This window comes from Cupressus sempervirens, chromosome 7, assembly GCF_028749045.1.
Source record: "Cupressus sempervirens isolate cs-2001-9-10 chromosome 7, ASM2874904v1, whole genome shotgun sequence".
NCBI lineage: Eukaryota > Viridiplantae > Streptophyta > Pinopsida > Cupressales > Cupressaceae > Cupressus > Cupressus sempervirens.
The window spans coordinates 163,294,293-163,366,381 of NC_143124.1; the positions used below are offsets into that span (position 1 = coordinate 163,294,293).

Below are 72,089 nucleotides of genomic sequence, written 5' to 3' on the forward strand. Positions count from 1 at the left end.
AAGAATTTATAACATTAAATCATATACATTAGCCCTTTGAAGGAACGGCTTTAGAATGAACTGTTCATCATTTCATCACCTAAAAAATAACCTTCATTCAAATACATTAGCTGGAAGTTACAGAAACATAAGCAGAAATTAACAAATAATCTCAAAACTTAAAACTAAATGAAACAATTTTTGTAATTATAACTACGGAAAGTGCTAATTAATACTAGCTTTGTTTAATACTAATTAATTACTCAGCAAGTACGTACTAATTAATTACTCAGCAAGTAAGTACGGAAAGTGCCTTCTCAACAGCTTGAAATTTCAAATTGCTGTAACAATATAAATAAGATAATTATCAGAAATTCACTAATTTTAGCTGCAAATAATTTGCTAAATTACGCTTTCAAAACTATTTATCGGTGTGTTTTTTTACTTAACTCTCAATACTAAATTTGGGAGGATAAACACACCATAAATAGAACTTGACAAGTGCATTTCGTCACTTCGTCACGCTTATAATGCTGTCTTGCTCAGTAAATCTGTTACGTCTTGAAAATTCTCGTGACAATACATCCATTACGTGTTCTAAATGAATGTGCTCTAAATGAATGAGCTGATCTTTAAATTTGGTAAGACGTATAAAGAGAAAGAGATGACTTTAGTTGAAGCATAGACAACGCACCTCAACTGTTTGACGAAATGTGCTCTCGTTGACATGCATGGCATGTTGCAGGACTTGCACGAAATGTGTAAATTCGAAAGGATTTATAAACTTTTACTCAAATGTAATCGGCTGGTTTAAATGCAGACTGCAATTTTTGATACCATCCTCTCTGCCTGTGCCAAAATGGGAACTTTGGAACCGGGTATAATATCCACCATTAGAAGGAACTTTGGAACTTTTTCCTGCAACTGCCCTGGTAAACATGTATCCAGGCACGTAAAATGTATGGCAAAATGTCCTGAACTGTTTGACGGGAAACCGCATAGGAAAATGGTCTCATGAAATGCCATGATTGCACAATATACGCAAAAGGGATTTATCAAAAAGGCTTCAGAATCTTTTAATCAAATGCCACATTCCACAACTCTAGAGGACAGAGGGATTTTGTAATATGTATAAAGATCAATGGAAGGGACTTTTTACCAGGTGGTCATCTTTGCAAGTGCTCTCGTAGACATATATGGAATATATGGAAGTATAGACACGGTATGTAAACTGTTTGACAAAAGGTCTCAAAGAAATGTGATTTCAGGAAATGCTGTGGGTTGTAGGGTTAAAAACAAAAAGAAACCATTCTGCGGAAAACTTAAAAGAGCAAAAATATCATAGAAAGCAGGGGAAACTGGAGCTACAAAAAAACCGATTAAAATGAAAAGCTTCTTTTATTGAAAGGAAACAACTTTCCCATGCTTAAGTTCAACCAGTCTTAAAATTATTTAAGCAGATTTCACTCCAACACGGTTTCAGCGTGGATTAGTATTTACTTTTGTGTTGTTTAGTCTATTTGGCATTGTATAACCATTATAACAATAAAATTGTCCATTATTGGAGATATCAAGCTATTGTCTGGTTATCGAGAAAATGAGATGAGCGTTACTATGCAAAAGACAGAAAAAAAACCCTACCTACACAGATGCCAGACTAACTCATGCTCTGCTCCCTTACCGTTATTTTCTCAGAACATTTCCTCTTCCTGGCAAACAGGGGAAAAAAAATACAAAGATGAAATGATGAACAAAATGGGCTCAGCAATCATGCAAATACGTTCACCGGACAGCCGAAGCCGCCCTCCTACAAGAGGTGTCAGAAATGCATTTATCATCGTTGCCCATTTTAAGAGAACAATACAGCACTATTTATTAAACCCTAATTTCGGTTCAGTTCTTCCCCTCCACGAATACAGACGTTTCAGGGTTTAAGGCAGCAACTATTTCAGGTATATAAAGGAAAAGGAGGTTCTTGCCTTTGCGCTTGGTAATATTCCCAGACCTAACCTTCTATATTAGGTCTGGAATTTAGGCTTGGTAACTCAATATATAATTATTGTGGGGGCGTTTTGGGTATTGATTAATATTCCTACTTAGCCACGGTGGCTTGGAATTTGCCCTCTAATTTGTTTGTTTTTCTCGCGAGGGCCCACATATTTTTATTTTATTTTTCTTATTAAGTGAAAGTTCCTAGTAGCTTTGCCTATTTAGAACTTCTAACTCATGAGTTGGATTTCAACAATTTTTAAAGTTTACTTTTGTGAGTGAGTTACTTTCGAAGTGTTGCTTAATACCCACTATGTTTTACACTAATTGTTTATCACTCAAAAGTGTCAGTACTTGTGGCTGCACAAATGAGCTAATGACCATTTTAAAAAGCTTTTAAATATTAGCTATTAGTACATGTGTGTTCTTGTTTGGTACACGTGTTAAATTCTTGGGGCTCCTTTAATATTAATAATTGAGGTCTAACATGACAAAAAATATATTTTAAACAATGGATCATAGTCTAAAACATTAATTCTAATGATCTTGTAACATTTTGATATGTGAATGTATAAATTGTTATAAGTTCGTTAAAATCTAATGTATTACTTATAATATTATAAAAATAAAAATATTATTTATATACAAAATTTACCATTGAATGAGATCAATAGAATAAACATGTCCTCTCCTATATAGTTTTCTAATTTTGAGCCTATAACTTATTCAACATAAAATGTTGACAATGTGAAAGTTTCAAAAAAAAAAAACTAAATAACATAACAACTATGACAATATATGGAGGATTAAAGAAATCATATTAAATATTTGTTAGAAACCAATTAAAGCAACATGAATTTGCTAAAAAATTTAGAAAATCATCCCATAGAGGAGACATAAAAGGAGAAGTTCCCCAACATAATTTTTTTTTGGGAAGAATCAGGTATTCTTGAACAAATGGCATTGCTTGTCCATGCATCCATTTACTGAATATAAATTTTATCTAAATAAAATAATTTTAAAAAATTAAGAAACCATTTTTCAAAAGTGTAGCTACATTTTATCATCAAGGTGTATTAGATGGTCCCTCTCCAGTAGCCCACTCCTAACTAATTTTTCTATAAAGTTATTTGCCAATGCATGCATATATTAAAACCTACCGATAAACAAAATAATAATACGCTAGATAGAATACATATAATAAATCGATATTTTATCCAAAGCAAAATATTTCCCACATGTCAATGGTGACTCACTAGCTTTGAAACATTCACAAGAAGTTTTCCATTTCCACTAAATTTGGTAAAAACTTATAACATTAACTGCAAACAAGAGTTTGTCTAAAGGGTTCAACACATAAGGCATATATTGATGAAAAGATGGCAATTTGGCAAGATCAAATGCAAAGCTAGTATACTTAAGAAAATTATTAATAGGCCATATCACTAGTTGATTAAACTTGAGAAAATAAAGTTCTCACCAAAATAAATTCAATTCTATGATCTCTATATATGGTATGTCAAGTGGTGAACTTCACAAACCAACCTAAGCAACTCTTCATGAGCTTTTGTTTTCTTCCACACAGACATTATTCTTCTCATTCCTCATGCTTTCCCATAACAAGTTTACCATCTTCGACAAAACCATATATGAGAAATTGATTAAAACAACATAGAGAATTTTTATTTAAGGTTTTAAAAACAAATATTGTTTGTAGAGCATATGTACATATTGAATTTCTTCAGACGAATAGGTGTATTTGGAATTATAGTGATTTTTAAGCTTTAGGGGTTTTAAATGGCTAAGTGACATCACAGAGCAATGTGGAGAATCAATGAGCATGCACCCAACTTCGCTTAGGTTATAGGTTTTGTACAACTCTATATATGGTGCAATTTTGATGTTCTTGACTGAGTTGCAATTGTGATGTTCATGATTGGCCTCACAGTGGAAGGATCTATGGTGGGATACCCATACATTCACTATGATGGCCTCCATATTGATTTTGAAAGAACTCCCATCACATTTTAGGGGATACCCATGTCAACTATTTTAGTTAAGGGGTGGTATATGACACAAAGCCTCTACAATACAATGTTTCTCTAGATATTGTAGATTTTTTCTGTTATACACAGTTTTTTAATCATGTTGTACTTTTTATCCATTGCTAACAAGTGTACAATGAACAAATATTGGATAGCAGTAGCACATGCTCATAGAACTATATGCATTGATTGCAATGACAATATTAAAGTTTCTCAAAGCCTCTTGAGTTGTTTCATTTTTATCACCCAGTGGATATCTTCATTGCTATTTAATAAAGAGAGACTTTGATGGCCATAGATTTATCCCTATGAACAACTCGTGAATTAATGTACATAACACACGAGTTTGCAAAAAAAAATCCAAACTTCTGTTCATTTTGTAGAAGATACTTTTTTCATCAATATAAATTATTGATTTGTTAACAAAGAAGAGAAATGTTTACTACCAATATCAGATGTGAATTCATTTTTTCACTGCTTCGGTGAGTTCCACATAGAAGATTTAATAATTTTACATAAACCTTTGACTAGATGATTCTTTAGTTAGGGATTTGCAAGAATAAGTAGTACATACTACAAAAAAATTAGTATACAAACAACTGAGCAGTTGCAGAACTGTGTTCAAGATTGAATGCTTGAAAATTTTGACCTATTGGATATTATTTATCAATAATGAAACACAAGGCCTCATCTCACAAGAAAATTTTTTAGTGTATCATTACAAAGGCCAAAGATAGGGAAAGACCTACAACAAAAGACAAAATGATACACATTAAAATAAAATGAACACTCGCAATGACAAACACCTACAACACTAGTTGGAAGGAAAGACAGTGGCAAGATGTCAAGATGATCCCTCTTTGGATGTGCTCTTCTTTGCCATCATATTATATATGCAAGTGGTTGGCCACCATCTAATAATGGGTTGCCATTGTAGTAAACTTACAAGTACTTGATATATATAAAACAACTTAAATCACTAATGCCAAAGAGCTAAAATTTGATAAAATATATGATTTGTGACTTGATTTCAAGGAAAAAAAAAGAAAATTTATTCTTTAGAATCCCTCTCACCTAGATATAACCTCATATTCTACTTCACATGTACTCATCGATAAGTCTAAGTTGGCCAGAACAATGTGTAGTGCAATCCATATTCCATCAAAAAGTCTCATACTTCAAGACAGGCTTGAAAATATTTTATCCAAATGATCCCACTTGGCCTTGTGAAGTTCAACGAAGATATTGATTAGCAACATTACTGTCATCTAAACACACTATATTTTCATAATAGGGAGTGGGGAGTCTTCCAAGGTACAACTATGTGGTGCTCGACACGGGCAATGACATAACATGGCTGCCTTTAATGAAAAACTATTTACTGTCATTGAAAACTATTTACTTGTAAGAGTGTAAACCATTTACTATTGTCTAAAACCATTTACGAGCAAGAGTTTTTAGGCATGAGTCAAATTCTAGTTGGAGAGACTCCAAAAGGAAATCCTTCCAGCTAAATAAAAGGGGAAAAGTTCTTTCAATTAAATAGAAGACTTAGGATAAAGTGGTCAAACCATAAGTTATAATTGAATAAATAGTAAAGTAATAATTTGATCAAAAATAAGTGATAGGTAAATTATTCAAAAATTCTAGAAAGGGGGCTCATAGTCTAGAGGACCATTCTTAGGTGATTACAGAGTTAATAAATTCACATCTCAAGTACATTTTCCATAATCATAAATTGAATAAAAAAATACATAATCTCATACACACATACATAAAAATAACTAATATGATAAAATACATCCAAATAACATCATCCATTGCACATGCCATAGGGTATACAATAATAAATACAAGTATATCAAAATACTATACAACATCTTGTATGAGCTCAAATACAAGATACATAATACACATAGATATAATTGTTGGAAACATAAGGTAGGCAAGGTTATTGAGAGGGAAGGGGTGAATTAGGAATCAAAAAAACTTTATCCTACTTCACCAATTAATCCTTCATATAATATTCTTATCTAATTGCATGCATGAAAGAAAATAAATATTCATAACACTTTGACACAAGATATAGTGAACCAAAAACCTTCCAACTAGAAAGTAAAACTAGGGTGGGGATGATACCCACAAGCTTTAGTATCATAGTATAAAGTTAACTTATTAAGGCATACATTGACCACTTCTAGTAATATGCCCTATTAGGAGCAATAAGGATTGTGAGGTCAACCTTGTCAAAGGATTTACAAACATACAATGAAGTATGCACTCGGTTAAGAGATATAGCAATGAGTATTAAGTCTACCTTGTCAAAGGATTTGGTTGATGCACCTGTAAGGATGAACCAGTGGCTCATCTCTAATCTGCAACTTTGATTCACTAGTTGAGATTCTTTTTATTCCAATGATCACCTGTCTGTGATAGATAAATCTTTGATGTCCCTTATACTCCTTGTAGCCCTCTTTAATTAACACTTTTTCTCATCATATACTCTTCACATTTTCTATTTTTAGATAAGATATAATACATTACATATATATCAATCCAAATCATAACTTACTGGAGTCAGTTACAATACCAATTTCATCATAATCCACAAAGTTGGCCCAACTGTTGTAACTTAGGTTCTGAAGAAAAACTCAATGATGTTCCGATACATGAAAAACACTACCAATGTTTAGAAATCTTTGGCACTTGGTTGAACTTGAAGTTTGATCCATACTAATCACTTCAAGTAGCTTGAAATCGGTCAACACTGTGTAACTTGGTGAACTCTAAGAAACTTGGTAGCAACTGGACCATTGAGTTGACACTGTATGACTTGGTCAACACTAGATCCATTTTGTTAGACCTGTGAGCTTGGTAGACACTGTTGGACTTGGTTAACACTACAGATCTTATTTAAAACTACAATCTTCTTCACTTTCACTAACTAATTTGGTAGCCTCTGCTGGAATTGATTTTCATTGTACATTGTTTATGAAGCTCGATAAACATTATGTAGCTCAAAAAACACTACAAACTAACTCAGGTGGTTGGTAGCACTGTATTCTAATTACTTAGCTCGAGAATAACTGAATCACTTGGTTAACACTACAAACTAAATGATAAGATTAGTAGCCTCTATAGAGCTTGGTAGCAATGTAACCAATTGACTAAGTGTCGAGTCACTGATAGAAAAATTGACCTTAATGTCAAAAATCTCCCCCTTTGGCATTATTTATAAAAAAACTTATCAAAACAAAAATCTAATCATTCAAAATTATAAATCAAAACTTCCTTTGCCATCATTTTGTGTCTTCAACTAGGTTTTGACTTCCATCTACCATGGCTCGTAACATGCTCTATTTTTTTATTTTTCAAAATTGCTTTTGTAAAGGTATTTTCTACTTATCCATACTATATTACTTCCCCATACATATGTTTCTTTATTATACATACAAATGGACTAAAGTATATTTCTCCTTCTTTACATATAATACTCACTTCTCCCCCTTTCTCCATTCTTATTCATGTATATATTCACTTCTCCCCATTTTTGACATAAATGATCCATTATGTGGTCAACTATGGAGAAGTTGTTCTCATGGATCACTATCTTTGCATGTGCAATGTATTTCTACAATTCATCCATGTTTTGAAGACTCATGCCTTGTATTTTTGCAAGTGTGGCCCTAAACCTAGCTTCTTCCTTCAATAATTCTACCTATAGATATGTCAGATATCTAATTTTTGAATAATGTGCAGAACTATGGATTGGGTCATGTGATAGCTGGTGTGTGCTTGCCTTCACGTCTTCATCTATCTTTGGAAATTTCTCCTTGATATCCTTTTTAAAGATAGATGTGTCACTTAACTTGATAAATAATGATATAACATTGGTGACAGAGGTTTCTAATGAACCAAGAATAGTAGCTAACTCTACTTGATCTATTGCAATTCTTTGTGCAACTTGTTATAACACTCCATTCTCAAATTTCCTTTCTGCTCTTTGAAGTAGCTTCTCTTGTCCATTCAAGTCTAAATTGAATTTGTGGACAATTTTTGCTAACTGATCAAGAATAGGTTGAGTACCATCTACCTCAATACTTAGAGCATCAACAAATATGCTCTTTGTGTCTTCAAAAACTTGATTTTCTTTCTTCTTCTCTTCTCTGATATTTTTTAGTGTATCTCTCTTCTTCAATAGTTCACCTATGGTGTTCATTTGATTAGGGGTGAGGGTAGAGATATCCCAATTTGGAATAACTATATCCTTATCCATATTAATAGCTTCCTTTTCTTTTCTCTTTTCCTTCAAAATGGTGAAAAAGTTTTGTTTTCCCTTTTCTAAGACTTCATTATTTAGTTGAGACTCTTTCTCAACTATCATTGTACTAGCTATAGGTATATTTGGAATTGAAACAATTGTGGAAATTGATGGTCTAGCAACAAATGTTGAAACAACACTAACAACATAAATACCTTATTGCTGCTCGGTCAAGCTTGATGATGGAGGACCTTGCTGCTCAATAGATGAAGTGTTAGGCACTTCTATCAATGTAACATTCAACTAGAAAAATTTAGAGCTTGGTTGGGTGCTTGGTATAGAAGTGGTATCCACAACCAATTTGGTAGAAGTTATCTCTAAGCTAGATTGCACTAAGGCTATGCTCAGAGGGTGAGGAAATGAGGCCATGACTACTACTACAATTTTCTCTGCATCAGTTTCCTCAATACCTTGTATCATTGGAAGACTTCCTCTAGTAGGTTCATGTTCTTCCTCCTCATCATCTATATTGACATCATCAATTTAATCATCTTTTATTTCTATATCATCATCTTCATCTTCATCATCCTTGTCATTGACATGAGTAACAAATTCACTAGATTGAAGCAACTGGTAAATGTTCTTCCATGTTGTTGTACCTACCTTCACCACGCATTCAAATTCCTTAAGTAGTATCATAAAATTATTCATCTTGAGAGTGAACTTCTTCTCATTTTGATTCAAGGATTCTTTTACCTCCTTTTTACTGAGATTAGGCATGAGTTGCATCAAGGTCTACTCAAAGATGTCCTTGGTTGCCTTCTTTGCATGCTCCCATAAAAGTTTTATTTCTTGCATAATTTTATTAGGAATTTGTCGTGCAAGCTCATCTAGAGAGTACTTCCATTTACCTAGCTTGGTCATAACAACATCCTCAATCTACCTTTTCTCATCCTCATTCCTTGTCTCATATTTGAGAAATTTGAAGTTTTCCATGCCAGCTCCTTCTTCCATCTTCTTTAATCTTTCCTAAAGTGTAGGTGCATGTCTCTTGAAGACTATCTACTTGGCTTCATCTTCACCTAACTTCAATTTTTTTCTTGACTTGGTTGCCCTTCAAGTGAATACAATAGGTGATGACTTGGTAGGTCTAGTTATGATAACATTTCCTTTCTTCCTTAGATTTGGCTTCTTCTTCTTCATCCTTTGCATCATCATCTTCAATATCATCACCTTTTACCTTGCTAAGCATAAAAGGGGAACCTACTTGCTTTGTGCCATTTCTTAGGGATCCTAAATATATTGTTCATCTTCTCTTTGAATGTTTCAAAGTAGTTATCCATGATGTTATCAAAAATTTCACCCATCTCTGCTATATAATCATTAATTTGATATAAAATAGGAACATCTTTCTTGCATACTACTATACCTTTGGAAGGGAAATTTTTTTGAACACAAAAGAATAAACATGTTAAAAGAGATCTAAACTTACATGGATTTTTATTTGATCCTCTGATGCTCTCTATATTCTTATTGAATTGGTTCAACAACTCAACAAGGTTAAAGGATAGGTTATTCTTCACAACCTTGTATGCGAGATCGACAACTTCATATGACATGATGTTTAATATGCTAGAACTATAAATCTTGTGTGTAATAACATGAATTATGAATTTAAGCTCCATGTCTATTACATCACTAACCTTCATACCTCTTCCATGCCACTTAGCAAGATTTTTCTTTTCTAATTCGATCTATCCTAGTGTTTTGGTAATCATTTTCTTCATGATCTAAATAGATTGTTCCAACCATAACTACCCATTGTGTACATGACTCACAATATATCTCGTCCACTTAACCTAAAAGTCTCTTGGCATATGAGAGATATGCATCAAGCCCTTGGTTTCCATACACTGATGCTCAAGTTTCAATGCACCATCCACACACAATTCCTTGAATGCTTCATTCATCGCTAGGGTTCCTAGTTCTTAGATAGAATGGAAATAAAAGGAACGAATTTCATTCACAAGTAATACTTTAGGCAAAATTTGTGATTGTGCACAAGTTGGGTTGAGCACCTTTGCAATCGTTGGACTCAACTTGAAATTTGGTACCTTGTAGTCAACTCTATGAACCAACATTTTAGAACATTTCTTCATCTTTCTGCTTGAATATTCCATAATCAATAGGGTCTTTGAAAACTTTGAGAATTATTCAACAACAAACACCTAAATCACTTGAGGGCTCTAGATTCAATCTTCACAAAAAGCTCTGGAAATTCACGGTGGAACAATGCCTTCAATTTCTTCCTTTTAACATATTTCCTTCTTTCAATCACCATTAATGCTTCATATTTCATATTCAATCAATGATAGGTTGTCCCCCACTTAGTTTAGTCTTTAATGCTCAGAAGACATCTATAGCTTGGTAGAGTCACCATCACTCGGTAGGAACTACCAACTTGAGTCTACAATAGTATGTAACCCGACCTTGCTTGGTGAGGTCTTGTGACCCAACCTATCTTGGTAAGTTCTCTTGCTTTACATAATTCTTAGCGATTCCTGTGCATCTTAAATGCTAAATAGATCATTGTACTTGATGATTGGAATTAGTGTTAGATTACTTCTTTTGTATCATAGTTACAATAATATCCATAAGGAGCTAAGTTGAAGTGTTTGAACCACCCAACTCATTGACTTGGGTGTCATTCACTTCATGATCTTGGTTTTCATTCTTTGGAGATTTTGATACCCATTGCTACCTCATTTCTTTATAATATTATCAACTTTGGATTTCTTTTCATCTTTAATTCTACCTATGTTCATATAGTTCTTGGCAAGATGTTCAAGTTTTGTATAAAAAAATGTATCTTTTTGTAGTATCACTTTTTTTCATGTGATTTTCACACAATTTTGTCCAATGTGCCCAAAGTCACCATAGTGGTGACATCTACACCATGTATTGTAATCCCATCCAAATATTGCTTTCGCAATTTGTTCTGTTTGTTTCCACTACTTGGTTTTGCACTCTGAAGATTTCTATCCTTGTTTCTTGCAACTGTGAAATTTACCTTCAAACTTAGGTTTCTCTTTACAATCACTTACTCTATGACCATGCTTATTGCAACTACAACACTTTCCACTAAAATTTTCTTTACTATTACTCCAACATTTGTTTGATGTCTAACCTATCTTACTACAATGATTACAAGTAGGCTTTTGATTCTTTTGAGATCTTTGTTGAGATGATTCATCTTCTTCTATGTATCATATTCCAAGTTTTCCTTTATATATGTACTAACTCTATTCATTCAATTGATTCATGCTTTCTTGAGATTTCATCATTCTTTCATAGGTTTCCTTTTCAGTGTTGAGATCATTATGTAGTCTTTCATTCTATGATCTTAGATTCATAAGCTCTTCATTTGCATTAGTGAGCTGATCAATGAAGTCTACTTGTTGAAGGGATAGATGTTAAATTTCATTGTTCTTTTCTTCTATCTCTTATTTAGCTTTGTCTTTGTCTTCCATGACTTCAAATATTATGACTAATTGAATATCTTGTTCTCTTTTCAGCTTTTTAACTTCTTCTTGATGATTGGAATTCTTTTTTAATAAATCTTTTTTTGGTGTAAATAAGTATTTACTTATTACACTTACTTAAGTTTACTTAGGTTAATGCATTATTTATTTAATTTGTATTATTTTATTTCTGAGACACTTAGGAGTTTGTGCACTCTTGCAAGTTGTCTTGATGACATCAGCACACCTCTTTTAAGCACATGTTGTCTACAATACAGGAATCTTCTACACGCATATGACACTTTGTCTTTCTTATCCATTCATCTAGAATGTTGGATAAGGTGCTTAGTTGTCTTATCTTATGGTTTTTTTTAGAGACATTCTTGGTGCTTTCTAAGAGGCCTTTATATATAGGCACTCCTAGTGTGTTGAGCATCACATTCTGAACATAGCAATGTATTCAAACATACTTTGATTAATTGATCATATCCATTTTTGGTCTACTATGTGCTTGTGTTTGAGTTCTTAGTTCCTGGGTGAATTTTACCCTTAGGAAAATTCTTACATGGTATGAGAGAAACTTAGAGATTTTCTCATCACATAGCCATTTCAAGACCATCATCTTGCTTCATCACCGCAGCCTGACTCTGGAGTATCGCAGAAATTGGGAGTGTCTAGCATCAGATCTGACCTCACGATTACATCTGGAATGCTGAATCGGTGAAAATTGGCTACAAAGCTACCTACCCTAGGCCAAATTTGATTGTGAGAAAAATTTTTTTTTGCAAACCGAGTCATGTCCCCTTTTCAAATAATTAAAATAATAATATTTGCTAAGGCAGGTAGGCCCAAAAAGATGAATTTTTGGAAAAAGGGTTTAATCTTTGGAAACCAATGGACTAATAAATGAGAAATTATTATTCAAATATTTTTTATTAACCCCTCTTGGACGTGAGTTAGGGTTATGCCCTCTTTTAATGGATTTGGAGGCATTTTGGGCTCATTCCAGAACTTGATTTTTGCTCATTGCTTTGTTGTTCTTCAGAGGCTGCCAAACCTGTGGAGAAGGAGACCCAAGGACCAGAGTTTGTAGGTTTCTAGGAAGGCTAAGGATAGGAGTTTAAATCCATTCCATGTGCAAGCTCATGCAGTGTTTTCCCTTATGCTGAACAGTGCAAATTTGTAAGTTTTCAAGTGTATTTTTTGTAAGAGTTTGGTGTTTCCGGTTGAGTATTTCATATCAGTTTGGGTTGCTACTATATTTCAGACTTTTAGATGTTAAAATAGAGCTAAATATATGTATTGAGTCATGGTTAAACTTCTATGATAGATTATTAGTGTTTTGTGATGTTTTCGAGCTATTTTGTGTTATTTTCAGGAGCCCGATGAGCATTGTTTTTGTCCTCCATTTGGGAGCTGTTGTGTAAATGTTATACAGATCTAGAAATGTCATTTTTTAGGCTATTATATTGCTAAATTTTTTGTTAAATGTCCACTTTTATATTTATTAATAATATGTGATGCTGTGAAGTTTTTGGCACTATTTCGAGCATACCCGATTTGGAGTTTACTGAGAAATTGGTGGATCTTTGAAATATTGGTCGTTTGATTCTAAAAATCTGATTAGAGGCTTGAAATATAATATAAAATCAGATAAAGGGACATTTCAGTGGTATCAGAGCTGTGATCTTGCCAGCCTGATGGTTTGTAGAAGTTTGCATGCAACTAAGTGACAGAGAAAAGAGATATTTGCAGCGAGAAAAGAATAAAGAATTTTTGATCAAACCTTCAGTTGAAAGTAAAAGTACAAAATCCAAAGAAGGAAAAAGTATGGCTGATCCAGATGAGATGGCAAAAAAATTCTTCCAAGACATCCAAAATACCCATAAGCAAACAGTGGATAGTTTGGCAGAAACTAGAGAGGCTTTGCGAATATTGACAGAAAAATTGGAAGGAGTTGCATCTATTAATGAGAAAGGAAGCACTTCAAAGGAGCCAAGAAATATGAAACCCACACCCTCTAAATTCACAAAAACTACTTTCTTGCCTGCAAATGAGCCACCAGTGCCAAATCTAATCCTTAATCTTGTGGAAGAGGTTATAGGTAACTTGATTGCTTTAAGAGCTACTTACAATGGCTTAGATGATAATTTTTGCAGTTCGGTTCCTTTAAGAGAATATGTGGATATGATGAACACTTTGATGCCCAAGAAAGAGTATAGGAGGGAGCACGACATAAGTGGAAGAGAACTCAAAAATAAAGTAATCAAGTTTACAACACCTACTTTTGATGGAACAAATAAAATTTTAGCTAGAGCATGGCTACAAAAATTACAGACCTTCTTCACACTTAACCCCATGAAGGAGAGTGATGCTATTCAATTTGCAAATCTACACTTGGAAGATGCAGCCTATGATTGGTGGTATCATGGAATGACTACTCAAGGTCATGATCAGGTAACTACATTTGATGATTTTAGTCAAAGAGTGATAGATAGATTTCACCTCAAGGATGATGAAGAGTATTTTAAAGAATTGTCAAAGTTGAAGCAAACCAAATCAGTTAATGAGTATATAAAAGAGTTTCAAAAAGTGGTTGTTATGGTACCTAATATGAGTGAAAAGAAGATTGTTTATCTTTTTCTTAATGGTTTGGAAGATTCTATTAAGGGTTTGGTTAAGGCTTTTTCACCCTCAACCTTACAAGAAGCTTGCAACTTGAAACTTGTGTTCCTATGAGACCAGTCACTAATCAAAAACCCCCAAATCTTTGGCAACATAAGGGGAATTTTTAGAAAAAGACTTTTCCAACACTACCACCAAAGATGTGATAAATGTGGCAAAAAAGAAGGTAGATGAAGAGACTAGGAGTGGATTACGAAGGAAAAAGCTTTATTTTACTTGTAGAGAACCATTGGTTCCAAGACATAGATGTTTGCGGAAAGGTCAAGTGCAGTATATTGAAGTTGCTTCAGAATCCAATTCAGATGAGCATGAGAAATTTCATGACACTAAGGAGGAGGAAGAAGAAGAGAAAGAAAAAGAAATCAGCAAGGATGGCACTTTAGTAGCACTATCAGGAATCCCAAGATACCATCCCTTTCGAATTCGAGGGGTACTAGCAAGGAAAAGGTTGAAATTTCTTCTTAATAGTGGGGCAACTCACAATTTTATTGATGGGGGATTTTTCATGAAAAGAGGGCTTAAAGCATAAGATTTTGAGAGATTCAATATTACTGTAGCTGATGGATTCACTATGCCTTGCACACGGGGGTGAAACAACTCAAGATGACCTTAGGAGATTATGAGTTATGTGATGACTTCTATGTTGTTGGCATTGGGGAGACAGATCTTGTATTAGGTGTTCAATGGTCGCACTCTATTAGAGGCTATTACATGAACCATCAAACTAGGGAGTTTAAATTTCATTCCAATGGCAAAGAAGTCTTATTGAGAGGCTTATTGAATGGAGCACTTAAGGCATTCTCTGCAAAAATAATGGAGATGACATTTTGAAGAGGACAAATAGCATTGGCAGTAGGAGTCATAATCCATCCAACAAGCTCTCTAAAGAATCAAGGTAATTTCCATTTTGAAATACAAAATATTCTTGATAAGCATAGTATAGTTTTCAATGATTTGCCTCCAGGATTACCACTAGATAAAGGTTTTGAGCATGTTATAGAGTTAGAACAGGGTGCCAAACTAGTTATAACAACCCCATACTACCGTCCAAGAAGTTATAAGGAAGAAATTGAAAAAACTATTAAGGAACTCCTAGACATGGGATTCATAAGGCCTAGCTCTAGTCCATTTGCATCATTTGTGGTACTTGTCAAGAAAAAGGATGATACAATGAGAATGTGTATAGACTATAGGGCTCTAAACAAGAAGACCATAAAGAATAGGTATTCCATACCACACATAGATGAGCTCATTGATGAGTTACATGGTGTTTTATACTTCTCAAAAATTGACTTAAGATCAAGGTACCATCAAATCCGAATGAGGAGTGAAGATGTGGAAAAGACTTCTTTCAGATGTCACTATGGGCACTTTGAATTTCTTGTTATGCCATTTGGCCTCACTAATGCACCTGCAACATTCCAATCTTGTATGAATAAGGTATTCAACCAGCATCTTCAAAAATTTGTTTTGGTATTTTTTGATGATATCTTGATTTACAGTAAAACATGGGAAGAGCATCTCAAGCACATAGATACTGTTTTGGGAATCTTGAAGCAGCAATCATTCTATGCTGAGCTATCTAAATGTGAGTTTGGTTTGACAAAGATCCTATATTTGGGACATATTATAAGTTCTAAAGGAGTACAGGTTGATCAACAAAAAATCTAGGCAATTTTGGATTGGCCTCCATCCACTAATCTTACACAGTTGAGAGGTTTTTTCAGGTTGTGTATCTACTATAGGAGATTTGCCAAGGGATTTTCTCAGCTTGCTGTCCCCTTGACTGATTTGACAAAGAAAGGAGCTTTTGTTTGGATAGAAGAGGCACAAAAAACATTTGATAAGCTTAAGGAGGTAATGAGTTCATGCCCTGTGCTTGCAATTCCAGATTTCTCTTTACCTTTTGTTGTTGAATGTGATGCTTCTAGAGAAGGTATAGGTGTTGTCCTAACTCAAAGGGGACATCCAATAGCATTTGAGAGTAAAAAACTAAATCAATCAAAGAAAGGTTACTCCATCTATGATAAGGAAATGTTGGCAATCATGCATGAACTTCATAAGTTTAGACAATATTTGGTATGTGGGAGATTCATTGTAAAGACAGACCATAATAGCCTTAGGTTCTTCTTGAACCAAAGGGATTTGAATGATTGTCAACAAAAGTGGGTAAGCAAATTGCAAGCTTATGATTTTGATATTGAATATATGAAAGGAAAGAATAATGTTGTTGTTGATGCTCTCTCAAGAAAGCCCACTCTGTGTTCCTTAACATCTATCTCTTCTGATTAGAAAGTCTCCATAATTTTAGAGTATGCTAAAGATTCCTTTGCCACCAAGATTTTGGATAAGTTAGTGGATGATAATAGGTACAAGGTTGTTGATGAATTGATTTATTACAAGAACAAGATCTTCTTAGTGCCAGGATAAAAAACTAAGGAGAGGATATTGAGGGCCTTTCATGACACACCTTTGGCTAGTCATCAGGGATACTTCAAGACATACAGAAAAATTTGAGAGTAGTATTTCCATGGACTTCATCACTGGGTTGCCCAAGGTTCAAGGTAAGGATTGCATATATGTTGTGGTAGATAGATTAAATAAGTATGCACATTTCTTTCCTATCACATTTGATTTCAAGGCATCACAAGTGGCCGAATTGTTTTCCAAGAAAAATTTTAGATTACATGGCTTGCCTAGAAACATTGTCAGTGACTGGGACAGTAGATTCCTCAGCTCTTTTTGGAAGGAGATCTTTCATTTCGCAGGAACTGAACTCACTCCTAGTACTAGCTTTCACCCTCAAACAAATGGACAAACAGAGATAGTTAATAAATGGTTAGAGGGATATTTGAGGAACTATATTTCAAATCAACAACATGCTTGGGTGAAATGGTTGCAAAAAGGAGAGTATTGTTACAATACATCTCATCACATGTCTATTGGTATGCCTCCTTTTCATGCTCTTTATTGTTATGATGCCCTTTCCTTTGTTGATCTAGTACTTTCAGATAATGATGCATGATTGATGCAGGAGCATCTTACATGGGAAAATTATTTATTCACAAAGAGAGAGAGAGAGAGAGAGAGAGAGAGATAGAGAGAGAGAGAGAGAGAGAGAGAGAGAGAGAGAGAGAGAAGAAAAAGAAAATTGTGGAGGAGAGAGAAAGTGACAAAAATAGAAGGAAAAATAATTTAAAAACAAAATAAGGGAAAAAGGAGAAATGATGAATTTCTATTTTCAAGGTGCATAGGTGGCATAAAAAGAAAAATAAGAAAAATAGTTGTCATTCCATTAATCAAGGTGTGTAGGTGGCATCTTAGAAGTTTGTGGAAAGTTTCTTAAATTATGCATTTAATATTTGTTGTGATCCATAAAGAAAATACAATTTTCTAATTGAGTCACATGGTGGTGCTTAGTTGTATTTAGGAGGAAATTCTAGAAGGTTGTAGATATTGTAGAAGGTTGTGGATATTCTAGAATGTTGTGGATAAATCATGTCTTGAGTGGTAAGTGCCTATTTAAGGAAGGCTTATGTTCATTTGTAATCAAGCTCCTTGGATGTAAAAGCTCTTCAAGTAGAAGCTCTTCAAGTGTAAGCTCTTCAAGTAGAAGCTCTTTGGATGTAATTTCTTGTAGAAGCTCTTAGAGAGAAAATATCTCTTATATTGTAAGAATTTGGAGTCCTTTCATTTGGAGGATATTGTAATGAATTTCAAGTATTAATGGATGCTTTATGAAGCATTTTGGTCATCTCTTTATCTCCATATTGTTGCATTTTTGGTTGTGAGTTGGTACAGGTCGTGTGGCCCGTCATCAGTGGTATCAGAGCATACCTTTGTAAGTGGTAGCAGAGTGTGCCCTTCATCAGTGGTATCAAAGAATACCTTTGTCAGTGGTAGTAGATCCTGACCTACATCAGATAATAGAGTACCTGCAGCAAGTGATTTCGTCAAGCAAAGCCAAGACATAATAAGGTCTCTCAAGGATAATCTACAACATGCACAGAACCAACAGAAGTTGTATGCTAATAGAAAAATGACCGAAAGATCTTTTGAGGTGGGAGATTTGGTATTTGTCAGGTTGTAGCCATATAAGCAAAGCACCTTGAAGAAGAGTGGGGTAGAGAAAATCAAGCCAAGGTTCTATGGCCCTTATAAGATCACCAAGAAGGTAGGAGAGGTAGCTTATGAATTGGAGCTCCACCAAATAGCAAAATACATAATTTTTTTCATGTATCTTGCCTATAGAAAGTTATAGGTGAGAAAACCATACTATCTATAGAATTACCACCTCTTGATGATACAGGGAAATTATTTTTGATACCATAAGAGATTTTGCATACAAGAGAGAAAAGATTAAGAAATAGGAGCATCATAGAGCATTTGGTCAAATGGAAAGCATTACCACTAGAGGATGCAACTTGGGAAGGAGCACATATTCTTGAGCATTCCAACATTCATTGCTTGAGGAAAATCAATATTTGGGAGGGGAGGACTTGTCATGTCCCCTTTTCAAATAATTAAAATAATAATCTTTGCTAAGGCTGGCAGGCCCAAAAAGGTGAAGTTTCGAAAAAAGGGGCTAATCTTTGGAAACTAATGGACTAATAAATGAGAAATTATTATTAAAATATTTTTTATTAACCCCTCTTGGATGTCAGTTAGGGTTATGCCCTCTTTTAAGGGATTTGGAGGCATTTTGAGCTCATTCTAGAACTTGATTTTTGCTTATTGCTTTGTTGTTCTTCAGAGGCTGACAAACCTATGGAGAAGGAGACCCAAAGATGGGAGTTTGTAAGTTTACAAGAATGATAAGGATGGAATTTTGAAGCCATTCCATATGCAAGCTCATGTAAAGTTTTCCCTTGTGCTGAACAGTGCAAATTTGTGAGTTTTTGGGTGTGTTTTTTGTAAGAGTTTGGTGTTTCCGGTTGAGTATTTCATATCAATTTGGGTTGCTACTATATTTTAGACTTTTAGATATTAAAATAGAGCTAAATATATGTATTAGGTCATGGTTAAACTTCTATGATATATTATTAGTGTTTTGTGGTGTTTTCGGGCTATTTTGTGTTATTTTCGGGAGCCCGATGAGCATTGTTTTTGTCCTCCGTTTGGGAGGTATTGTGTAAATGTTATACAGATCTAGAAATGTCATTATGTAAGCTTTTATGTTGCTAAAATTTCTATAAAAATGTCCACTTTTAGATTTATTAATAATATGTGAAGTTGTGAAGTTTTTGGCACTATTTCGGGCATACCCGATTTGGGGTTTACTGAGAAATTGGCGGATCTTTGAAATATTGGTTGTTTGATTTTAAAAATTTGAATAGAGGCTTGAAATATCATACAAAATTAGAGAAAGGGACATTTCAAACCGGCACCTTTAAGGACCGATTTGCAAAATTGGTATGATCATTTCAGATCTGTATATTTAATTCTCAAATCTACTTTTTTTTCATCTGCATCTCTACTATTTTTTTTGAATCTGCATTATTTTTCAATTTTTTTTTGGCCATAGGAGAGATTTTTTGTAGGTGAATATTGAAGCTTGTTGGTGCAAATCTGATATTTGCATCACATTTAGAAGGTCCAAAAACCTCTAGATCAGATTTTGTTTCATCCAAATCGGACATCTGAGGCAAAATCTAGAGCCATTTATTTTTTGGAGGCATAGCGGCAATTCAGAAAAATAGCAGTAGCAACGATTTTCAAACAGCGATATCTTCCTCATACAGACTCCTTTTTGTGAGCAATTTTTTTTGTTTTGGGGTAGGATTTCATGATCTACACATTGGTGCAGGTAATTTGAGATCTCTATTTTTTTGAATTTTTTTGCAATTCCAAAATCTTGAATTTTTTCAGTTAAAATGCTTCGTACAGGCTCATCTGGACTCCAAATCAGGTTCCATTTTTTTTGAAAGTGCATTTTTTTTGTCTACTTTCTAGATCTACAATCACATTATAAGTTTTGTAGAGAGAAATACTACTTTCAAAAATAGGCCCTAAATTGGCAAGTGGCTATTAAGTGCTCAAATCATTCATTAGGAGGGGGTTCTTTGATTCTTTGGGGGTTCATTGATTAATCTCATGGGGACCCAAATGGTAAAAAGCCACTACCTCTCAACTGTATGGTCACCTAATCAGGCTCTCACTCCCACCGTGTAGGGAGATAATGTATGATACACATACAAGTATTAAATCATAATATCAATCTTAGAAAAGGAATCCTAACAGCCAAATCTACCTCAAGAATACATAAACTATTGATAAAGAAAGATAACCAAAGTCAAACAAACACTCAACAAATTAAAGATACAATAGTGAAAAGCAACCATTTCCAAATCAAATGCCAATAAAAAAAAGTATAATAACCAACAAATAAATAACCATTATCAATAAACGTCTACCACCCATAATGATTGAGATCCAAGAAATACACCACTCACAATAAATACATCCAAAAAGTACACCACCAAAGTAAAATATAAACACTATAAAGGAGACTCAGGCTTCATACTAGGAAGTGTCATTACATGGTAAAACTATCTGAGTTACCCTCGACTAGTCTCTCACTAGACTCCAAACTCTCAAGTAGTGTTTTCTATTGGACTGGTCACTTTGGACCCTAAACCCTCAACATGATAAATGTAAAACTAGGTTATCATCTTGTGAAGAGGAGGAAACTAGTCATAGCTCTCACTACGTATCATCTCATTCCCATCTTTAGTCTATATAAGCATTCAAGGCATAGGCGAGGCAATATCTCTAACTTATGTTTTAATGTGAACCTAAAAGTTTTAATTACTATGTTATCACTTATTACATAATTTACCATGAGCCTCCCTAGTAGCCACTTTTGACCCTCTCCTTGATTGTAAGTGACTCCCATAGGACGCACCGAGACCACCTTCTCAAAAATCAAAAATTATAATTGTGTTTCATACTATAAAAATACTAATAATCAAATTTAGTTCCATGACAAACAACTCAAAATGCATAGGTTCTTTAGACTCAAGTTATCACAAATGCTCATAAAAAAAATCTCATAAATGTCTATCTCAATTTGAATCATAAAATACATCATGACATCTAGGCAAATAATTATAAAAGAAACCTCAAAAGCCTTAGGTGCACATCCTAGTTTGGCCAAATACACAAGTCACATTAAACCATCATAAAATAAATATCACTTGACTTTAAACAAAACATAAGAAACGCATAGTTTTTATCCATATGGTTTAATTCTACCATTTTCTATGTTTAGATTAGGCCAAAATGATGTGTTTAGAAATAAAGTAAGAATACACATGTTTACATAAATTGTTAGCCTAATATACTTATTTAAATGAATAAGTATTTGAATGTTGAATCTCTTTATTCATATACAATGTTTGTTAGTTTATAGGGAAGTACTATACATATCCATAATTCCTCAATAAGGTTCAGGGCATAGCCCTCGAGAATTTTTTAGGGCTATTTTATCAAAATTTTGGGCTGACATGTTGTAACTAATTTTAACCCTAAAGCAACAAAAATGCTTGTATAAAAATGGCTTAGGGTTAGGGGTTTCATAAGGTGTGAGGCGATGAATTTCTTATTGTGGTGGTGTTCACTTGTAAGGAATTACATATTGTAATCAGGTTGTAATCACTGGATAATAATAGTATTGGACTCATTGTTTGGTGGATGTAGCTCAGGGATTAGGAAAACCGCAATAAATCTTGGTGTCATATGTTCTCTTCTATACAATTTATTAATTTTTTATATTGGTTATATTTGCATATAATTCTTATTTCCTATCCAGGTTTAATCCTAACAATATCATGCAATATTATTATATTTTTTATTAAGTAAAAAAAGTTTTGATGGGGCCTTGAAACACATTATAACTAGATTTTATAAGGAATTTGAAACCCAACATAGATAAAATTTTGTAAATATATATTTAACTACTAAACAATACTAAAAAATCATATAAGGGCCAACATAAGGACAAGACTAGGGTGATGTACAAAATGAAGCATGGGAAACAACAAAATTCCCTGAAGGAAAAAACAAGACCCCGCAAGATCTTCTTGATCATAGGGAGAAAGGAGGGAAAACCTCCCAACCCTAAAACATAGTAGAAAATTTTAAGAACAACATTATCAACCATTTGAAATTACATATTCTTAATGTTAACTAAATCCTTAAGGGAGAGACTAATTCTCTACACCCAATCTCTCATCCGAACACCTTTCCACCTCAATAGAAAGGGATCCCACCCCAAAATGATGAAGGGTAGGGGAATCCACAAATAACACCACTCTAGGATCTCTCCAGTACTCCAGCAAGGTAAAGGGCTAGACCTTCCATCATCAACAACCTTAATATAGAATATCACCACCTCAATAGATGAGACCTCCATCTCAATATAAGATAAGCACTAACAAATCAAAAAGTAATCCTTAGACTTGAAATCCGCTTGAAGGAGCGAATAAGGCCTAAGGAGGAACTTCAGCTCTAAAGAAGTTACTAGCAAAAGAAACATAAGAGAGCATACAAATCTTCCAAAGATTAAAAAAAAAAGATACCAACATCCTTTAGGGAAAGAAACCCCACAATTGAAACATTTACTTAACCAAAAATAAAAAAAGAGCCATGGAGGGCCCTTGAAAACTTTCAACATCCTCTTGGAAACAAACCAAAAGAACCCACTTTTGGATATAAGTATAGATAATCCTCAATCTCATAACTTGGAAAGAACCTAGATAGACGAGGGACATCACCACCATTAAAAAACAATGCCAAAACTCTCCAAGATGGTAAAAAATCCCATTTTGACCAAGTAAAAGGATATGAAGATAAACTAAATAGATCCTATCTCACAAGAGGAAGGAGGATTAGACAAAGCTTATTGAAAGAAATTGTCATGCCCAAACTACGAGGGCAAAAACACACAACTTTTTTTTTTTTTTTATAAATTATAATAGTTAGAGTGCTCAAACCTCCTACAACTGCTATTCATAAGGATCCATAATCACATCAGCCTGGTAAGATTGATCATGTAGAGAATGGACAAGAGGGTTAGAGTGAGCCCTCTCAACAACTAGAGAAGGATCTTCTTTAGGAAAGAGGAGATATATATCATTAATAATGTCTCCCAAATCTTCTATGTGGGACTCCACAAACAAAACCTTGATCCCTATCAAGAAGTCATCCATTGATGCTAGAATTGGAAGACAAGGTGTAGCCTGCTATGTTGGACCTATTTGTGGCAAAGATGAAGTATTGGCCTCAAAAAAGAGAAGAAAAATATCATTTATGATGTCTTTCACATCTTCAATGTGAGACTCCATGAAAAAACCTGCAATATCTAGAAGGAAGTTGTCCCATGAAGCTGAAGTAGGAAGACATAATGTTTCCTACTACACTAGATCAGAAGTATCTATGGCTGGAACTAGTTTAGTAGTAGCAATAGAAACATCAAGAGGTGGAATCTCATCTAGAGTTGGAGGTACCATAACTAGAGTGATTAATGATAGAATGTCTTTTGGAAAAGGAGGAACTGTGAGATCTCCATATTCTTTCCAAAGAGTCATCCACATATCAGAAGGGTAAAGGAGCTTTTTAATGATAGGCCAACAATCTGAAGTGATATTCAATATAATGATATCCAAAATTATGTTAACAAGTCGCAATGATTAATGATTAAAGCACTCCATTTTTTATAGTTTCCTTTTGTCAACAAGGATCTAATTCCACATTGCCATGTGTGACAAAACTCCTCCATGAGATCAATAAATGTATGCATCCCCCAAAATATAGAAATGATCAATTAAACCAACCCCCCGCCCCCCTTAATAAATGATTTGGCACTTTATAGGTAGTGCAATTACAATAGCCAATTTAGGGCCTATTTCTGAAAGTAGTATTTTTATCCAGAAAACCTATAATCTGATTACAAATCTAGAAAGTAGAAAAAAAAATTCAATTTCAAAAAAAATGGAACCTAATTTAGAGTCCAGTTGATCCCATACTAAGCATATTAAGTGGCAAAAATTGAGATTTATGAATTGCAGAAAAATTCAGAAACAAAGATATCAAAAAAAGGAGTCCATATGAGGGAGATATTATTGTTTGAAAATCCCCTTTGTTATTATTTTTCCTGAATCGCCATCGTCACACCTCCAAAAATTAAATGACTTTATATTTCACCTCAAATGTCTGATTTTGATGAATGTCTGATTTTGATGAAACAAAAGTCAATTTAGGGGTTCTTTGACCTTCTAAATATGATGCAAATATTTAATTTGCACCAGTAAGCTCCAATATTCACATGCAACACATCTCTCCTACTGGCTTGATGGCCAAAAAGTTTCTGAAAAATAATGCAGATCTGATTTTTTTTTTTGTAGAGATGTAGATTTGAAAATTAAAGGTACATATCTGACTAAGAAACTTTGCTCTTCTCAACTACTCCTCTCTACCTGACTTCCTCCATGCTAGATCCCATATTGAATGAATAATACTCTAGACTCCAAAAGACCCTCTACTTATACTAAACCAAGCCACAAGTTGACCTAGTATAAAAGATATTAAATAAATACTCTTATTAAATATAGCTTCAAGCTACAAGTCGACTTGACAACAAACATTAAATACATGAAATAAGGAACTTTCCACTAACTTAAATGCCACCTATATACCTCAATAAATGAAATGACAACTATTTTCCTTATTTTTCTTTTTATGCAGGAGTTATATTGTAGAAAGGTTTGATCAAAGAGATATTGATTCCATGTGATATACCTAGTGTATTAACACCTAAAAGAATGGAGAATGGAGAATGTGTACTAATTCTAGATCTATTAACAAGATAATAGTAAAGCATAGGTTTCCTATGCTGAGGATGGATGACATAATGGATTTTTTGAGTGGATAAAAATATTTTGCCAAAATAGATTTGAAGAGTAGTTATTATCATATCAAAATTAGAGAAGGTGATGAATGGAAGACTTGTTTCAAAATAAAAGATGGTTTGTAATGCCTTTTGGTTTAAGTAATGCACTAGTACTTTCATGAGGTTGATGAATGAAGTTCTAAATTTTTTTTTGGTAAATATATGATTGTTTATTTGGATATATTTTGATATTCAGTAAGATTAAGGAAGAATGTCTTGAGCATATTAGACAAGTATTGCAGATATTGAAAGAGGAGAAGTTGTTGATTAATTTGAAAAAGTGTTCCTTTTATGCAAGAAGAGAGTGTGTATTTGGGATTTATGGTTTCAACTGATGATTTAAGAATGGATCCTAAGAAGGTTGAAGCAATTTTGGAATGGACTAAACATAATAATGTGGGTGAGGTTAGATCATTTCATGGTTTGGCTAGTTTCTCTAGGAAGTTAGAGTTCTAGTATTGTTGTAATGTTATGACAAAGACTATGAGAGGAGATAAAAATGATTTCAAGTGGACACATGGATTTGATAAGAGTTTTGAGACTTTGAAATAAAAAGTTTTTGATACAATTGTATTGGCTTTACCTAATTTCAATAAGGTATTTCAAGTTGAATGTGATGCAAGTGGTAGTGCAATTAGGGTTGTGTTGATTGAAGAAGGTAAACATGTTGCTTTCTTTAATGAGAAGTTGAATGATGCTAAAATAAAGTATTATGTGTATGATCAAGAGTTTTATGTTACTGTTCAAGCCTTGAAGAAGTTGGGACATTAGTTGATTCCTGAGGAGTTTGTGTTGTTTATTGATCATAAAGATTTACAATATTTGGTAATTCAACATAAGTTGAATCAGAGACATATAAAGTGGGTTGAATATTTATAAAGTTTTACATTTGTGATCAACCATAAGAGTGGAGTTGCTAACTAGGTTGTTGATGTTTTGAGAAGAAGATATTCTTTTTTGACCAAGATGAAGGTTGAAGTTCTTGGTTTTGATGAGATGAAAGAGTTGTATGTTATTGACCCTGATTTTTATGAGGCATGGAGAGAGTGCAAAGCACAAAATCTATGAAGTCAATTGGACAAGTTTGATGAATATTTCATTCAAGAAAGTGTGCTGCTCAAAAGAATTTAGTTTGTATACCAAGAAGTTCTATGAGAGTTAATTTGATTAAGGAAAAGGATTGTGGTGGATTGGTTGGAATTAATAAGACATTGAGTTTGCTTAAGGATAAGTATTATTAACTACATATGTATAAGGATGTTCAGAAGTTTGTAAGGAGTAGAAATTTTCAAGTTGCAAAGGTAAGTTAGAATACTAGATTGTATACACCTATTCATGTTCCTCAAAAACCTTGGAGAGACATCAATATGGATTTTTTTCTTGGATTTATATTATTGTTCTGGATAGAGTTTTTTAAATGGAACATTTCATACCATGTAAGAAGACATAAGATGTTGTGTATGTTGCTGAGATTTTATTCAAAGACATTGTTAGATTGCATGGAATACTAAGAAGTATTATTTCTAACAGAGACAATAAGTTTGTTGGTTATTAATGCAGTACTTTGTGGAAGAATATGGATACTGAGTTGAAGTTTAGTTATACATTTCATCCACAGACAAATTGACAAATAGAGCTTGTGAGTAGAAGCTTGGGTAATTTTTTGAGATGTTTAGTTGGAGATAAGATGAGATAAGATGAGCAATTGGCATATGGTATTGGCACAAGTTGAGTTTGCATATAATAATTATGTAAATAGGAGTACTAGGAAACCACCTTTTGAGATTATTACTAGAATGCATCCTAGTGGTATGTCAAATTTGAGGGATGTTGCTAAGGGAGAGAAGAGAAGTGTTGAAGGGGAAGAATTTTCTAGCTCTATGAAGTCTTTATATGAGGAAGTGAAGTTGAGATTGAAACAAAGTGATTAGAAATATAAGGAGAATGCTTATAGGTCTAGAAGATATCATATTTTTGAAGTTGGTGATGAGGTGATGGTTCATTTGAAGAAAGACAGATTTCCTATTGGAATGGATAGTAAGTTGAGGATGAAGAAGTTTAGTCCTTGTAAGATCTTGAGGAAGTTTGATAGTGGTAATTCTTATGAAGTTGAGTTATTTGATAACATGGATATATTATCCTAAGAAGAAGATTGAAGAGGTTGAAGAGATATTAGATTAGAGAATCAATAAAAGAATGAGAGGAAAATATTACTATAAGCATTTGGTGAAGTGGAAGAAAACACCACTTGAAGATGCTACATGGAATTCTCAATCTAAGTTTGATTCAACTCAGGTTGTCAAATCTTAAAGATTTAGGAGAATCATTTCTTTCAACCCCACTTGTCTGATGCAGCAGCATCCTAGGTTGTCATTGATCATTCTTAGTTTTTTCATTCTTCCTATTAGTTTTGAGTTTTAGTAGTTGTCAAGCTTAAATTTCTACTGAGTTTTTCAATGTTGGCCGAGTTGTTCAATATTGATCAAGTGTTTTAATGGTCTAACATTCCTTAATGTGTTGAGTGAACCTAATGTTTGTTGATCCTCAGTTCCCTCTTTAAGAAATTTTTTTCATGATTGGTTCTTAGTTTGAGACAACTTGTGTATTTACTTTGGATTGTAAATTTAATGTAAGGATCTTACCTTGGGATTGTACAACATATTTTGAGGTTGGCCTTCTATTATGTAATAATATAGAATCTTCTATAATCCATTTTGAAAAGTTTAAATAGGGTGTTTAGATTGATGATAGGAATCACTTAGTTAGTTAGGATGGGAGAGCAAAGTTAAAGAGCTAGAATTCTAAATTAAGGACCTATGAACATCCTAGTCTAGATTTTTGTAAATTGTGTTGGCCATAACCTAAAAGGCCTCATAGCCAAGCATGTATGTGGATAATATAATGAGTCAATAAAGTATATTTTGTTCCTTCTCTCCTTTGTGTTGTTCTCTATGTTGTTTTCTTTTGTTGTATTTTCTCAACAAGGTGATTGAATAGTTAGTTGTAACTCTAGCTCTAGTTGTTCACTTCCTCATTGTCTCACATCCATGGAAGAGTTTTTTGTCTATGAATACCATTAGAGGAATAGTAATCTTCAAATTCATTGCTACAATACTCACCACCATTATCATATTTGAGACATTTTAATCATTTACCAATCTCATTTCAACCAAGCATTTTCATATATATATATATATATAAGATTTCTATGTAAGGAAATAAACCCATACTTTTCTATTTGCATCATCAATGAATGTAACATAAAAATAACAGTCACCAAGGGAAGATACCTAACCTAGTCCCCATACATGTGAATGTACAAGATCTAATTTCTCTCTTTTTATTTTTATTTTTTCCATTCCCATTATTCACAAAACTAACTTCTTCTTTTTTTCATACACACAACTTTCATTGAAATCCATATTGGCACATTTCAAACCTAATAAAAATTTCTTTGAATTATGTAATTAACTATATACCTTTCTCTCTTATGTGCCCAATTTTTTTGTGCCATAGCACTATTTATAAATCCACAGCAATTGTATGTTCTCCCTTCTCAATTGTAGTGATTGTTCTTGAACATTCATTATTCTTTAAAATGTTAAAGTAGAAGGAATAATATGACCTGTAAAAAGATATAAGGTTCTTACTTTCACACCTTTAGCTACTACAAGGGAACCTTTTGAGACCTTTAAATTTTTATCATTAAAAGTAACTATGAAACCCTCATCACCCAGTTGCCCCATTAAAATTAAATTTCTACCTCTTGTAGTAGCCAATGATTCTCATTCTACAACTTAATCTTAATTTTTTCATTTCCAAAACTTTGACAAGGTTCATTATCCCCCAAATAAACTATCCCAAAATCCTCTTGGACCTAATCAAGAAAATAATCTCTATGGGGAGTAGCATGAATGAGGCCCCTAAATCTAAAACCCATGAATCATCAACACTTTCTAAAGAAAGAAGAAAAGCATCCTCTTCAACTTTTTTACTTACCACATTTTCCTCCTTGTTCCCTTTGTGTTTGTCTCCTTCATTGTACTTGTGATTCCATCAATCTTTCTCCTTATGCCTTGGCTTTCCATGATATCAACAATCTCTTGATCCCCTAGATTGAGACCTCTTTCCCTTTGATTTTTCTCTTGATTTTCCACAATTTCTATAGTTGATTCCTCTCTCAATCATCTTACCTCTTATGTGTCTTTTCAAAGCACTTCCTGATGTAGATCCATCTAAGGGTTTCCTTCGATTTTTCTCACTCAAAATAACATCAATCACATCATCAAGTTTTAGGGCATTAGATTTAGAGACATAATTACTCATACATTACCAAGTCATTCCAACTTTTAATAAAAGAACACAAAAGATAATGAACTAGTAACTATATTAAACTTATTTAAATGATCAACAATAGATCTGCCTTTTGCCATCTTCATATTAAATAACTGCTTCATGAAAAATACCTTGTTTGAAGTAGAGGGTTTTTTATACAGTTTTGCTAGGGTTTACATTAGCTCTAATGTCATCTTATCTTTCATAATATTAAATTTCATTGATTGTGCTAGGCATAATTAATACTTCCAAGTGTCTTTCAATCCAAATATCATAGTCCTCATCTATCATAGTGGTCGATTTCTTGGATTTTCCTTTTAATGGCCACCATAAAGACTTTTGATAAAGATAGTCCTCCATTTGCATCTTCCATAATTGAAATTTCTACCCATTAGACTTCTCAACCTTTACCTTACCCTCATTTGTCATTGCTCTCACTCAACCACGAGACTCACATTCATACGTGAGACTTTTTTATAGAGGATCCAAAAAAAAATGATGACACCTCGCTTTAATACCACTCGTTAGGATTAACCAAAAATAGAAATAATGATTACAAGAAAATATAACAAATATCATAAAATAATAAATCACATAAGAGAACACAAGACACAAAGATTTAACATGGTTCACCCAATTCCTGGTCTACATCCACCAACGGTGATTCCAATATTCTTATTATCCAATGATTATAACCTAATTACAATTTGTAATCCCTTACAACTCAATATTGTCACAAGAAGCTACAATCTCATCATACATTATTTGATAAAAGCTTTTTGTTGCTTACAAAATTAGGCATAGAATAAGTTTTCCAATAGAAAAATAATAGCCGATACCTATTATAATTGCAAATTGATTTTTGGCTTTAGGGACACTACCCCCAAAAACCCCCAGGGGAGCGCACTAGAGGCTTTGCCTCAGGACCCCACAAGGGGCACTGCTCCTTGATCCCGTCTTGGAGGCACTTCCCCCGAACAATTGTAGTAATAATCTGGGGGAACCTGCACCGAATAAAATAAGAGAAATTAACCTCTGAGTTTGATTAGGCTCCACATCACAACACTTTAAATATAAGCTTAAACCTTTGATGGCATTATTATTATGCCAATTGTATCTCTAATTTTTACAACAAAGGTCATTCTTTTTTATAAATGTTTTCCCCGGTTTGTCCCTCCACACATATTTATATGTGAGTATATGAAGTGTCAAGTCCCTTTCATGAGATTAACATTGACCACTATTCATGGTGGGTCTATTGAAAATATTATGATAGGCTAAGTTACTGAGAGGGGAGGGGTGAATCAGTAACATATAAAACTTGAACTTAATTAATTAATCCTTTATATGAATTCTGATCTAACTACATGCATGAGAAAATAGAAACATGAAAGCATAAAAAACGCTTTAACACAAGATTTGGTGACCCAAAAACCTTCCAAATAAAAAGTAAAACTTGGGTGGGTAAGATACCCACAAGCTTTAGTACTATAGTATAAAGTTGACTAGTTAAGGCTTACATTGATCACTTCTGATGATTTGCCCTATTAGGAGCAATAAGGACTACTAGGTTCACCTTGAAAAAGGATTTATAAATATACAATAAACTTTGCACTCGATAAGGAGATTTACACAAGACTGTTAATTCTACTTTGTTAAAGGATTTGACTAATCCACTTGTTAGGATAAAGTAGTAGCTGATCTCTGATTTGCAACTTGGTTTGCTAAATGAGATTCCTCTGAGTGTACAAATCACCTTATTGTGATAGATTTATCTTTGCCACTCCTTATACTATTGTAGCCTTTGTAATTCACTCTTCTTCTCTTCTCTAATTATTACATACTTCTATACATACATATATTTGGATGTGATAGAAGACATTACATATCTCAATCCAATTACATAATTACAAAATTAGCCACAATGCAAGTTTACACAAATATTGCAAAGTCGGCTTAAATGTAGACACTTGGGTTTTGAAGAATAACTTAGTGAGGTTCTCATACTTAGCATCCACTATCAATGATCATTATCTACATGTACTCGGTAGAAATAGAAGCTTGGTTCATACTGATCATTTTCAAGTATTCTTGAACTTGATCTGCATTAGTGACTTAGAAAATACTGTGAAACTCGACATATAAACTAAATCATTTGATTCATTTTTCCTGGATTAGTCAATTGTTCCACTACAAACTCAATACAAATTGAATCACTTGGTTAACACTGAGTAGCTCAGTTAATACTAGACTCACATTACATCAATTACAAACTTAGTAAGTACTACACAAATCGATTTGCACTAGTAAACTCAACATATACTGAGATGCTCAGTTTACACATTTGATCTTTAACATAGTTGTAACTACTAAACACAAATTGAAATTTTTCCAAAGGACTCAGTAGCAACTGTAGAACTTGGTAACAACTGAAATGCTTGATTAACATTTTTAACTATACAATAAGCTTGGTAGATACTTATAATCTAAATAAGTGTATGTTACTAATAAATAACTTGACTATTATTTTTGCAATCTCTCCCTTTGGCATTAGTAACAAAAACACTTATTAGTCAAAATTGGATTCAAAAAGTTCCTGGGTACCTTTATCCATCACCTTGTGATTCCAACTTGGTAGAGTATACTGTTTTTGAGATTTTTTCAATTTATTTTTTCTTTTGGTAAAGGATACAATTATGTACATGGTAATGCTCCTTCATAATATAATATAATATATAGTATATTCTAAATTTGAATGCATCTCCTCTCTATATACAATATACACTTGTTGTACACTCTTCTTACATCTTTCTCTTTATTTTCTTTGCAACTCTTTTACATATTCTCCCCCTTAATTTTTTACATCTTTCTCCCCCATAACTTTTTACATCTTTCTCCCCCTTTTTGACATTAATGCCAAAGATTTATTCTATATACTTACATAGTAATGCCAAAATGAGACAAGAATTATGAATGTACCTTTAGTATGAGTGTCCCAATTTTCTTGCAAGACATTGCATGTGTTAGTGCAATCTACACTTATGCTAATAATTCAATCATGTGGTCTATAATAGAGAAATTATTGTCATGGATGAGATTTTTTTCAGTGTAGAATATGCTTCTACAATACATCCACATTAGGGAGAATCATATTCTGGATATCTATCAACGTATATTTGATTCTTGCCACTTCCTTGAGTAGTTCTACGTGCATGTTTATCAAAAATCTGATCTTTTTGATATGGGCAAAGCTCTAACTTAGGTCAAGCTATAATTTTTGAGCACTCACCTTAAGATATTCATCAATCTTGGACAATTTATCCTTTATTTCCTTAGTAAAAAATGAAATATCACATAATTTACCAAAAAGTAAGTTACATTAGTGCATGAGGTTTCTAAAGAACCCAACATAGTAGATAACTCTACTTGGTAAACATCAACATGAGGTTTCTAGAGAACCCAAAATAGTAGATAAATCTACTTGGTAAATGGCAATCTATTGAGAAATGTGCTCTAACACTTTATTTTAAAAAAAATTCTCTACTTTCTATAATAACTTGTCTTGTCCATCTGGATCTTCATTATACTTCCAAACCACCTCTACCAACTGATACAAAATTGGTTGAGAAGAATCAACCTCTATACTTAGGACCTTTGCCAAAATATTCTTTGCATCCTTAATGATTTTGAACTCCTCATTCCTTTCTTCTCTCAACTTTTGCTGCTTGGGATTCTTTTGTAGAAGTTCACCAAAGGTTTGCATCTGATTTGGAGTTAGATTAGAGATGTCCCATTTTGGAATGATAATCTCCTCATCAAGATCTATGTCCTCCTCATTTTCTTTTCCTTTGCCCAAAAATTTTGTGCTCAGTTAAGGCTTGGTCTCAACTATCCTTTCACTTATTGCATGTGTACTCAAAATAGAAACAATAGTAGAAATTGTAATACTTGCCATAAAAATTGATACTGCACTCATTGAAGAAGTAGTACAAATACCTGAAGTATCCAAAATTGATGTATCCAAAACTATTGTGTCAAAAAAATTTTAAGAGTGAAGAGCCTACAACTCGGTAGATGAAGTGGTGGTCACTTCAGTCAATGTTGTACTAAACTAGACTAGTGCAAAGATTAATTGGATGCTTGTGCTTGCAATGTTGGTTACAGTCAATCTTGTTGAGGCTGTCTCCATGCTTGATATTGCCAATATTTTTCTTGGATAATGTGGAAGTGAGGCTATAACCATTGCATCAATCTTTACTAGGTTAGTCTCCTCTATATTCTAAATGTCTTCCTCGGTAACCTCTTGCTCTTGTTCCTCTTCATCATCAATATTATCAAAATGTGTTACTTCTTCATCATTTTTCTCTTCATCTTTTTCTTCCTTATTATCATCATCATTTTTATCCTTGAAACTTACAAAAAATTCACTCGGTTTGTAAAGAAGATACATATTCTTCTATGTATTTGTGTCATTCTTCACAACATGCTCAATATCTTTCATCAATACTAGACAAGTGTTGAATCTCAAAGTTAATTTCTCTTCATTCTTCTTTAGTTCCTTCACTTCCTTGTCAGTTAGCTTGGCATAAGCTGCCTCAAAGTTTTCTCATAGATGTCTTTAGCAATTTGATTAACAAATTCTCATCTTGGCTTAGTAGTATCCATTAAAATACTCAAGATCTGAAGTACAAGCTAATTCCATGTCAGTTACATTACTTATCTTCATGCATCTTCCATCCCATTCATCTAGGGTTTTCTTTTCCAATTCAAACCAACCGAGGGTTTTGGTCATTTTGGGTTTTGCCAAAATGGGGAGACTAGTGATCCTATGGATCATCTTCTTTCCAATCAAAATTAGTTGCTCCAACCACAACTATCCATTGTGCACCCAATTGAGGATAAACCTAATCCATTTCAATTGTAATTTTTGGGGCATGTGAGGAATATGGGTTAAACCTTTAGCCTTAAGATGTTGATGCTCAGGTTTCAAAACATCATTCATACATAGCTTTTCTAGGGTTTCATTCATTTCTAGAGTACCAATATCTTGAATTGTGCATTTCAAATGAGAATGAATGCCATTTATCAAGAGTACCTTAGAAGGGATTTGATACTATGCTCCACTCGGATCTAGGGTTTCTATGATCATAAAAGTGAGCTTGAAATCTAGTGCTTTCCATTCTACTCCACAAACCAACATATCTGATCCTCATTTTGCTTTATTGCTACTAGGTGCCATCTTTTCTTGGTAGGGTTTGAGAGTATTCAAAAAAATTTGGTAGGAATTCACTCAAATCGCTTGAATTCTCTTGAAGATTGCTTTGCGCAATAGCTCTTGAAAGTTCACAATGAAAATGACTTTGATTTCATTCCTTTTATCAAATTTTTTCCACAAATGTTTTGTATGAATATTAGATCAAATTGACAAACTGTCATTCATTTTCTTTTATTAAATGCTTGACAAACTCTTCCTAACTCGTAACCTCACATACTTTAGTTACTCTCGACCCTTCTCAGTAGTGTCTATGACCTAACCTTGCTCAATAGGATAGTAGCCCAATCTTACTCAGTCATAACTTTCATCTATTACTCGGTGATCCCTTTGGTACCTTGAATGTTGATTTGGATCTTTCCTCCTACTTATTGGAATTGATATCTAATGTCTCATTTAGTATCACAATTCCAATTCTCCTTTGAGAGATCAAGTAGAAATGGTGGAGTCACCCAATTCTTGAGTGACTTGTTTAACACAACTCAGATTTGCATTCTCAAAGGATTTTGGAATCCATTTTTGTCTCATCTATTTTTTGGTGTTATCATCTTTTTCCTTCTTTTCATCTTCAATTCTTTTAGTATTCATGCAGTTCTTGGAAAGATGACCAAGTTCTTTACAAACAAAACATCTTTTGGTGGTATCCCTTTTTCTCATGTGATGCTTTAAACAATTCATTCCAATGTTTCCAAATTCTCCATAGTAATGGCATATGTGCGAAGTATTATAGTCCCAACCAAATATAACTTTTACAATTTGTTCTACTGGATTCAATATCTTGGTTTTACATTCTGATGACTTGTGTCCATGCTTGTTTTATTTGTGACATTTTCTTTCAAAACTTGGTTTCTTTTTGCATTCATTAGCCTTATGACCATGCTAATTGCAATTTTAGCACTTTCTATTGAATCTTACTTTTCCATTGCTTCAACATTTGTTTAATGTATAACCTATCTTACCACAGTGATTGCAAGTAGGCCTTTGATTCTTTTGAGCTCCTTGTTTGGATGATTCACCTTCTTCTGTATATCCAATTCTTACTTTTCCTTTTTTTCTTTGATAACTTTTCTCATTCAATTGATTCATGTCTGTTTGGGATTTCATCATTCTTTCATTGATTTGTTTTTTAGCATTTAGATCATTTTGCAATCTTTTAGTTTCTAATCTTAGGTTCATGATTTCTTCATTTGCAATGGTGAGTTGATTAATGAAGTTAGTTTTCTGAAGGGATAGATATTGAATCTCGTTGTCTTTTCCTTCTAATTCTTTTGTCTTTTCCTTTTTTTCCTCTTCCATGACTTCACATAGCCTTACTAACTGAATTTAATGATCTCTTCTTAGTTTTCTCACTTCTTCTTGTAGTGAACCATTCTTTTCTAAGAGTTCTTTGATAGCTTCATTTGCTTTAGTTGGGTTTCCTACTGAATGAAGGTCTTCAATTCTTTCTTTAGTATAGAGATGATCATTCATTTGAATTGTGAAATATTTTCTTATTTTCAAGGATTGAGAGAGTTGCTTCTTTGCTTTCTTGAGTTGGGCAATAGCCATTTCCAAATCTAGCTTCTCATTGTTAATAGCCTTGTCAAGTCTGAATATCTCCATCACCTTTGATTATTACTCAAGCTACTCAACTTTTTTTCTAGAACCACAAAAGCTCTGATACCAACTGTTGGAAATATTATGACAACTAAGTTACTAAGAGAGGAGGGGTGAATTGATAACATATAAAACTTGAACTTAGTTAATTAATCCTTTATATGAATTCTAATCTAAATGCGTGTATGAGAAACTAAAAACATGAAAGCATACACAACACTTTAACACAAGATATAGTGACCCAAAATCCTTCCAAATAGAAAGTAAAATTGGGGTGAGGATGATACCCACAAGCTTTAGTACTACACTATAAATTTGGTTGGTTAAGGATTACATTGTTCAGTTTTGATGATCTACCCTGTTAGGAGCAATATGGACTACTAGGTCCACCTTACAAAAGGATTTATGAATATACAATAAAGTATGCACTCGATAAAGATATTTACACAAGAATTTTAGGTCTACCTTGTTAAAGGATTTGACTGATCCACCTATTAGAATGAAGTAGTAGTTGATCTCTGATCTACAACTTGGTTTGCTAAATGAGATTCCTTTGAGTGTACAAATCACCTTGTTGTGATAGATTTATCTTTGTTGCTCCTTATATTGTTGTAGCCTTTGTAATTCACTCTTCTGCTCTTCTCGAATTATTGCATACTTCCATACATACATATATTTGGATGTGATACAATACATTACATATATATCAATCCAATTACATCATAACAAAGTCAACCACAATGCAAGTTTACACAAATACAGCAAAGTGAGCTCAAATGTAGACATTCGGGTTCTAAAGACTAACTTGGTGAGGTTCTGATACTCGACATCCACTGTTAATCCTCAGCATTGTCATGCACTCGATAGATGCAGAAGCTCGGTCCATACTGATCACTTCCAAGTAGTCTTGAACTCAGTCTACATTAGTGACTTAGTGAATATTGTGAAACTCAACATATAAACTGAATCACTTGATTCACTTTGCCTGGCTCAGTCAATGCTTCCACTACGAGCTCGGTATAAACTGAATCATTTGGTTATTACTAAGTAGCTCGATTAACACTAGACTTGCATTACATTAATTGCACAACTTAGTTTACACTAGTAAGCTTGGCATATACTAAGATGCTTAGTTTACACTACTCATCATTAATATAGTTGTAACTACTTGGCACAAACTGAAATTTGTCCAAAGAACTTGGTAAGAACTGAAATGCTTGATTAATATTATTAACTATATAATAAGCTCAGTGGATACTTACAATCTGAATAAATGTATGTCATTAATAACAAACTTGACTGTTATGTCAACAGGGTCCTATATATATATAGTTAAATAAAATGTATTTTATTTAAATATTACTATTTGTATTTTAATTAATACAATTTATTCAATTGTTTATTCCATGTAATTATTTATTGATTACTATAACATTAATCTATGAATAATAATATTTAAATTTTAGTAGCGTCATTAGCATCAATACTATGCATTTTATTATTTAATCATTACATCTTTTATCTTATTTGAAGTTCATTGCACTATAATAGTAGTTCATCTTTCAAAAAATGGGACCATAAGAAATAGAAGAAGAGGAATCTTTGAAATTATCTTGACATGGGTGATTATCCAACTTCTCCTAGACTTCACTTCTAGGAATAGATAGGTTAAATTTCTAGACATAAGATTGCAATATTGACATCCTTGAACCAAATCAATACATCAATTCTCTATTCTCCTCTTATATGAACCAAACAATACTCCAAAAAATATTATCTCTTATTCTATTGAATATTTACTTTCATTGCTATCACAAACAATTCTTTTAAAACCATTCCCATATTTAAATATGCTTTTGAAGAAGCTAGTAAATCTTTCTGGGTATGTTCGTAAACAAAGTCTACTAAGAAAAGGAAACACTCTTCCAAAGTGAAAAGATCAAGTTTTCGGAAAATGCCCAATGCCCAACTTATCCTAATAACTATTTAAATAGATGATTTTCTAGATTATATAAATAGATTATGAAGTTAACCAAAAAGAAAAGAATTTAATTTTAGCAATCTGAGCTAAAAAGTTGGGGTTCCAAGTTTGCATATGGATTCTTGAACTCTTCAAACCCCTCCTTTAAATTTAAAGATTTTATCTCTCGATTCTTTTGATTAAAAAGGACTATGAAATATAACATTAATCTATGAACATTAATATTTAAATTTTAGTAGCATCATTAACATCAATATTATGCATTTTATTATTTAATCGTTGTATCTTTTATCTTATTTGAGGTTCATTGCACTATAAAAGTAGTGCATCTTTCAAAAAATGGGACCATAAGAAATAGAATAAGCTGAATCTTTGAAATTATCTTGACATGGGTGATTATCTAACTTCTCCTAGACTTTGCTTCTAGGAATAGATAGATTGAATCTCTAGACATAAGATAGCAATATTGCATCCTTGAACCAAATCAATTACAACAATTCTCTATTCTCCTCTTATATGAACCAATCAATACTTCAAAAAACATTATCTCTTATTCTATTGAATATTTACTTTCATTGCTATCACAAATAATGCTTTTAAGTCCATTCCCATATTTAAATATGCTTTTGAAGAAGCTGGTAAATCTTTTTGTGTATGTTAGTAAACAAAGCCTAATAAGAAAAGGAAATACTCTTCCAAAGTGAAAAGATCAAGTTTCCCAAAAATGCCCAATGCCCAACTTATCCTAATAACTTCTAAAATAGATGATTTTCTAGATTATATAAATAGATTATGAAGTTGAACCAAAAAGAAAAGAATGTAATTTTACCAATCTGAATTAAAAAGTTGAGGTTCCAAGTTTACATATGAATTCTTGAACTCTTAAAACCCTATCTTTATATTTAAAGATTTTCTCTCTCGATTCTTTTGATTTAAAAAGGACTATGAAAAACCCTTGCCAATCATCCAAGTAAGAAACTTTTCAAAATCCTTCCATACCTCTATATTCGAGTTTAGCAAAACTTTAAACAGAATAAAAATGTTTCAGAGCTTACACATTAGGGCTTAGCTTTGCTCAGAAAAAAAAGGTTGTCTGCAACTTCAGCAGAAAATGTAATATCCTTATGTTTTTCCTTACTTTGAAATCATTTTCCTTCTATTAAGTAGATGATAGTTAAACCGCTTATTAAGATTTCATATATCAGGCATCCAAATTTTTCTCCTCTCTAACTTTTGGCTACTTTGATTCTTCTACCACTCTGGATGTTTTGTTAAATCTACCATCCACCACATACATTCATCCATCTTTTAGATCATAGCTTATATTTCTGTGCTTTCCAGTTAGATTTTTCTTTATAAAGCTTCGTGTTAGTCAAATGGACTTTTGTTCGTGTTGGGGGTTTGAATATTATGGACACGGGGCAGCCTCCCCTTGATCTGTTATAACAATTTGATAAACCTGTTGCTCAGGACAGAACTCCTTCTTGAGCTTTCCTTCTTGCAATCCTTTCTGTCTTAATAAATTTTTACCCCTCTTTTTTTCTAAAAAGAATATACATTTAAAATATACAGAACAAACATAACATTACATTAAATCATGCATCCATTAGCCCATTGAAGCAGTGACTTTTGATTTAATTGTTCTTCATTTCATCCACTAAACATCAAACTTCATTCAAATACATTAGCTACAAATCACGGAAGCATAAGAAGATATCAAAATCCCCTATTTACCCATGGCCAAAGCACAAATAAACTTTCCCTGTTACCCTTTGGAAATTATAGACACATGAGAAGTAACATAAGAGTTTATGAGAATGAGATTAGAGTTCTTGTTGATTGAGGAAACTAAATTTAAAGGGATGGTTGAATTTTTTCTGATTTTTTTCTATAAGGAGTTAGTCGTTATGTACGCAATGAAAAGGACAAGTTCAATAACTTTTGCATATATTCAACAGAGATCTCTACTCATAAATTAAATTTCTAATGCACTGCTTGTTGGTGAAGGGCTTCGATGTAACTCTTCTTTCAATTAATTAAATTAATTTTGAGATGCTTCAATATCCTGCTCAGGATTAAAATAAATATTGATATTATGGTCATAGCATAATAAGAAAATATACTATTGTAGTTGTGTCCTAATTCATTCACAATCTAATTTGAATTATTGACTCTTACATTGTTTCGAATCCACAACACAGTAATATAACAACAAAAGCATACGAGACAATATAATATTTGTAATAATTTGTACCAAGTCCATTCCTTGTTGTCATGCAGTAATCTAGAAACTTAAAACTAAAGGATACAATTTATAGTACAACTCTAAAAAATGCAAGAACAAAAGCATTGTCCAAAACTAATTAATTATTCAACAGATATATAATTCTAATTGTAGGATTCAGTCTCCAAAACTCCTAAAACACCCAAATAGCCCTCTATGATAAAAGTTTGAACAAAAGTCGTTACAAAGTGTCTATGTCGTAAACCCTATTGCAAAGAACATTCTCATAACTTTTTATAACTTTTCTGTCTGCTTGAACAGAGCTCTTGTTGTTTTAATCAACCCATTTTTCAACACCTTCTTACTACTAGAAGAGGACCTCAATGTAACTCATTGTCCCACTACAATATTGTAAGTGCTTGGTAGGAATAGTTATTAGTTCTATTTTTGAGATGCTTAAATGTGTTTTTAGATATTCATGATCATTGTATTCTATTTAGTTGGGATATCATAATTTGAATTGCTTTCTTATGAACTCTGTTCAATTGTCAATCTTATTTGACTTTTTAAATCCACATTATTTCAAGTACAGAATAGTAATGGTTTCTACTTATTTGATTTCTTGCTGTAATATCTCCATCTTTTTAGCCTCATGGAAAGGCATCCAGATTTGATATTAACATTTGCATGTGTATTTGTCAAGCCAAGGGCCTGCAGATAATCAATTTGTCTTTGGGAAGGAAAACTCTCAATGATAGAAACTTTGAGGGTGTGAGACATCACCTAAATTATTGCAGATCGGAAGTGATATTTCATTCACTTCATTGTGCTAAATTTGTGGCCAAGGCCCAAGTGTTAAGAGGAAGAATAAGTTGGGTGTTTGCTACAAGCACCTATTGCAGGAACATGTTATTACTTGTCATTAGGGCATCATTTTGGGCACATCATTTTGGAGCTATTTGGCAACCTCATTCTGAAGAATCAAATACTTTAAGGAGGCCACAACATAACTAGGTTTCCCTTGTTTATTCATGCATCTTATATGCTACTACTATAGGTGGAGGTCTTTATCAGATTTAAGCATTCATTCATATATATAATACCAGCGTCTTGGGTTTGAAATTAGCATTGTATTAGATGGGGAAAATTAGTAGATTGTTACAAATATTAGTTTTGTATTCAGATCTTGTAAAGATATCTTGCCTATAGATGCATCATATTCTCTTAGTTGTTGCTTGCATAGTAATTGTAGAACTATTTACAAGTAACAAATATGGCAATTGGTGATCAGTTTTGAGCTAGGCTCATTACACTTGCTATGATGAAGTTAAATCTATAATCAAGAATCCATGAAATTAACCATTGCCATAAATTTGAAGGGTACATTTATTGTTATTGCAAAGGAGGAACAGTTCAATAGCATATTATTTCCTCCTCATTCTCAAATTATGAGCCCCACAACTCCAAAATCATTCTTGACTACATCCAACATTGACATTTCTGATCACAAGTCCACTTTCAAGTGATGAAGTAATGGAGGTTGAGCTTAATATAGGTCTACAAACTTGCAAATAAATGTACGTGTTTCATGAATTTTAGGCAAGTATATTTGCCCATATCCAAAAGGTCTTTCCTTCTACTGACTTTTGTTCTTTTTATATCTCTTCTTTTCAGAAATTGTCATATCTTGATATAAATTTGATAGATTTTCCATAATGTAGCTTTCATTGAACCAAATCTTTTCATTTTTTGTATCAAATGAATATTCAATTGGCAAGTCAACATCTCCCATATCAGGTGAATTCCAATCAATTACATCAATAAATGCATCTGGATCAGCTTCTGGTATGTCACAAGAAGTGCCATGAATCTTTGCAAAATACCTCATCTTGGCTTTTTGAAAAGCCTCTTCTGCTGCTGAATCATCCCACTTTTCTATTTTTGGGAAGAAAGTTGTGTATTTCTTTCCCTCACAAAATTCTTTCCATGGAAGACTGAGGGATTGCTTGCAAAACTCCTTCTCCCATGAAGGGATGGTTGGTATCCACATTGCTGAAACATCAAAATACATAAATAGAGTTTAACCCTATTCAAAATTTGGTCCAAGCCCATTGCATATTACTTTAAACATAACCCATAAATTAAAAAAGATAAAATTAAATGTACCCAAATATTCAGAACCAAGTAAGCATTGGAATTTTTGTAGTATATGTCATGAAGAGACCACGCGAATGAACATTAAAAATCTGAAGAATTTAAAATGCATTTTGGTCATACGTGTGACTTTTTGAGGACCCAAGAAACCTATAATTGGATGGCAATATCTAGTGAGAGTGGGGTTGAACTCTAATCACAACATCACCCTTATCGAGGAGGCTCATTTTGATTTCAGAGTGGGGTTGGGACCATATTGGAAATTGTGTGTGGTTATTCGATTTTTCATGTTTTAAATGGAAGCAGGGAACCACAATGCCCACCTTGATTAGATTTGCATTGGCCATGCATCCCAGATGATTTCACCTCCAATTGAGAAAGGAGGACCTATCGAGTGCATCCACCTTGAGAGACCATCTGGCCTACTATTTTAGAGCTTTGACTCTTTTCGGCCTACTATTTTAGAGCTTTAACTCTTTTATTTTGATTAAATATTTTTTTTTTTCACAGCTTTTTCATAAATGTTTTGGTATCTGATTTGGTGATTATTCTTGTTCAATTTCTTCTCTCCTAATAGTTTCTTTGTGTTCTTTTTTTTTTGTGAGAATTTAAGAGGAATATATTTTTATCATTTAAGATAAGAAACGTACAAGTTTTATCTTATAGATTTATTCATATTGTATGCATTAGACATTTATGAGGTGATTAGATACATTATATGTTTCTCACCTCATTGTTCATACTCATTATATCATAGGGATGGGCACCATATTTAGAGGGCGAGATATTATGCTGAATGTGGGCACTAGTTTACTGAGAAATGTTAAGGGTGAGACAAGTGAAAATTATTCAAATAGAAACATTAAATCCTAATGAAGCCTCAACCACATCCTCCACCTAACTTTTCAAGGGGTGGAGGAAAAGGAATTGAATCGAAATCAGGTCCTTTTGTCTAAAATGATTCAAAAAAAGAAGGGGTAAGAAACATTTGTGTTAAAGCAGAAAATATTGTTACCATAAATAAATAAAAATATAAATCAACAAATTTATTAAAGAAATCTTTAAAAGGTCAAGTTATTTTTATAAAAACTTGATGATTCTTAAAAATATTATAATTAGAAAAAAAAAATTGTAATAAAACAATAAAATTTTAGAGAGAAAATATAATAAGAAAGAAAATTTTATTTTTATAACAATAGATTGATTATATATATATATATATATATATATATATATATATATTGAAAAAATGAAAAAATTTCAATATTTTGTTGAAGATTTATTTAAGAAATTTTTAGTTTAATTTAAAAAGTACCTGATATTAGATAAGATAAGATAAGATAAGATAAATTTATTAATGTTTAATGGGAGACCAACAAGAGTTCATGGGATTGCAAACTTATACAATAAGAAGCAAAGAACTAGTGGTGGAGAAATCAAACAAAATAGAAATATTTTTTAAAACTAAATAAATTTATTAAAGAAATATTTAAAAAGTCATAGTTATTTTAGAAAAAATAAGTTTATTAGTTTTTATTATTGTATTTGCTTGTAATATATACTATTGCATTCATTATTTTGCATTATAGAAGCCCTTATTTAGAAGTTTATGAAAAAACAATTTTAGATATCTAGTCTATTATTGTACTTCTCATAGGCAATGTACTATTGTACTCACTTTGTCTATGTATTAAATATAAAGGTATGTTGATTAAGAAGAAAATTGCACTCTTAGTTTAATACGCAATTTTTTTTTTATCATTAATATTTTGGTTGTATTACTTCATCAATCATAATTGAAGTACTTTTATTTTCTTGCTAATGCTTTATCATGAAGTATGATTCTAAATATGTATTATAAAAAAATTCATACAATTTAATTTACAAATGAGAAAGTAAAATTATATTAATATAATTAATTTAGTTGATAGGCTATATGTGGGAACTTAATTCCCATAAAATTACTTTTTTGGTTAGAAAATTGTCAACTTTTGATTGAAAAGAATGTCAGTCCTTATCATTAATTGTTTTCTAACCAATTTTATCTCACTCCAACTTTAATTCTTGTTTTTTTTCTATTTATTTAATTTAATTAGCTATTATCACTCGTCTTTTTCTTATTTATTTATTTATCTTCATTTTTAACTCATGTATTTAATTTATAAATTAATTTATCTATCCTATTAACTTTTTTTCTATTTTTTTAGAAAATTAATTATTTGTTATCTTCATTTAACTCATGTTTTTCTTTCTTTTTATTTAAATTTTTTTAAAAATTGATTATACTTTTAATTTTAAATATTAATTTTTAATTTATCAAATAGGATAATTTTTTACTATATTTTTTAATATTTCCCATATTAATTTTTTATTAATTTTAAGATATTTTAAAAAATAATTATCTTATTCATATGTTTTTAAATTAAATAATCGATAGTTCAAAAGGATAAGTACAAAATCAAGAGAGGGGAGGTGAACCTCAACCTCCTAGTTCAACTGGTAATCCATGATCAATCAACTAGCACAATATGTAATAGTTTCGGCGAGATTACAAAAAAGGAAATTAGATAAGCTAATCCAGAGTACCATCACGATCATCAATCCATGTTGTCCATCCTAGCTCTGCTTCCATCCAAACAACTTTCTTCCATTCAAGAATATGAGCAAAAAAATCAAGTCTATCAGAAAAAGGGCCTCTAGTATCCCGCATCTCCTTAATCAGCTGCTTAAGGGCTTCTTCAAAAGCAGCCTGGTCATTAATAATGCTGGCCCATTCCAACCCATGCTTCATTCTGTAGATGAACATTGTATGAATTTCAAATGAAACAAAGGGATCTACCAACATATTGGAATTTGTCCTCATTTCTACTTTTCCAAATAAACCAAAGAATATGAGAAGAGAGAATATTCCAAAAAAAATTAGCATCCTTCTTAAGACTAGATATGTTTCCAAGAATAATATCCAGCACAGAGACATGATTAGTTATAGATATTCCAAAAAAATTCCATATAATCCTGGCAAAATGACAAGTAAAGAAAATATGTCTTAAATTTTTAGGAACCCTACAAATAGAACAAGAGTCAGTATCACCAGTTTGATTTTTAATAAGAAGTCTATCAAGAAGAAGTTGCCATTTAAAATGTAAGATTTTGGGAGGAATACGAAACTTCCAGAATTTGTCAAGGATTTTGTGCCATTCAAGAGAGTCCAAATTCATATACCAAGTGGTATTCAGGTGTGATAAAATAGAGTGATCTTTATTAAGCACCTTATATATATCTTTAGCTTTGATTTTATGTAAGAGGGATCCATCATCCCAACGAAAATATAAGAATCTATGGGAATCCACATCACATCTACGAGGAAGATTGAGAGGGCGACAGGAATTAGCTATCATATTATAGGTACGTTTATGAGAGTCAGAAGATTGAACTTAAGCCTAATATCTTGTCAACTGGCAAGGTTGTCATTCTCCAAAATATCAATAAAGCTCTTGATACCATGATTGTTCCAATGTTTAGCAGAACACCCTTGAGTCATGGCAAGAGGCTTGCCATTATGTTTTAGATTCCACCAGATAGAGCGTTCACCGTGGATAGAATTATTGCTATCAAAGTTAGAATTATAAATAAAGCCCCTCACCAACTCCCAAGCCTTCCAGATAGACTTAAAAACCATGGAGCCTTGAACAGAGACAGGGAACGTCCCATCAACAAGATCAACAAAGGGAAGGTTCTTCTAGTATTTAGCTTGCTTAGGAAATCTAGATTGAATATTATTTCTAAGAAGAATTTTCCAAGGCTCATGACCATCAAGAGCCTAAAAAATTCACTTAGCAGCAAGAGAAACCCCTTGAATCCTAAGGTCTTTAAGGCCTAAACCACCTGACTTCTTATCAATGTGACACCAACTCCATGTAACAGCATGTTTCTTCCTATTACCTTTACCATCAGACCATAGGAATCTCCTAATGGCCTTCTGAACTTCAAACAGTTGGTAATTACTAAACATCAAAATAGAAGAAAAGTATATACTGTAGGATGACAGGATTTTTTGGCACACCTGCACTCTACCAGCAAGCGAAAGCACCCTATTATCCCACTTGTAGAGTTTCTTCATAATTCTATCCTTAACCCAATTCCACATGTCTTTGAGAGAAGGGGAGATGGAAAAAGGAACCCCCAAATATCTAACAATCTTATGAGGTTTGCCCCATGAGTAACCAAATTGGAGAAACCAATCTAGAGGTTCCTCTTTCCATCCAAGCATGATAGATTTGGGCTTAGATATACGAGCACCTAAGATGGTTTCAAACAACTCAAGTTTTAGATTAAGATGTTGAATATTAAGACAAGATAATTCAAGGAAGAGCGAGGTATCATCTACAAATTGGATATTAAGAAGCTCAGAGTTCTCAAGGAGGGAAATCCCATTAACTTTGGGAGAGATAGTATCATCTCTGAGGATATAATACAAGGCATCAGAAGCAATAACAAAGAGAGCAGGAGCAAGAGGACATCCCTGTCAAATGGATTGAGACAGGGATATAGGATTAGATAAAAAACCATTAATTTCAATTCTAGCAGAGGAATCCTTAAACAACACTTGAATATATCTAGCAAATTCATCAGGGAATCCAAAGGCTTGAAGGATAGAAAGGATGAAATCCCATTCGACCTGGTCATAAGCTTTCTCAAAATCTAAAAGAAACATAGTAGAATTCTGATTTGAGGACTTAGCCCACTCCATTGACTCCCAGCTAGTGACAAGGTTTTCTAGAATATAGCGTCCCTTGATGAAACCAGTCTGGGTGGGACAAATGAAGTTGGGTAGAATATTAACAAGCCAAGAGACCAAGGCTTTGTCCAGAAATTTGTATGAAACATTAAGCAAAGTAATCGGTCGCCAATTCTTGATTAGAGATTTGTCTCCATCTTTAGGGATGAGCTTAATAGTCCCCATATTGATAGAATTAATAGTGCCACGATCATAAGCTTTTGAATATAAATCAAATAGATCCTTGGCAATCCAATCAATATTGGATTTGTAAAATTCAGCAGGGACCCTAGGAGCTTTATCCTTTTTAAGAGAAGATATAGCATCAGAGATCTCCTGAGCTGATATCCTAGCCCTAAGGATGGAGACATCACCCTCAACAATTTTTTTAGGAATGAGCTCCTTGCATTTATTCCTATTATTTTTAAAAGCTTAAATAAAAAATTCTAATAGTTGTAGTTTTATTTATTTAATGTTGAATTTATTAAGTTTCACATCACAAAATTGATAGTAAGAGATTAATATGAAAAATATTGTCCACTAGAATTTATTATAACTATTTTAAACAAGTGCAAGTAGTGGGTGTACTTCTCATTATCGTCATAGTAAAAAAATTAGATAAAAAATTGTTATATTTTTTTTCAATTTTGTGAGGTCTCACCCCAACCCATCCTAGCATTGATGATACATTATTATTTTTTGATACTCATGACTCAATACGTCAGGACATTATTTGATGCATTGAACATTATTATGATATTTATGATGTGTGATGCTTTACTTTTAGATGTTTGATTTCGTCATTTAATGCTATACGAACATGTATGATGATAAAGTAAATGATTGCAAAACCAACACTTTGATTTTTTATAATTCAAATGGTCGAAAATATGAGTAGAATTAGATAAATAATTGATCATTAGAAAAATGGATGTTTTAATTTATATGATTTTTCTGATACTTAAATTTCATAATGCATATGATTTCTTGAACCTACTAATGTGTGCAATGAGTGTGCAGGACATGTAGCCGGGAAACCTAGAGGAAAGATAGAATTGAACCCCTTGTTTAAATATGCTATCCTTGCATTGTCTATCTTTAAAAGGTTGTTTTTGATTTTATTATTCTCCTAACTTTTAATTGTTCCTATTATGTCTTCAAGGCTTAAAAACATAAAATTTAAGTGCCCTAGGGGTAAGGGTATGGGTGGGGAGTACTTTCCACCCCCTTAGCCTCTTAGTTTGACTTTTAGGGTCACTCAAAAGCCCTATTTTTGATGGGTTGCGAAAATTGATTGTCATTAGACTTGAGTTGGTGAACTCCATCTTGAGTTTGTTTTGGAGTCGAATTGAGTTAAGGATCATACTTAGAGGAATTTTGGAGTAGTTTTGTGGTGGTTATCCAATCTCTAGATTTGGAGAAAGTTGGAAGATTGAAGGGAGAAAAGGAAAAGCTCTTCTCAAACCACCATTTTTTCCATAACTCTTTTAATGAAGGTAGGGATGCTTCACTCCATTGAATTGTTCCTTCATGTTGTCTATGCTTGAATCATGTATAAGTTGTTGTGTTCTTCTTGCTTTTGCTTGCTTGTGTGATGGGATGGATTTGGAGGGATTTTTGTTTTTTCTTGATGCATTATTATGCTTGTCTTGATGCACTTATGAACCAAATTTATGAATCATATTGGTCTTGACCCTTGTACCCACCTAACATTTTGCAAGGGCTTTCTAGCCCATCCATTGGTGGGAAGTTGGTTGTGAAGGGGGGGCTTTTTTACCCAATGTTCTTGATGGAGTGCCAAGCACTCTTCTCTGCCCATACACCTAGCGCTGACCTTGGAATGTCCATGCGTGCATGAGAGGATAGAGTCCTGACACCGCAAGACTTGGTCAGCGTGCCTCCCATCTTTAGGTGCGTTGGAGATGGGGTAAAGTATCTTTGCAGTAGAAAGGGGCGATTTGATTGTTGAATCACTAAATTTTCTTATTCTTTTAAAATTCCCCCAACATGCCTTGGTTAGCGCGTGGATGGATGTGACATGGGTAGTTGGGGTTCTTGGGGAGCGCCTCTATGTTCAGGCCACTTGGGCAGTGCGATGTCCTCTGGGGCAGTCCACTTGGCTTGGGCTATGGAGAGGGAGGGTAGGTTTTAGGATAGTTTAGTTTTTGTTTGTTAGTTAGATTGTTATATTTTAAATTAAGAGCAGCACTAATTTATAATTAGATTAGAGGTAGGATAGTATTTAAAATATTGTTTTAAATTAGAGTTTCTTTTCTTTTCTTAGTATAGATTAGTTTCCATGTATGTTGTTAGATACAAATGTGTGTGTGTGTGTGTGTGTGTGTGTGTGTGTGTGTGTGTGTGTGTGTGTGTGTGTGTGTGTGTGTGTGTGTGTGTGTGTATAATGCACTTGTACTATGGTTAGTGCTTAAGATTGCTTTAAGTTGTTTTATGTATTAAATTACATGTTTAGGTTTAAACATTGGGTAGTAAGTATTGATAATGTTAAGTTGTTAAATTTTGTTTATTAGAGTTGAGTTAGATAGTTTTATTTAAAATTAGTAATAGATTTGTTTAATTTTGAGTTAGTAGAGTTTTAATGTCAGGAGTTGTCATTTCATATCAGGTTGGTTTTAGTTAAATATTAATTCTTTTAATTGGTTATTGTTTAGTTGTTAGTTGGTTTAAGTGTATTTTTCAGATTAGTTTTTAAATTCACTCTAGCTAGAATGATAATAAATTTCAATGTCAAGTCTAGTTTTATTGTTATGTTATTTAGTTACGTTGTTTTATCAGTATTAATTCAGTTAGTCTAATACTATGTTGATTTTTTTTAATTTAATTTAGTCAGGACTAGTTAATAATTTGGTTCATGTTTTAGTAGTTAGTAATTTAGTTAAACCTTTAGAATTAGTTTAGAGGTAGATTTAGGATTGTTGTATTATGCTTAGATTTGTTAGCCTATGTTAAATATAGTTAAGTTATGTGTTAGTAATGTGTAGTTTATGTGGTTTGAATATCGGTTATTTAATATTCTAATGTTTAGAAATTTTGATTGGTTACTTAGATTTTAGTTGTTCCATATTGTTAAAGTTTTAAAGTTAATTAGTTTTATGGATGTATTTGTAATGTGTTTAAATATTAGTGATTAGTATCATTTGGTGATTTTTTATTGGCAAGTTGTTATCATTTCTTGTTAGTAAGTTTCGAAATTATCATAATTATTGTTAGAAGATAGTTGATTATCTTTCTTTATATTTTTTTAATAGTGTAGTTGGTGTGCATGTTGTTTAGTTAGTCTAATTTTAAATATTTTTCATGTTAGTATAATTAAGTGTTCTACTTAAATGATAAAATTTAATAAATCAAGTTAGCTTAGTTTAAAGGATAGTGTGGTTGAAGTTAGAGACGTTAAATTTATCTAGAAATTAGGTTTAATTAAGTAACAAATTTAATTAGTATATCCAAAGGGTCTCAAGTACATTGTGTAGTTATATCTTATCTTATTAAATTAGTACCAGTCGTGTAGCTGTTGGTAGATTGATTAATTTAGATTTAAAATAAGTAAATTTTTAAACCTATAACTTTGTTATGTTTTAAACAAGTCTATGTTAGACTAATGAGATAACGAAACAAATGTTATATCAATCTTATGGTAAGAGTTCTATTTAACGATTTATTTCTCCTCAAGTTGATTATCCTAAGATGTAATGTATAGAACCTATTCTTTAACTTTGAACCCAAACACATCAAACTTAGAGTAGCTTGCCCTTTTGATTTTAAAAAAAATTGTTGTGTGTGTTTTTGCCCTTATATTTTGGGCATGACAAATTTTAAAAATATTTTATTACAAATGATACCATTTGTAGTAAATCTATGTGTGTGTATATATATATAAATTCAATTTAATTGCTTCAATAAAGAAACTATATAAAATTGATGAGAATTAAAAAATTTTAAAAAATATAAATAAACTATATAATATTATGATGATTTTTTAATTTATAAATGTAATAGATTTAACAATAATATTTGTTTAGGACTATTTTTTCTATAATTATTAATGTATCTCTTATAATCTTGTCAACCAAAATAATTATGCTCAGAAAAAAGGTCATAACATGAAAATCAATGAACCAATCAAATTGGTGAAAAATAATTCTTACAATAAATGAGATTATAAGAAATTATGGTGCAAATTGATTGAATACTCCGAAAAAAAGGAAATACAATAGTACTATTGCCACTTTGTAATGAATAGTATAGAAATAAATTTTAAAAATCTTACATATATTTTAATTGCAAAAGATTGTTGATTGGTGTAAATTAATTGAGTTATAGAAACTAGTGAATACAATAGTATATTGCTACTGCAAATACAATAAACAAATAAGTTAATTAACATAAGAAAATCAACTATTTTAATTTCAACTCAGCAATCCATATTGCAATAGTTAGAATAAGTTGCAATCACCAAAAAGAGCTTAATGATTGAGATTTAAAGCTACTTCATTTAGGGGAAAAAAGAGGTACCTTAGAGGGTAGGTTAACCTTCAAACAAGAATATTCTTATCTATTGAGCTAGCTAAAACTTTGGTGACAATTTTAAATAATTCTAAATTGTGTAACAATTAAAATTGAGTTAATTATTAAAAATTGAAATAACCTTGAAAATAGGTTTCAATAAATAAATAGCAACACAAAGAAATAATATAAAATATTGACGATGATCTTCATCAAAGAAGATGACGTGCATTGTTGGCACCTTCAAATTATGTTGAAAGAATTGATTCAAGGAGCGATCCATTGATTCATGTGCTCTGAGGGCTACACTAGACAAATATATTGAAAATATATTATATTGGAAGCTTTCAATCTAGTGATATAGGTATGTCGCCCCTTGTCTGCCTATGTACAGATTGAACAAACCTTGCTATCATTTTCATTTGCACACACAATAAATGGTGGAGGAATTTGGAACCGGGTTTAAGCATTTTCCAAAGCACAAATTAAGGGCATGAGAATTGTTGTGATTAATTCCTTTAAAGAAATGTGATTTTGTGCACTATCATAGCCACAGACATGTGAAATAAATAGGTCCCTTACAATAAAGTATGGGCAGTGATCAAAGGTTTAATTATAAAGCCTATCAGAAAAGGTACTATAATTTACTTTTGTAAAAATCAGTTAAAAGGCAGATGTCATTCTAAAGATAATGGACTAAGCAATTGCATCAGCGGTAAATGCCTTTCACTCAAGGTGAACAATACCAAACTGGGTGTTTTTACAGATAGAGAATTGTAATTGGCTGATTTTCATTCATAGAAGATAAATTTTGAGAGAATCAAAGTTGTGAAATTTAGACATGCGTAAACTACTTTTACATCATAGGGCAGATGTTGAGATTTTTTTAAAACTATTGTAAGCTCAATTTCAATGAAGAAATTTGTTTCCTCAAAGATCGCTATGTAAGAAAAGAATGGGAATCTTCACTATTTTTGTCAGTCCAGATCCAATCCATTGTAATTATTTGTTGAATTAATAAAAAATTTTACTCACAACTATTTTTTTAATCAACCAAAGTTTCCAATGTCTTGTTCATTAGTTAAGGAGTACCTCAATTTAACTCTTATTTAAAATAATTATTTTCATTTTTAAAATGCTCAAATATCTTCTTAGAATTAAAATTAATAATGATATTCATGATCATTGTGTTGTATTTAGTTGTCTATCTAATTTGACCTATTGAATTCACATTGTTTCGAATTCACAACACAGAATTTAGCAGAAGAGTACAAGACAGTTAACCATCCATACTAATTTATACTTATTTGATTCCTTGTATTGATGAAGTCAAATCTGTAATGAAGAATCCATAAAAAACAACCATTGCCATAAATTTGAACAATACAAATTTTAAAAATTTATCCTTATTACAAAGTAAGAAGACCTCAATAGCATATTACTTCCTTCTCATCCTCAAATTCTGAACCCCACCCAGAAACTCCAAAATCATTCTTGGCTCCATGCAACATTGACATTTCTGACCACAAGTCCACTTTCAAGTGATGAAGTAATGGAGGTTGAGCTCTATATAGGTCTACTACCTTACAAATAACTGTACGTGTTTCAAGAATTTGAGGACAGTAGATTTGCCCATATCCAAAAGGTCTTTCCTTCCACTCACTTTTATTCTTTTCATATCTCTCCTTTTCAGAAATTGTCATATCAGCTTGATATATATTTGGTAGATTTTCCATCATGTGGCTTTCATTGTACCAATCCTCTTCATTTTCTGAATCAGATGTATATTCATCTGGCCAATCAACATCTCCAATGTAAGGTGAATTCCAATCTATTACATCAATATACGCATCTGGATCAGGTTCTGGTATGTCACAAGGAGTGCCATTAATCTTTGCAAAATACCTCCTCTTGGCTTTATGAAAAGCCTCTTCTGCTGCTGAATCATCCCACTTTTCTATTTGCGGGAAGGAACATGTGTATTTCTTTCCCTCACAAAATTCTTTCCATGAAAGACTCACAGATTGTTTGCAAAACTCCTTCTCCCATGAAGGGATGGTTGGTATCCACATTGCTGAACCAGCAAAACAAAAATTAGACAATATATTATATACATAAATAGAGTTTAACCCTGATCCATATTTCAGAATATGGTCCAAGCACATTAGACACTTCATAAAAAATAACCTTGAGATTTCCCTAAAATTTACCAAGAAAAATGAAAGCTGAAATTTATAAATGTGCCCAAATATTCAAAACCAAGTAAGAAGTACAAATATTGGAGTTAATGTCATGAACAGACCCAACAAATGTACATTAAAAATCTGTAGAATTTAAAATGCATTTTGGCCATACCTGTTACTTTTTGAGGACGAAAGAAACCCACAACTCGCTTGTTATGAAGATGTGATCGTGTCCAACATGAACCATCTTTCTTTGATCGATTTCTCTTTCCGCCACCCATTTCTCAACTAAAATTAATAACTTGATAACTTAATTTGAAATGATAAAATATATAATTAATGAATATATAATCCCAATAGAAGATTCTGATCTCAAACAGCTAAAAACAATGAAATAGTGGTCTAATTTAACAGTTCAAAAGAAAGTCAGTCCTTACAAAATGACTTCCCAATAGCTTGAAAGAGCAATATATATGAATACCTGCAGTAATTTTCTAAATTTAGTTGTCAATAAATTGCTAAATTTAGCATACTAATGTGCTTTTGTCTATCAGTTCCTAAAATAGAAATTAGTTTATTAAAATGAGTTATTTGAATTTTTTTTTCTGTTGAACAAATATAAATTAAATTTTAAATTTAGTTCCTTAAATCATGTTTAATGTGTTCTTTTCAAAATACGAATTAACTATTAGATTGTCTAAACATAAATTAGTTTTTAAATTAAACTCCCTAAAATATATTTATTGTGTTTTTTTATGTTTGACGGTTGGAACATAAGTTAATTTTTCAATTTAACTTTCTCATATATATTATGATTTTTCCTAACAGACAGTCTAAACACAAATTAACTTGCTAAATTTAACTTTTAAAACTATAAATGCATATAAGTGTTATTTCTGTTTTGTTTTCATCTGCATTGCCTAAAACGTGACCATTAAGTGTCATTTTGTGTTTCAAACTGATCAATGTATTTTCCATCCGGGAAGAAGTCGTCGAATTAAATAGTTTACATTTAGTTAACACTTAGTTTTGAGGGATACGCAAGCTCGTCCGCTCTACGATTAGTTTTTAATAATTAACAATTTTGTACAGGTTTATAATAATAGTTTTTTAATTATTTAAAATTTGGTACTAGTTTTATTATCATTTTTATTAAGTTTATTTATTTTATGTCTTATAAAACATAAGTAGTGAGTTGTTTTCCGTATGTTAGAATATAATTTATTATTAAGATTTTTTCTCAATATAAAATTAGATTAAATATGTTTTTTATATTAATTATCGAGAGTTCAAAGAGTAACAAAAAGCAAGAGAGATCCAAGGGCAACTAGCAAGCCCAAGAGGTCAAACCAGGGAATCAAAAATCACATAATATAAAGAACAAAAGTACAAAAAGAGAGGAGGCTCCTAAAATAGCTAAGTGAGAATATCGTCCCAATTTTCTAACCAGATCATCCATCCTTGTGGACCTTCCATCCAGACAACCTTCTTCCTTTCGAGAATTTGAGCATACATGTCAAGTTTCTCATACAGAGGAGTACCATTCTTTTTAATTTCTTTAATCAGGTTATCAACAGCTTTGTCAAACACACTTTTGTCTTCTATGATACTAGCTCATTTAAATATGTGGTTCATTTAATATACAAACATAGAAGCTTGTCCATCCTTAAGAAACCTCAAGAGCTTTTTGCATTCCAAGCTCATAATGCAGCAAATTTGCAAAGCAATCTTAAAACGGGTGAGTTTTCTATAAAACCCAGTAAGACTTCTATCAATGCCTTGAAATTTGGCTTCATTTCTAAATTTCCAAATGTACCAAAGAATGAGAGATGAAAGAATGTGCCAGAAAAGGTTAGCATCTTTTCTTCATCCTTGTATAAAACCAATAACAATCTCAAAAGTATAAACATGTTTAGTAATATAAATGTCGAACATTAACCAGATTTCTTTAGCAAAATTACAATCAAAAAATATATGCCTCATAGTTTCAGGGACTCTGCAAATGGAACAAGTATCGAATCCAATAAGATGATTTGTAACAGGAAGCTTGTCAAGAAGGCGTTGCCATTTAAAACATTTAACTTTAGGGGGAATAGGGGATTTCCATAAAATGTCAAAGGATTTGTGCCACTCAGTAGAACTGAGATTACAATACCAAATCTTGTTAATATGTTTAGTCACGACAGTGTCAAAGTTAAGAAACTTATAAATATCTTTGGGTTTAACTTTGGTAATCAGAGACCCATCCCTCCATCTAAAAGATAAATAACAATGGGAGTCCACATGAGTACTCCTAGGCAGATTTAAAGAAAAACATGCATTCTTTTTTTTTTGATCAGTGAAAAACACGCATTCTTAATTAAATTATAAGTTCTGATTTGGGAATTAGAAAGGTTATAGATTCTAGATAGACTGTACCAGCTAATGAGAGTATTATGTTCCAGGATGTCCATAATGCATTTAATGCCCTTAGTGTTCTAGGATCTAGCAGAGCATCCTTTAATGAGAGCAAGAGGTTTGTCAGAATTAGTAAGGTTGCACCAGATAAAACACTCTCCATGAATACTATACAGGTAGTCAAAGTTGGAATTGTCAATTAAACCTCTGACCAACTCCCAAGCCTTCCAAATTGATCTAAAGACCTAGGTCCCTTGAACAGCAACAGCAAAGCAACCAGCCACCAAGTCAGATAAAGGAAGACCTTTCCAAGATTTGGCTTTTTTTGGAACACCACATTGAATATTATTTTTTATAAGAACCTTCCAAGGCTCATTACCCTCAAGAGCCTGGAAGATCCATTTGGAAGCTAGGGAGATTCCTTGTAATCTCAGATCTTTCAATTTGAAACCACCGACTTTTTTATCCAGATGACACCATTTCCATTTCATGATGTGAGCTTTTCTTTTTCCTTTACCATCTGACCAAAGGAAATTACAAATGGCCTTTTGAATTTCAAGGATTTGGTAGTTACTAAACATCCAAGCGAGTGAGTAATATATACTATAAGAAGAGAAGATTTTTTGACACACTTGAACCCTTCCTACAAGAGAAAGAGTTCTATGATTCTAGCTATTAAATTTATTCATAATCTTATTCTTAACCCACCTCCACATATCCTTGAGAGAGGGAGCAACAAAAAAAGGAATACCAAGGTATCTAACAATCTTGTGAGGTCCACCCCAAGAGTAGGAAAACTAATTCAACCAATCAGGAGGAGACTCTTCCCAACCAAGGATAATAGATTTAGGACTAGAAACATGAGCTCCAGAGGCTTTCCCAAATATCTCGAACTTTTGGTTAAGGCAATGGATATTATGCTGAGAGAGCTCCAAAAAAAAGGGAGGTATCATCGGCAAATTGAATGTTTAAAAATTCAAAATTACCAAGAAGGTTAACTCCATGGACTCTAGGAGAGAGGGAATCATCGCAGAGAAGGTTAAAAAGAGCATTAGAAGCTATGACAAATAGGGCAAGAGCAAGGGGGCAACCTTGTCTAATAGAGCGAGAAAGACTAATAGGCTGTGAAAGATTACCATTAACTTCAATAAGAGCAATGGCATCAGCAAGCAGAAATTTAACATAACTACAGAAAATAGGAGGAAAGCCGAAAGCTCTAAGCATTTTAACAATGAAATCCCTCTCAATTCTATCATAAGCTTTTTCAAAATCAACAAGCAACATAGCACTATTACGATTAGAAGTCTTAGCCAATTCCATAGAGTCCCAACTAGTGATTAAGTTTTCCAAAATGTTTCTACCCTTAATGAACCCATTTTGAGTAAGGCGGATAAATTTGGGAAGAACTTTTTCAAGTCTGGTGGCAAGGACTTTAGCAAGAATCTTGTATGAAACATTCAGAAAAGTGATAGGCCACCAATTCTTGATAAGGGCCTTGTCACCAGACTTGGGTATGAGTTTAATAATAACAGTATTAATAGAGGATCCCAAAGAACCATTCTCAAACACCTCAAACCAGACATTATAAAGATCATGCGTAATCTAATCAATATTAGCTTTATAAAATTTAGTAGGGAGTTGGTCAGGACCCAGAGCTTTATCATCCTTAAGCTTACAAATAGCATCGACAATTTCCTAAGGGGAGACAATATTTTGAAGCTCGATAAAATCCTCCTCAGAAATTTTATTGGGAATAAGGCTCATACAACGATCCCTGATATCAACAGAAGTGGGGGAGTCCTCAAAAGAAAAGAGATTAGAGTAGAAATCGTAAAAGGCATTGATGATGTTAGGAAGAGATAGAAGTTATATGTCCTCAACAACAACCCTGTCAACTCTTTCCTTCACATGGTTTTGTTTTAGAAAGTTAAAGAAAATTTTAGATCCTTTATCCCCAAATTGTAACCATTGGTTTTTGGATCTAATATAAGCTCCTTTAAATTAATATTGCTGGTGTTTTCTAAGTTTATTTCTAGCAAGAGAAACTTGCTCTGCCAGAATCGAAGATGAAGGCTGGGCTTGAATACTGGCTTCCAATGACAAAAGATGTTCAGTTAAATTATTTTCAATTCTTCTAAAATCTTTCGCTTTTTTCTACCCGAAAGTTTGAAAGACCTTTTGCCAAGATTCAATATTAGTATTCCATCTAACAATATGTGAAATATTTTTATTATTCAGATTAAAAGTTCTCACCATTTTGATAGCAATCAAAACATTGGAATCAACAAGCAAGGAGGTATTAAGAATAAACCTCTTAGAATGAGGGGTAGAAAGAGGGATAGCATTTCTAAAGTTGATGGTGGCAGAAATTGGGGAGTGATCAAATAACATGGTGGGATGGACAGCAATAGCAGGAGAGGAAGCAGAAGAAAAGAATGAGAAAGAATCAAGGTTGGCGTAAAACCTATCGAGCCAAGAATAAACCCAATTGGCACCCTGTTGGAAATTGCACCAGGTGTATTTAAGAATATCTGATGTAGAGCCAGTGAGAGTTGACATGGAAAGAACCCAATGAGATGTAGAGGGCATTATTTCAGTGTCTAGACAAGTAAGGGGTGCACACATTGGCACCATCCTAAATGTCCAAGAAGTGCTCAACACAAAAGGCCATCTTTGATCAAAGACCACACGTGGGGATACACTAGGTCATGGTAATGTACTGCTTGTAGATGTCAAATCGAATATGGCATTCAATTCTTGTTGAGAGGGAAGAAGGTGAGCAGGGGCATCTATAGAGTATTGAAAGAGAGGGAGTCAATCTATCTCAATCCCAATCAAGCCCAGCGAGGTAGAAGCCTACACATATCAACAATGGGCTCTGCCAACAAGGTCGAACTCGGCAATGGACATAGACTAGGTCAAAGATGACTCTAAGCCTAAAGGGATGAGCCTCAAACTCGGCCAAAATAATGCTATAAGGAGTGGATCGATGACATCTGATGGTGTGTTGAAGTAGAAGGACTTTTAGCCCTCTTAACAGAAGTCTTGTCAATATCAAGAGAGGGCCCCCACACAATAAAACCATACAAAATAATTAGACTGACCAAGAATTCCATGAGGGACAAGTTGGACATAGTGTCTTGAAAGTGATTTGTGAAGCACTTCCTCTCAAGCATAGTTGGGGATCTGATCCTTTTGTTGGCTTTGGGCATCATGGTGGGTCTCAAGATGAAGTGGGGACCAAAGAACTTAACCTCAAGGTAAGTATATGAGGATGCAATCTCAATCTCATGACCCTGAAAATAGATGTGAAGATGGGAGGTCTTTAGGCTATTGAAGAACATCACCTGAGTCTTTCCCATGTTCATCACTAACTATCTCAAGTCATAGAAGGAAACCAAATCATCAAGAATTCTTTGGAGGCTCTTCAAAGAAGAAGCCAAAAGAACCACATCATCTACAAAAAGGAGAATGGAGATCAAGACTTGGTGCAAGTAACAACTATCACTAGGGAGTGAAGGATCACAAAGAAAGGCCTCAAGCTCATGGCTATAGGTGCCAAATAAAGTGGGAGAGAGAGGGAAACCTTGCTTCATCCTAATGGTTCTCTAAATTGGATCAGAGACCCCATGAGGAGTCCTAAATCTACCCACCACAGACTCATAAAATCTCATAATGGACGCCAGAAGAGTCATGAAAATCCCAATATCTGTGAGTTGTTGAAAAAGAGCCTCCTTGCGAACAAAGTCAAAAGATTTGTGAAAGTCAACAAAGTAACAATAAACTTTTGTCAAGTGTTGATGAGTTTCCTCAATGATAGACCAAAGAGTCAATATGTTATGTAGTCTCAAAATTAGTCCAAAAGTTGGTAATGCCCTTTTGCATAGAAATCCCTCATGTCAAGCTCTCTGGAGAGAATAGTGTTTAACACAGTAGCATAGAGTTTGGAAAAGTGTGCCTAATCATGATGGTCTTGTAGTTGTTGAGGTCAAAATCCAACTCAATCTTGTGAATGGGGTAGATAATGTGTCTCAACTAGGAGTTGGGGGAACCTAAGAAAACCACTCTATTAAAGAGTATGACGAGGGAAGAGCCCAAGATACTGTAACCAAGCTGGAAGAGTTATGCTAAGAACCCTTCTTCATGTGTCACCCTACTAAAACTCATGGCTCTGATAGCCTCATTGACACCAAAGAATGTGAAGAGATGGAAATGGGTTGGACTGAGGTGGAGGGAGGGCTCGTCCTAGATGTCATAGAAAGTACAGGTGGGGGAGACTAAGGAACTGAGGTCTAGGGGTGGAGGGTGGGGGGAGTGACGAGGAAACAACAAGAATCAAAAAAGCCTTGTGAAATGCAAGAGAGAGGCACATAGAGTCCAACACTGGGATACAATGAGCAACCACTTCTTCGAATGAAGAAGGCAGTAGTAAGAGAGATGTAGCTGGGTGAAGGATGAGGAGTCGGTGGTGTAGCTCAAATGAATCAAATGATGGAAATATTTCCACTCATCATCGAGCCATTTGTTCATAGGACATGTATTCCTCTGTTTGGAGCTTCTCAAGAAAGTGTTAGTCCTGTGAGGGATGGAGAGGATCGTAGACTCTTGAAGTGTGAATGCTAGGAGGTCAAACATGGAGTAAGTGTCAGTGGACTTAGTGAAAGAGACTTGGGGAAGGAGTCACCTAAGATGGAGGGTGAAGAGCTCATGCTCACACTCTGAGAAGTGAAAGGAGGTATGGGTGGGGGCAACATAATGGAGTGATGGGGAGGAATGGGGGGCAGGCATAGAAATGCAAAGAGGGGGGTTGAGCAAGGCATGGTAAACAAGGAGGAGGCAAGAGATAGTTAAGTGGGTGATGGAAGGGATGGAGACATGAGAGATAGCATAATCGACTACGTTCACACCACCAAATTCAGGCTAATAGGTGTAGAACTTGGAGCCAAGAAAATGCCCATTCAGGATCACCAGAACAACATCACAAAATTGAAGGAGATGGCCCCCGTAGCATGTGATAGGCCCCAAACTATCCTCAGAAGAGTGTTAAGGACTAAGATGTAAGGATCCATCTAAGAGGTACACAATGAATTAGACCCACATGATATCATGTTGAGGGCTATGGATATCCTTGGTACGTGCATTAAATTCCCCTAAGAAGATGATGTCATCCATGATGAAAAACCTAGAAATGCACTCGTGTAAGTTCGCATAATGGTCCCCATCATCCACATTGTGTACAACATAGGGAAAGGTGGCTGACAAAAAGTAGCAAACAACAATAAAGATGTATCTTAAATGAGGGGCAAAGTGGTCAATATGGACCCGCATGAATCTAGGCAAAGAATTAGAGTGAATGACTAAGGTAGAACCAAAAAGGTTGTTGTGGATTAGGTGAGGAACCCCATCAGAAGTCCTTAGCTCCTCCTTATAAATGGATAGCCACTAGTACCCAATGAAGCGAAGCAAAGGACGAACATGACTCATGAGTCTCAATGACAACAAGGATATCAACAAAGCTAATGACATCCTGAAGAAGACTTGGCAAGGACCAAAAGGTGTTCTTTCCATTCTAACAGTTGATAAAAGAGAGCCTTTCATTCACCAACTACCATTGAGACTGTCATTTGGTGTTGTCATCCAACCTCGATTCCCACCCAAGAGGAGGACAATCTCAAATAACAACCCCAAGGTTCCTAGTAATAGTCCACTTGTTGCGCCTAGCCTCAACCACTAGGCCTTAAGAATGTTTCAACTCTACAACGTGATCTAGTGAGGTCCTCGTCAAGAAAGATTTTAGTGGGAAGAGAAAATTGCTTCCTCTTTTCCGTAAGAGCTCGCAAGTGGTCAACCAATGTGATGAACCTAAGAAAATGAATGCAATCATGTCCAATCCAAGCCCTATCAAGTGAAATATATGAAATGCCCAATTGCTCACTCAGAAACGAGTAGCATGTGGGGAGAGGAACAAAGGATGAGGGAGGAAGACCTCGAACACAAAGGTAAAGTTCTTGAGAATGCTAAATAAGCACTTCTAACAACTTCTCCTAGACAACCTTTTCCAAATTAGAGGGAGATGTAGTGTCGGTGTTGTTGAAAATCTACTGCTTTGTTTCTATCAAGTGGGAGGTTTGCTTGTTAACGAGCTCGATTTGCTTGTCCTTATGGCTACCAAAATCCCCAAACTCCTCGCTAATGGAGCTAATATTTGTTTTAATGCATGTTTTTTTAGTGGTGAAAGTTCCAAAGAAATCTTGGATAAACAAAGAATTAGTAACAATGTGTTGTTTCAAGTCAAGTTCCAATGTCTCAGAAAGGGATTGCATAGCATCCCAAAGAGTGTGATTCTCAATCAGAGTTGTACTATCAATCTCAAGTTAGCCAATCACCATTACCAAGGGGAGATACAACATAGCAGGGCCAATAGGAATAAAGAGCTGACACCTAGGGCAAGCTAGGGACAGTCATAGTCACCAGCAATGGTGAAACAATTGTTGAGTAACAAAAGTAGTATTATTCCCATAATACTATTTTAGAAACAAAGGTTATTTAAGACAAAAGAAAGGACTCTTCAGAATTATCTTCAAATTGGTAATTATTTAAACTTCTAGTAGTTTTTGATTTTAGAAATAGATAGGTTAAGTTTCTAGACCTAGGCTACAATGTTGACATCTTGGATCCACATTAATACAACATCCTTTATGATCGAATTGAAGCTTCAAACAACATCGTCTCTTCCTCTATTAAACCTTTACTCTTATTGTATCATAAAGACTGCTTTGGATCCATTCCTCATATTTTAGTATGGTTTTCAATATACATTAATTCCTTTGAGTTCTTCATTTTACCGATTTTGAGTTATTCCTTTGAACCGTTTCAACCCTTCGTGTTGTATCAGTGGTTTGACCAGTGGTTTGACCAGTAACTTCATTTCCTGCGAGAAAGGGTTTCTCTAAAGACTCTTACCTCTCCTACTGGAACAATATTTCCTTTAAAGGCATTAAAGTTGTAGTATATTAGTTCCTTGTAAGAGTGAATATACTTTAAATCTCTTCCCCTGATTGAGAAATTAAGAGGATTAAGAAAATGTTCTTCTACATTGCAGTTTAGATTTCTATGCTTATCAGACATCGTATACCTGTCTTTTAAAAACGCTGTGTTACAAGTAAAGAAAAATATAGAGGACAGCTAGTTCGCAGGTAAACATTACATTAAGAATTTATAACATTAAATCATATACATTAGCCCTTTGAAGGAACGGCTTTAGAATGAACTGTTCATCATTTCATCACCTAAAAAATAACCTTCATTCAAATACATTAGCTGGAAGTTACAGAAACATAAGCAGAAATTAACAAATAATCTCAAAACTTAAAACTAAATGAAACAATTTTTGTAATTATAACTACGGAAAGTGCTAATTAATACTAGCTTTGTTTAATACTAATTAATTACTCAGCAAGTACGTACTTCTAACGGTAGAATTCAGTCTTCAAAACTCCTATAAATACCCGTGTGGTGTTCTGCTATAAAAGTTTGGACAGAAATACATTTTAAAGTGCCTTCTCAACAGCTTGAAATTTCAAATTGCTGTAACAATATAAATAAGATAATTATCAGAAATTCACTAATTTTAGCTGCAAATAATTTGCTAAATTACGCTTTCAAAACTATTTATCGGTGTGTTTTTTTACTTAACTCTCAATACTAAATTTGGGAGGATAAACACTCCATAAATAGAACTTGACAAGTGCATTTCGTCACTTCGTCACGCTTATAATGCCAAATAAACAAGAAGCTTGAAAAGTGCTGTCTTGCTCAGTAAATCTGTTACGTCTTGAAAATTCTCGTGACAATACATCCATTACGTGTTCTAAATGAATGTGCTCTAAATGAATGAGCCGATCTTTAAATTTGGTAAGACGTATAAAGAGAAAGAGATGACTTTAGTTGAAGCATAGACAACGCACCTCAACTGTTTGACGAAATGTGCTCTCGTTGACATGCATGGCATGTTGCAGGACTTGCACGAAATGTGTAAATTCGAAAGGATTTATAAACTTTTACTCAAATGTAATCGGCTGGTTTAAATGCAGACTGCAATTTTTGATACCATCCTCTCTGCCTGTGCCAAAATGGGAACTTTGGAACCGGGTATGATATCCACCATTAGAAGGAACTTTGGAACTTTTTCCTGCAACTGCCCTGGTAAACATGTATCCAGGCACGTAAAATGTATGGCAAAATGTCCTGAACTGTTTGACGGGAAACCGCATAGGAAAATGGTCTCATGAAATGCCATGATTGCACAATATACGCAAAAGGGATTTATCAAAAAGGCTTCAGAATCTTTTAATCAAATGCCACATTCCACAACTCTAGAGGACAGAGGGATTTTGTAATATGTATAAAGATCAATGGAAGGGACTTTTTACCAGGTGGTCATCTTTGCAAGTGCTCTCGTAGACATATATGGAATATATGGAAGTATAGACACGGTATGTAAACTGTTTGACAAAAGGTCTCAAAGAAATGTGATTTCAGGAAATGCTGTGGGTTGTAGGGTTAAAAACAAAAAGAAACCATTCTGCGGAAAACTTAAAAGAGCAAAAATATCATAGAAAGCAGGGGAAACTGGAGCTACAAAAAAACCGATTAAAATGAAAAGCTTCTTTTATTGAAAGGAAACAACTTTCCCATGCTTAAGTTCAACCAGTCTTAAAATTATTTAAGCAGATTTCACTCCAACACGGTTTCAGCGTGGATTAGTATTTACTTTTGTGTTGTTTAGTCTATTTGGCATTGTATAACCATTATAACAATAAAATTGTCCATTATTGGAGATATCAAGCTATTGTCTGGTTATCGAGAAAATGAGATGAGCGTTACTATGCAAAAGACAGAAAAAAAACCCTACCTACACAGATGCCAGACTAACTCATGCTCTGCTCCCTTACCGTTATTTTCTCAGAACATTTCCTCTTCCTGGCAAACAGGGGAAAAAAAATACAAAGATGAAATGATGAACAAAATGGGCTCAGCAATCATGCAAATACGTTCACCGGACAGCCGAAGCCGCCCTCCTACAAGAGGTGTCAGAAATGCATTTATCATCGTTGCCCATTTTAAGAGAACAATACAGCACTATTTATTAAACCCTAATTTGGGTTCAGTTCTTCCCCTCCACGAATACAGACGTTTCAGGGTTTAAGGCAGCAACTATTTCAGGTATATAAAGGAAAAGGAGGTTCTTGCCTTTGCGTTTGGTAATATTCCCAGACCTAACCTTCTATATTAGGTCTGGAATTTAGGCTTGGTAACTCAATATATAATTATTGTGGGGGCGTTTTGGGTATTGATTAATATTCCTACTTAGCCACGGTGGCTTGGAATTTGCCCTCTAATTTGTTTGTTTTTCTCGCGAGGGCCCACATATTTTTATTTTATTTTTCTTATTAAGTGAAAGTTCCTAGTAGCTTTGCCTATTTAGAACTTCTAACTCATGAGTTGGATTTCAACAATTTTTAAAGTTTACTTTTGTGAGTGAGTTACTTTCGAAGTGTTGCTTAATACCCACTATGTTTTACACTAATTGTTTATCACTCAAAAGTGTTAGTACTTGTGGTTGCACAAATGAGCTAATGACCATTTTAAAAAGCTTTTAAATATTAGCTATTAGTACATGTGTGTTCTTGTTTGGTACACGTGTTAAATTCTTGGGGCTCCTTTAATATTAATAATTGAGGTCTAACATGACAAAAAATATCACGGTTGTTGGAACTCGCAACGGTTTCTAGGGACTTTTCCCTAGGAATTCTTTTATAAATCACGTTGAACCTAATTTCAAAAGAAGTTGGTTCCTTTAGGAACGAACATGAAATTTAAGGAGCATATGTTTTGCTCACTTGAATATGCATTAGTAGAAAACTTCTATCTACAATATGATTATAAGGAACATGAAGCCAAATATTTATTTATACATTTTGTGGTATGTCTTTAAGACTTGTTATTCAATGTGGATAGAATTTTTTTGTTTAATTTTTTTAAAGGTATAATTGTTTAATGGGTAGAGTAATGTGATTCGAGAATAATGAAAATAAATTCTTGAACTTATATGTGCATCTTACAGATTATGTTTAGTGGCCCCATTCAAGTATTACTTGAGTTCTATTAAACTATAATTACTTGGATTTTATTGTAACCAACTTGTGCTCTACATGAACAAATCAAACACCACTTATATAATCATAGTGTGACACTTAACAAGAGATTATCCTAGATGGTAATAACTTTCCACAACCTATAGATTATCAAATATAGATATTTGGGATAAAAGCGTGTATACTTTGTTGCATCGGTGTTTTGGATAACACTTAGTGGCTCATCATAATATAATAAGAAATTGTCCAATTTGCATACTAAAAAATAGTCTCAATCTTTTATTGTTCTCGAAACCCTATACAAATTCCACTTTACCTTTGCATGTCTCCTCTCCACCAAGCCTTGTTCTTCCATCTTCCCCCTCTATTCAACAAACCCTGTCTCCTAAATCTTCTTCTCAAATCAACTACATTACTATAACCTTTACTAGCCCCATCTCACTTTCTATGTTGAAATCTCAACTCTAATACTAACTTCATCTTCAAACAAGCAATCATACAAATAAGAACCCATTCATAAGGAAGGATGAATAATGATTAAAAGAAAATATAGGAGATCTCAAATGAGCTAGTGACCAGACTAATGAGCAGTAGTTATCTGCATTTAGGGCTAGATCTCCCTTTCCAAGTCTTCGTTATGAGTGACTTAGATCCCTTGGTGAGGACCTCACTATGAATTATTACACTTCAACAAAACCACTTCTCACTCTAGTAGCAACTTCATCTTCAAATAAGTAATCATACAGATAAGAAGTCATTTATAAGCAAGGATAAGTAATGATCAAAATAAAATACAGGACATCTCGTAGGTCAACTAATGATATGGGCATTAGTTGTCTTCATTTAGAGCTAGATCTCCCTTTCCAAGTCTTCACTAAGAGTGGCCTGGATCCCTTGGTAAGGACCTCCCTATGAATTATTACACTTCAGCAACAACACTTCTCATGGGAGAATTAATTTGAAATTATAGATTAAAAAAAATAGAGTCATTTTCACAATCCCAATGAAGTGCTCAATCATGACATGAGATGTGAGGGGTCCCTTTACTTGCATACAAAAAATTTAATTTTAAGAAGACTTTATAATTTACAAACCAAATGTCATCTTTATACAAGAGCTCAAAATCAGACAAACTTGCCTCTAAATTATCTTTTGATCTATCTGGAATGATGGATACTTCAAAACTACCCTACTTATTGAAGAAAGAGGGGATACAATGGTAGAAATCAAACTCTACTTAGCTACATGTTGTCATGATATTGGAATTGATAGCCAACATAATCATATAAATAGGGTTTGTTTCTAATCCAATGATATCCTATTGGCATTTATGTAAGGCATGCAATATACATAAGGGGAGGAGTGCATTTGTATATGCAATTTCTAACCTAGTTCAATGTTTAAATAAGTTTATTTTTGTTTTTAGTATCTTAATTTGATGTAGGAGCATCCTAGGGAAGTCAACAATCATGTATGAAGGGGCTTCGTGCTCAAGTTTGTGGAGTTATGATTCATGCAGTTGAGGATCTGTTTGAGGCATTTGGGGAACCTTTCCTTAAGTGTGTGCGATGTTTGGAGTTAGAGCCATTTTAGTGGTTGTTGGTAATGTGTTCCTATTTATTGGGAGAGCTTTGGAGATTGTATTTGTGGGCTTTGATGCAAGGGATTTGGTGTGTGCACTCTTGGATTTGGATAGCTGGCTGGCACGTGGACCTATGTCTAAGTGTGTGTATTCTTATGCAGTCAAGTATGAATTAGTTATGCATTGTAAACTTGGGGCATGTCCTACATATATAATTTATGTCATGTTTAATATTTGTTGTCAAAACGACTTATGGCTTGAAAGGTGTATTTAATGTAGGTGCATTTAATTAATGTAATTAATTAGGCCAAGTTGTGGCTTGGTTTAATATAAGTAGAGGGTCTTGTGGAGTCTGGAGCTATTTTCGTTCATCATGGAGAAGATGAGTAGCTAAGAGAAGCGAAGTGTGAGCAAAGCTAGTAGCTAAATGCGGCTTGGGAAACAAGAAGATTGCTTGGTGGCTTGCAAGCACAAGTTTAGACTATTCTTTGGGTTTCTACCAATTTGTACACTTAAACTAGTAAGGATTGGATCTTGCGAGATCTTGTTGAAGCTTTATTGTATTTGTTGATGTATTTGGTTGTAAACTAGAAGACCTTATAGTGGAGCATGTTGGATGAAAATCTTATTATCAAAATTGGCATTGTGTGGATCTAAATCTCTATGTTATTATTTATATTCTATTGTGTGGTTGTTTGTTGCGGGCTAGGACATCTCTTCTGGGGATTGTCCTACTGGCAGTACATCAAGTGGTATCAAAGCGAAGGTTGGATTTGGTTGATTTGTTACAGGGGGTTTTCAAAGATCTTGGAAGATGCACCTGAGACAATTGGACCCTAGGGAAATTGAAGATCTCTATGATGTTGTGGAAGCAAGGATCTCAGAGAAGATTAAGGAAGAATTTAGGTATGAGATGGTGTTGATGAAGAGTGATGCGATCGTTGAGATCATAAGTCCTATAGGTGGTGTAGCTCAGTAAATGGGTACCGAAGATGGTTATGAGGAAGTTGTTAAAGACTTTGAGGTTGTTGGATTGAGTGGTGAATGTAGAATTGGTCGAGTTGAGAGACCTATGGAAAACAAGGCTAGTCAGTTTGATAGATTTGGATCTCAACTACAGTTGAAGCATAAGATGGAGGTTTCTAATTTTTCATGTACTTTGAATCCTAAAGAAACGATTGATTGGATTGGTGAATTAGAATACTACTTTGAGTTAGAGGATTTGTGGAGTCTAGAGCTATTTTTGTTCATCATGGAGAAGATGAGTAGCTAAGAGAAGCGAACTGTGAGCAAAGCTAGTAGCTAAATGCGGCTTGGGAAACAAGAAGGTTGTTGGAATTCTAAAAGAATTCCAACATTTTTAACACCTTGCAAAAATGCTCAAAAGAGAAAGAAGACTCTATGCAAAGTCCTTTGATGGATTTGTCTCTAGAGATGCAAAAAAAACTCTGAAGTCTTTATATAAATGTTGTATGGGTTTTCATGCAAATGTTATAGTACAATAATGTGATCCCATCTATTACTACTCAAAAGCTCACACTTCCCCAAACATATGACGTTCATTAGGCTACCACTATTTGAGGGCCTCACTTGGGAAAATAATTGTCATCCATTTGTCTTTATATCTACCTTTTGTTCATGTCATTACCACTCTTTTCCTCTTCTAAGGCGATGTAAATAATTTTCCATACATCAGATTTGGTTGCAATCATGTACTTCTACTTTGTGATTATCAATTCCTTTATGAGGCCTATGTTATTATGGTGAAAATGTGTGTATAAACATAACTCCTTCCATCCAAAAAATTTAAATTATTTAGAGTCCTCCTCTAGGATGCTATAGAACTTTGGAAATGCATCCAACATTCAAAATCTAAAAGGTTGAATTCAAACAACAAGGTTAAAATTTTTAACCATATGACACATTTCTTGTGCTCCTATATGTTGTAAAAGTGTGATGATCTACTAAATTGGTTGCTGAAATTCTTCTCAAAATACCAATACAACTCTAAGATGTTATCTTTGTTTTTGATTCATACTTGACATTATATTTTAAAACAAGTTCTCATGTAATAACAGATGACAATCAATATTGGCTTTGTGAATCAAAAACATTTATGAGTTATGTATGTTCAACCTATTATAGGTTATTGCAAATTTATATTATTTTTGAACCCAACATCTTATCATAGTAGAATAAAGGTTTATTATGAAATTTTAATTAAAGCTTTAGTTCTTTAGAAGAGCTATAAATACTTTTTGTAATTAATGTTTCTAGAATTCGTTATGCTTTCCAAGTTATTAGTTATTAACGTTTATCCATATTTTATTTAATACATTAATCATGATTTTTAAAAACCTTTGATTACTCTAATAAGTATAAGATAACAAAAACTTAAAATAAATTGATATATAATAAAATAGAATGAATTTATAATTGAATATTTTAATTCATAATATTTAATAAATAAAAATGAGAAAAATATTTTAATAGAAAAATCTATACGTGGAAAGACATTTTGCTTGAGGAAACCATATAGCTAACTTTAGAAATATTTTAGAAATCTAGACATGTTTCCTCTCATACCTTTAATGTCGAACTATGAGTGGCAAAGGAAATAATAAAACAATACTTACCAATAAACTACATTATCATTCTATATTAATATTGTTTACATGTTTTTGGGATATATATATATATATATATATATATATATATATATATATATATATATATATATATATATATATATATAATATTTTAATATAAATTTTAAACAATGGATCATAGTCTAAAACATTAATTCTAATGATTTTGTAACATTTTGATGTGTGAATGTATAAATTGTTATAAGTTCATTAAAATCTAATGTATTACTTATAATATTATAAAAATAAAAATATTATTTATATACAAAATTTACCATTGAATAAGATCAATAGAATAAACATGTCCTGTCCTATATAGTTTTCTAATTTTGAGCTTATAACTTATTCAACATAAAATGTTGGCAATGTGAAAATTTCAAAAAAAAAACTAAATAACATAACTACTATGACAATATATGGAGGATTAAAGAAACTGTATTAAATATTTGTTAGAAACCAATTAAAGCAACATGAATTTGCTAAAAACTTTAGAAAATCATCCCATAGAGGAGACATAAAAGGAGAAGTTCCCCAACATAATTTTTTTTTTGGGAAGAATCAGGTATTCCTGAACAAATGACATTGCTTGTCCATGCGTCGATTTACTGAATATAAATTTTACCTAAATAAAATAATTTTAAAAAATTAAGAAACCATTTTTCAAAAGTGTAGCTACATTTTATCATCAAGGTGTATTAGATGGTCCCTCTCCAATAGCCCACTCCTAACTAATTTTTCTATAAATTTATTTGCCAATGTATGCATATATTAAAACCTACCGATAAACAAAATAATAATACGCTCGATAAAATACATATAATACATCGATAT

The 72,089-nt window shown here is 33.2% G+C and overlaps 1 protein-coding gene, 1 long non-coding RNA gene and 2 other non-coding genes across 4 annotated transcripts; all 4 read right to left on the minus strand.

Moving 5' to 3' along the window:
- Window positions 1–1,737: 1,737 nt before the first annotated feature.
- LOC149546023 (small nucleolar RNA snoR1) lies at window positions 1,738–1,824 on the minus strand. Its single transcript, XR_016354957.1, has one exon. It is a non-coding gene; the product is annotated as a small nucleolar RNA snoR1 (small nucleolar RNA).
- A 28,816-nt stretch (window positions 1,825–30,640) lies between these two features.
- On the minus strand, window positions 30,641–42,886 carry LOC149546024 (uncharacterized). Its single transcript, XM_089793881.1, has 2 exons — window positions 42,570–42,886; window positions 30,641–30,767 (listed from the first exon to the last, which is right to left on the minus strand). Exons 1-2 carry the CDS (start codon window positions 42,884–42,886, stop codon window positions 30,641–30,643), a joined length of 444 nt encoding a protein of 147 aa, XP_089650007.1.
- Window positions 42,887–64,499: 21,613 nt separating this feature from the next.
- Window positions 64,500–66,048, minus strand: LOC149546025 (uncharacterized). Its single transcript, XR_016354310.1, has 2 exons — window positions 64,839–66,048; window positions 64,500–64,695 (listed from the first exon to the last, which is right to left on the minus strand). It is a non-coding gene; the product is annotated as an uncharacterized LOC149546025 (long non-coding RNA).
- On the minus strand, window positions 65,903–65,989 carry LOC149546026 (small nucleolar RNA snoR1). The gene has a single exon (XR_016354959.1). It is a non-coding gene; the product is annotated as a small nucleolar RNA snoR1 (small nucleolar RNA).
- Window positions 66,049–72,089: the final 6,041 nt, after the last annotated feature.

Excerpts from the sequence above, each read along its gene's own strand:
- LOC149546024 (XM_089793881.1), bottom strand. The coding sequence starts at position 42,886 with ATGTGGATACCAACCATCCCTTCATGGGAGAAGGAGTTTTGCAAGCAA. Across the intron at positions 30,768-42,569 it reads ACAAAAAATGAAAAGATTTG|GTTCCCCCAGATTATTACTA; the intron begins GTTCAATGAAAG and ends TATTCGGTGCAG.